Below are 72,089 nucleotides of genomic sequence, written 5' to 3'. Positions count from 1 at the left end.
AACAGGAAATATTACGCATTGGTATCAAAGATTATCAAGAGGGAGGGAACGAAGAGATGTTTGCCCGACCCCCCCTCCTAATACAACCCTAAAATATGATTCCTTGTCCATGATAGGAGAGAGTCACATGTGGCAGAAAGTAAAGGATAATGTGATTAAATGGTTATCAAAAGTACCCCCTGCAATGTCTGATCCCCTGGCTGAGGCAGAGGAAGGTGAAGAAACCGTTCCTCTTTTTCTAGAGCCCGGTGTGCGGGGTAAGAGATCTACTTCAGACTTAGCTCGACTCTTACGTAAAGGTCATAGTGAATATGCAAACTACACAGGATATCAGAATTATATACTTCCCACTAATAGTACATATTTTAACTGGACATTTTTCTGCCTCCATAATGAGGTAGGCCTTCAGCCACAAGGATGGGAACTGCATCCAATAAGACACACTCTTTATACAGAATGGGTTTATGAGGTTCCTAATTTTAAACACCCAAAAGTAGTGCAATGGATGAAAAAGGATCAATCTGATCCCACTAATTTAGATACAGGATTTCATGCATGGAATGAGGAAACTAGACTCTGTTTAACCAGGAAAGCGAATAACAGCGCTGTATGGCAAGGAGGCGAGCCACTTAGAATAAGGATCGCAGGAGCATATTATCAAAAAGGTACAGCTACTCCTGATAGTATAATTGAGGCAGACTCCATCTTCGAAGCAGTAAATGAAATGATTAGACCAACCCATAAGAAAGATTTTTATCACAGTCCCACATGGGCTAGAAATTACACCTTAATGCTTGAAGGATGTCAGGTGGAAGTCTGTAATAATACTAAAGGGTTAACTAGAAGGTTGTGTATTTTTTGGTATTCACAACTATATGGATTAACAGTTGGAGGTCTGCGTCCAGACACATTAGGAGATCGAGAGTTTTTTAAACCTAGGCCTCCTTATCTAAACATAGCTACTTTAGGAACTGGAGAATTATGCTATAAAGTCTTACGTGGTTATATGCAAAGAGATATTCCAGAAGATTATAGATATTATAGAAAAGGAATGTACGAGACATATCCTATGACATACTGGTATGGAGAGGGATATAATAAGCAAAAATATGATTATTACCCCCAGGACACAAGGATTGAAGCAGAAACATTTGAAAGAAAATTAGTGGGAACTAAAACTCTTGTGATGGAACATGGTCAACTTCGAGTTAAAACAAATTGGTTTTCTATTGATAAAACAAATACTTGGGAAGTAAATGATACAAAAACAGGAAATGGTCTTTTAGATCGTATAATGATTGTGAATGATAAAGTTGGAGACTTAGTGCCACCTGGATTTACAGCGCCAGGAACGACGAAATGGGGAGCGTTTAGTCTGGTCAATTTCAATTACCTTAACGGGTTAGGCATAGACCATCATGTGTGTTTTAATGAACCGAGAATAGGGAAAAATCCTCAACCTGAAAGATTCACAATTGACCCTGATGCACCCAAAGAGTTTCCTAATTTCAGAAATTTCCCAAATTGGGATCTGAGAAGTGGTTTTTGCTCACCATTTCGAAGATCGTTAGATCAGCAAAAAGCTGACTGGTTTGATTATTTTGCATATGGCATAAATGGCACATTACGTCATGTGAGTCTGATAGTACGTGGTGTAAATGAAATTATGAGTGACAGTGTAGTGCAGGTTTCTAACAATGTAATTCAAGGAACTTCTGATTCAATGGGCATGTTGGTAAAAGGAGTGAGAGAGCACATCATTAGGCCCGTCTGGGATGCTCTGTTCTGGCCTCTGTGCGCTCTAGGATTGATGTGTGGGGTGATTATTTTAATAATCGGTATGATTTTGGCCTGTAAAAACAGCAAGTGGCGGTTGACAGGAAGAAAGCTGTTAGGAGAAAGGAGAAAGGACCTGGTAGATCCAGATAAGATGGGAAGAGAGGTGTCAAGGTAGAGGGAGCATTAGCCCCCCTTCTTGTTGCTCCTGTTTAAGTGCAGGCCTCTCTGCACCGCGTGTCACTTGCTCCTTAACTGTCAGTCTGTAACTTGAAGTGAACCAATGGCTCATCAAACTCACCCTGAATCTGAGCTGATTGACGCTCTGAATCTGGAGGTATGTCAGGATTTTGTAACTATTTTATCCAGTTTGTCTTTAGGATGTTGTAGACATTTCATAACTGGTGTACACTTGTTGTGAGGATTATTGTTGTAAAACTATGCCTGCAGATAGGAATTGTAGTGTGGTTCTTCCTGCAGTTTCTGCTGATTTATTTTCTCCTATAATTAAGAAGTGTTTATGCAGTAATGCAGTTACTTATTGCTTCATAGAATGAGTTATATATCTCATGTGGAACCAGGGCCGGAGTGGGACACATTTTCAGCCCTGGAGTTTCAGACCCCAGACCGGCCCACTTAACGAATTATTATTAAAATCATGTTAGAACTTTATATGTATAGTCTACAAAAGCACACTACTCGGTAAAGCCTTGTAATTGTAAAGCAAGAAAGAGTTGAAAGAGTTGAGTTGCTTTACAAGAGTTGCTTTACAATGTAGGTTTATTTGAACATCAGTGCACATCTCCAACATTGTTCTTTACAACACATTCTCTAACAATATAACAATCCACCTTCTGTTCAAACAGTTGTTCTGAGATTTTCAAACCTTTAAAATGAAATGACTCAGCACTCCCTTTCACACTTTTTCCAGTTTCCCTAGACTCACCTGCACACAATTAAAATAATCATCTGTAAAGCTTTAGCACATTTGATATGGAAAACACATTTTTGTAACCAATTAAAATATTTTCTATGGCAAAATATGCAGGCTTAGTTAATTTTACTTTCATTCTAATAGCGATCTGTTGTGGGCTTTGTGCATTTACTAATAAAAATACAACAGGTCACTACTATTATTTGGACATTAAAATTATTATAATGAAACTGATGTTTGCTTGTTTGCACATGAGTTGGCTCACCTTCTATCCCAACAGGAGCAATACCCTCACTGCTGGCTCCTGGCTCTTCTTCTGACACTACATTGTGTGAAAATTGTCCCAATTCAGCATTCATTTTCCTTTTTTACACGCTTTCTGATCAATGCTGAATCATCTAGCATTTTAGAACACTTTCATATAGAGCCAGGATAGTTTTCATCATATAAATTTTAATAATATTCAGTTCACTGACTCAATAAGTAATCCTACCTGTACATGTCCGCTCTGGAATTGTGGGTTTCTGCCTGGTGCTTATTAGGCCTACTGGATCTTGTGTTTGACTCTGACAAGACAGTTTGGTGGCATCAGTCACATCATACTGTAAATTATATAACATAACGTTATGTCATGATGCCATATAATTCATTATTGATGCTTAATTAACTTGAATGGTGATTTGCAGCCGGTAAAGTTTAACATCTTGACTTGCCTTACCCGTTTTATCTTCATTTGAAGTTAAAGACCGCGAGCTTGTTTGAGAAAAAAAGGTGCTCATTTTTGCACATTTAGCTGCATCCAGGGCCAGATTAAGACTTCGTTGTACCCTGGGCAACAATATTCAAGGACCCCATCATCACGACCCAAGGATCACCATAATATGGTCACATACAGAATATTTTACTGAAAAATGCAGTAAATATAATGCTTGAATGCCTGATGTCACGTAACCCGCTCAGGGTAACCTTTGACCCACCTTGTGTGGACTGACCAATGAGGAGAGGGTCTTAACTTGAGGCCCTCTCTTCATTGGTCAGTCTGCATGAGACTGACTCTCAACTGACGTTCAGTCATAGACAGCGAAGCGTCTCTGTGCAGCGCAAAAGCCCGGGTGGACAGTTTGTTTAATATAGGGTGATCATATTTCCATTTCCAAACAAGAGGACAGGGGATCTGTGCCTATGTCGTCAAACTATGGCAACGCCACACAAACCACGCTGGGACCCATTTTTTTGTAAGAACTAAATTAATATCAGATTCTGCCAATTAAAGGGCTCTAAAACAATTCATATGTAAATATTTAGCATATGTATTGCAAAATCTCATTTTTCTGCTTTAGTGCTGCAACAAGGTTTTATTAATAATAAATTATTATACCTTTTGTTTTACTACAGCATCGGTAAGCTTCCTGTGCACAGATTATTAAGGATGCTTGTTTCAGCTGTGAGATTAGACGATAGGATCAATGAAAAAATAAGTTGTCACATACTCCATGGAAACTTTCAGAGAATCCACAAATAGTGGCTTTCACATGGTTTTGTTACTTTTTGCAAGTTTAGAAAAGAAGCAGATGAGACAGCATGTCTGATAATTTAGTTTTTCATCTGATAATATTAGAACATGTCAGTAATGTCTGAGGAGCTTTTATAAACACCATATAACTAACACTACTGGAGAGGGTAACAATTACACAGAGGCTTCTGGGGAGCCCAGTTATGGGGGGGGGGGGGGGCATTTTGCCTTGGCCCCCAAAATGTCTTGACACGGCCCTGGGTGTGTGACTGAGTTTTGAAGGTGATCTGAATTGTATCAGATGTGTAAATATGACATGTGTATAACTTATTGTTTTATACAGGTAAAAACGTGTAGTGGAGATAAATCTACCTACATTTTACTTTTCCACACTTAGTTTTGTTTTCTTGTTTTTATTTAACTATTTTCCTGTCCTGTCTGTCTCTCATCTTCCTGCGTCTCCTCTAAACTCTCCAGAAAAAACTGCTGCCTGGATTCTTACTTTTTCACCTCATCAGTTACTTCTGAGCAGATCAAAGGGATCTCCTGACCGCAAAGCGGAGTGCGCCTTTCGATGCGTCAGTGAGGTGAAATCACCGCAGCACAGGCGATGAGCTGCGCAGCAGCAGAGCGCTTCAGGCACAAATAAGACAGAAAATAGAGAATATGTGCGGACATGAACGATCGTGTGCTAATTATAGTTTTTTGGTTGCGCCACTTTGAGAATGGACCGTGCGCTGGAAGCAGCTGCCTGGAGCGCTGCGCAAGAACGCGCTGTGCCGCTCTCTGTGCTCTCTGCTCAGAAGAGTCCATAAATGATGTAATATAGATAGAAAACTTGTTTCCGGCTCCCCTTGATTAAGATATACAGCTCCCCCACAATTCGATCCCTGCTCCTGGATGAAAAGCCGGACATTTTCATCAATACGACCGCGGACCCCCAGTCCGGACGCCCGGACAGAGAGTGAAAAGTGGACATGTCCGGGGAAAACCGGACATACGGTCACCCTAGTTTAATATAATGCGGGAGATTACAGACATGCCTACAGTATTTTGCTCGTGCGCTTGCTGCCCCCTGGGCCAGAGTTCGTGGGCCCTGGTCAATTGCCCAGTTGCCCATATGGTTAATCCGGCCTTGGCTGCATCTGTTTCCAACGCTTTCCTCTTTTTAATTCTTGCCTTTTCCGCGCCACCCTTGCTCTTTCTACTTTCCATCTTTCCGTCAACTGCGTGGTCACGTGGTGCGCACAGGCGCATACGGGGGAAAATAACGAGCTGCAGCCTGCAGGTAGAGCCAGCCAGAGACAGCCGGGAGGAGCGTATGTGATCAGCCCGGCGGCCTCAGTGCCATGACTGAACACCGGCACCAAAAAATAAAAATAAAATGATAAAAAACAAAAACGAGAGCACCGGCCCCATGCGGCCCAAACATCGCGCGGCCCACCGGGAATTCTCCAGACCCTCCCGATTAGCCACTCCGGGCCTGTGTGGAACATATTTTATGTTCCTTCCAGATGGACTCGATTCGGCAGAATATCATAGAGGGATTAATCCCCTCTGCAGGTCCATCAACTGTTTTCTCTCTGAATGGCACATACTATTTGTGCACCGTGAATCGCGGGAGGGATGGATTGCCTCAGACTAAGACGATCGGGCTCCAGTGTGAACATGCTACGATGAATAAACGCTGCGTGTCTTGCAGGTTTATTCAGTACATCCAGACCAAATGGAAAAGGGATTCAAGCGGGAGACTGATCAGGAAGACGACATACTAATGTTGTCCTCCCCGGGAGTAGATGCCCTGCTTGAGCAGGCCCACGACGAGGAGCTGACAACGGCGCCCTCATCTGACGTGGCTGAAGAGGTTGTATCAGTAATGACGGCAGCTTCGACATGCGTCCCGTGTCCTGATGTGATACGTGAAATCCCTATGGTCTGTCTAAGTAGTGAGCCAGCAGGCATTCCTTCCCCTGTCCGAATTGCACCTGGGAGAGAAATGAGATGGAGGATTAAATCCCAGAAGGGGTGTTACTTTGTTTGTCAAGGCAAGATTATAGATTGCTTTCAGTATATGAATATTTTGTCTGTAAAGACTGGATGGTTCGGCCCAGAAGTCTGTGACTCTTTTGGGACCGCACCTTTGTTGGATACGAAAAATCATGTTTTGGTTTTCAGCGCCAGCTTCCCACCTCAAATGATGGGATCGCTTCCACGTGGAGAGGCTCCAGTGATGGATTTATCTTTATTCTTTCTGGGCGAAGATCCCACAGATGGGAGAAAGCAGTTTAAAGGTTATGTAACAACCCGCAAAGGGACCTTGTGCTTACCCGTAGCTGATGATGGCATTATGATGAGAATGAGGGTTGATGTGGAGGCCACAGTTAGGTGTCTGAGTGTTCAGCCGTTCCCGAGTGAGATGGATGCTAGATTTATGAAGGCTTGCATTGCTGCTCTGTCTTTTTATGGTCCTTTGCCTCAGTCCGTCCTCATGGGGGATGTTGCAAGTCCGAGCAGCCGGTCAAGGCTTAGAAACAGTGGTCAGAGACAAGGGTCATACAAGGGTCAAGAGGACAATAGTTCAGGACTTGCTGGTGAGGACAGAACTAGGCAAAGGGTCAAAAGACAGGCTGTCTTCTCTGGATCCACCCATGGACACACCCCTGGGCCCGCCCCTAACTCCACCTCTGGCGGGAAAAGAAGGACTGGCATGGAGTGAGGAAAGTCCAACTGGACCCAGGAGCTCTCAGGAATGCTGAAAGAAGATCTACAATTTGCTACCAACATGAAGATTTATGACCTGTGCTCTCATTCCAGGAGTGCAGCATGTAACTTTTGTGCCCTCATGTGAATACTGCATGTAGTGAAAATGATACCAAATGTCTTATGTAGAGCTAAAAAAGTGTATCTGGTAAATGACCCCTTGACCTAAACTGTCAGGAGAGAATGACTTGTGACTCTTACATTGTTTAGAGCAGTCTCAGAAATGATATAAAAGGACGCAGCTCAGATCGAGCAGGAGTTCGTTCTTGGGGAGATTCTGAGAAGACAGGAGCTAGTGTAAACTAACTCTTATTTAATCATTTTGAACTAATTCCTCCGTGGGGGATAGCAGTTGTTTTTCACTTTACCCATTTTTTGTATTTTGATTTTGTAATAAACCTTTTTTGAAAAAGAAACATAATCCTGATTCTTTCAGGTTTTCTCTAAAGCTTCACGTTTGGGGCCCTGGCCATAATAGCACAGAGGTAAGCATGTCGAAGATCGGTCTCTGAATTATCGGGACTTACTTTACAGTTTGTAATAGAATAATATAAAGAAACCTTAAGATAAGGGAAGTTTTAACTTCCCCCTCCTTGCAAGTAACGAGTTGTCTTAAGGGCGATAAAAGCAGAATATTCGAGGTTATTTTGGCTCTGATTGCAGGTTGAAAAAGTCTCTAATCAGCTGGAAGGTTGGATTAATAAATAAATTGATAAACTTATGGTAGCCTGATCAACTAGCATAAATCATTTTATAGTTACCAACCTCCCACATAAGCTGTTAGAGGCGCAATTAATTCCGGGTAGCCCAAACAATTGCTGAGAGGCTTGGCTTGCCTCCAGACTTCTCTCTAGTATCTTAACCAAAAGGTAACGAGTTTAAAAGAAGTGTAGCACTCTGGGGCTGGCTATTCGTACAAGTCATTTCACCTTTAAAATAAAAGACAAGATTCTAATTAGGTAGTCCAAACCAGGATCTAGTACAATTATACTCGTCGATACACCCCCGAACCCTGATGGATGCACCGTCTCATAAGTTCTAACGGAACTGGGTTTTAAAGGAACCGGTAAATGGGACGGGCACACGACAGTGCGAGCATTCAGCCACCGGAGATCAGTACATAATCTTAAGCTGCCATCTTTTTTCCACACAAGAACCAGGGGAGACGTATATTCACTCACTGACTTCCGGATTATTTCCTGTTCCTCCATCTCTGACAGTACCAGTCGCAGTTTGTGGTAATGGGCTGGCGGCACGCGGCGGTAAGGAAGGCGGAAGGGTTTTTCATCTGTAAGTCTTATGTGGTGGGTAAAATCTTTTGCCTCACCACAGTCCAATGTGTGTTTTGAGAAAATGTCATTATATTTTTCAAGTAGCTCAACTAACTTTCCTTTTCCTTTGCTATCAGTGTGACACAAATCAATGTTGAGGTCGCTGAGACCAACTTGCTGCAACCGCTGTTTGAGATCCTCCGGTCCACAGTTAACATGACTGTCCTCTGTTTCAGCCTTCACTGGGTGGCTGGAACTCTGAAAAACTTCAAAATCCTCTACAGCCAGACAAGGAGCTACATCTGCCAGTTTACTGTTTCTCTTGAGGGTTATCGAGTGGTCGGACAGGTTAGTGATTTTCATGGGAACCCACCTGTCTCCCCAGAGTGGCGTGATTACACGGCCAATCATGATATCACGCGGCATGCATTTTGACGAGGTGGGTTCAACCACTACTGTACTTCCAGGTGACATAGGGACATTTTTGGGGAGCTTACCCCATACAAGATGTTCTTGTCTTGCCAACAGAGTGACCGACTGTTGGAGCTTTACTGTGCCAATCTTTTCTGGGAATTCCTCTCCCCTCCACCTGGATGAGTTGGCCATTAAGTCCAGAAATTCTTCACACTCTGGGAGAACATTACCACTGGAGACAAGACGCCAATAATCAGAAGTTATTTTCAGCTGGTGCATGACAAATCTGATAACATTGGTACCTATGATTAAGTCATCACGTTGGCCTGGCACAACAAGAATGGGGACCATGCAGACTTCTCCATACACTTTCAGCTCAACTTCATACATGCACTTTGGCTTACTGAGTTTTCCACCACAGCCCACAAGGACAATTTCTTGAGTCAAAGGAATAGGATTTAATAAAGCATTATCACTTAACATCCTTAGTTCTGCTTGCTTGCTTAAGGTGCAGGCCATGGAGCCCGAATCTAACATCCCCTTCATGTGAAACTTGTTGTTGATGCTTACAGGGGTGTAGAACAGTTCATCAAAAGGGCCAAGCCTCTGTGTATTCTGCACTATTACCTTTGCATTAACTGGGGCAGCAGTGCAGGCTTTAATGTACTGCTGTTCAATGTCATCTTTGTTGAGGGTTTCACCAAGAGTGCCCACACATCCCCTCCCCAAATGTGGACCACTTAGTTTAAAGGTTGGGGATTTGACGTCTGAGGGCTGATCTGACCCTGACCATGCCGGCGATGGGGACAGTCTCTTTTGATGTGGTTTGGCTCAAAACAAGATAGGCATAGGCGTTTCTGCCTGCAGTGAGCATGGGTAGAATGCTCAAATGACTGACAGACTCTACAGGATCTTTGGTGCGTTTGGCCTTGATGCCATGATTTATCTGTAACCATAGCATTTTGTGAAAGAGCCCGATCAAAGAGACTGATGAGGGTTTTCATGCAGCTCTCATTAGTGTAGTGCTGGCTTGCTGCGCTTACGTCAACCTGTGTAGTAGACTCTCTGGACTGAGAGGTTGGTGAACAACTATCCGGTGTAGGGGTCTGAATGTTGGCTGTTACACGTGTAGGGTTCTTTAACTTGAAGAAATTCTGTTCCTTAGTTTCAATCTGGTATTGATCTATCTGTTCTTGAATATCGCTCACAGTCCACTTATTGGGAGCTTTAAACTTGAAAACTGCTGCGAGCGAGGGATCTGGGCAGTGTTTGACGAACATCATTGTAACTTCTTGACATGGGTTGTCCAAATGTCGTCCCAGTCTTTTTAAACCATCCACTGCTGCATCTACTGCCTTATTAAGCCGAATCCAGTACTCTAAAGGGGTTTCTCCCTTTGTTGGGACTGTACTATAAAAGTCCGCCATGGGCATGCATGAATAACTCCCCCCACCAAAATGTCTGGCGAGGATGTCATAAATCACCTCTGGATTCTCTAGTGGCCTCAGTGAGGGGCTGCTTCTGAGAGTGATTTTTACAATGTCTTTAGCTTTTCCCATTAACTTAGACAGTATCTCGGAATGTTGCTCTGCTATTGGGAGTGGCTCGTTTTTTGAGGCAGGTTTTCATCATCTCTTCCCATTCACCTAGCATGATCTTGTCTGACCCATCCCGCCTGAAGACTGGAGGCTCTTTAACATCTGACTGTAAAACTAACTTGGCTCCGGTTAGGTTGAGGTATGCGGAGTCACTAAGTGAGCGGGCAGCACTGGTCTGAGCTTCTGCACCCATAACACCACTCCCTCTACATTCCTCCTTTAACTGATCCCTTATAGTTTGTCCCACCTGCTGTGCAATGCGTGTTATCAGATCATCTAGAGCTGGGTCATTTGCAGTTGTGGTGTCAGGCAGTGTGTTGCTAGGCTGGGGACTACAAACTGTAAAGTTGGGCATGCGAGTAGAACAGAAAGCTGGAGAACCAGCAACATTTACAAGTCCATTTGGTGTGGCAACAGGCCTACCCCTTCCAAACCCAAAGTTAAAACTGTTAAATGAACCTTCCCCATCCATTTTTTTAAAAAAAAGAAGGGAAATTTTTTTTCTATACACTAGAAGAGAAAGAAAATAGGAATAACACTGGGGATTCTAAATTAACATCATGGGTAAACATTTAACAAAATAATGTTAATAACCTTCTTATGTTTTTTTTTCTTTCTTTTCCTCTGAACCAGTGAAAATAAGAGTTTTACACATTAACTTGTGAGACAAAGCAACCTCTGGCGACCAAGCTGATGTTGATCCACCACACCAGGGACCACGACGACGACGATAGCCTGGAGTGGGTTGGATCCGGGTCACGGCACCACTGTGACCGGCCTGTCTTGACCTTCTGGTCTCACAAAGTAGATTTCTGCGTTGTGTTGAGCGAAGGAATGAGACAGCGACCACCCCTCTTCACCACTGGAGCAAGATTTATTCGATGTCAGCTGTGCAAAATAAAATACCATCAGTACAGCACCTGGACTGGTTATGACACACACCTCTCTCCTCAGGATGGTCTCCCGCCGTCTGATTAATGTAAAGTTTTGCAACAACATTTTACATACAATAAACCCCACGAGAAATAAAAATTCCAAATATCAATCTTATTATATAGTCCAAAAAAGGTCTTCACTAATTTGGCATCACAGTTAAGTTCTAAAACATTTTATAACTCAACAGTGGTGATTTTGCATTTTTCCTTTCATAAGAAACAGTATAAAGAAAATCGAATTAATGACAAACGAGAATGATGAACTCACATACCTGTGCAAAATAAAATAACATCAGTACAGCACCTGGACTGGTTATGACACACACCTCTCTCCTCAGGATGGTCTCCCGCCGTCTGAGGAGAGTACCGGGAAAATCACAGGAAGTGGCCGCAATACCGGAAGTTGCCGAAATGAAGCGTTTTTCAAAATAAAATACAAAAACACATAAAATAAATATCGAGGCAGTTAAACAACTTGATAACATGAACACAATGACTGAGGATGGACTTTTGGTGAATTATAAGTATCAACAGAACACCTCTGTTACACCCGCACCTCATCAGCTCCATTCATTCCACCTGTTCTGTCATCAACCTTATTCACCACACCTGCTCTTCCTGCTATAAAAGATCCATTCAGCTACCCAGTCTTTGCCAGATTCTTGAACGCTCTGCAAGTAAATTCTCCAGCCTGATTACTCACCTTGTCTTCTGATCCCGACTCTGCTCCGTCCCTGACCTCGATTCTTGGATTTACCCTGTTGGCTCCACTGCTGCTCTAATCCTCTGGCTCCAAATCTGCTCCGTCCCGACCTCGAATATTGGATTTACCCTGTCTGCTCCGCCGCTGCTCTGATCCTCTGGCTCTGATCCTCTGGCTCTGGTCCTGCTCCGTCCCCAACTTCGCTTCTTGGATTTCCCCTATGGACTATTCTCTATTTCAGATCTCCTGGTAACGACCTCCTGCCTCCTGACCTAGCATGTGCCTCTCTCCTATTGATAAAACTCGTTAAACTGTCATTCTGTGTTGGGTGTTTTTATGGATCCGCCAGTCAGCTCGTGACAGAATAATCTGGCCACAATGGATCCGAACCCAACATCAGAGTGGTGTATTAGTGTGGAGACGGCTATAAACAAACTGGAGAACTAGACTGAGGAAATGCTAAACTTGCTACTAGGTAACCAACAGAGATCGCAGCCAGCTGCTTCCAGTTTAACTCCAGACTCCGCCATCCTGCCCCGAAGTTCTCCTATTCATGAGCCACGTCTGGTTCCGCCTGAAGTTTTCCAAGGTAAATCGAAAAACTGCCGTGCATTTCTTACACAATGTGAGATTCAGTTTGAGCTACAGCCCTCCTCTTTTCCCACGGAGCGATCTCAAGTGGCATACGTCATTTCCTTGTTATCAGGACAAGCCAGAGTTTGGGGAACTGGAGAATGGGCAAGAAATTCTGGGATCTGTTACAATTACCATGAGTTTGCTCATGAACTTTTGATCCTTTATTACCTGGTCGTGAAGCCACCCGCAAACTCATGACGTTAAAACAGGATAACAGAAGGGTCACGGATTACATCATTGACTTTCATGCTATTTCTGCTACCACTGACTGGAATGAGCCCGCTCTGATGGACATGTTCTATCAAGGTCTTTCTGACAGAATCAAAGACGAGATGGCCACCCGAGAATTTCCCAAGACCTTAGTAGAACTGGAGAACCTAGCTACAAGAATTGACCTTCGACTCATGGAATACAGGAGAGACAGAACAACCCGGAATTTTAATCAGCCTGCATCAACCCCTTACCGTCCTGCTCGACAGTCATCCACAGGTGAATTGTTTAAGATTGGTAGTTTTTCTTCCACTCCCATCAGGACTGAGGAACCCATGCAACTTGGCAGGTTACAATTATCACCAGAAGAGAAAACCAGAAGGAGGAATCTTAATCTGTGTCTGTATTGCAGCAACCCGGGGCACATGGTTCGGAACTGCCCGTTAAAAGGACCGACCCAGTAAATATCCAGAGGCGTCTACTGGGTCACATTAATCCTAAGTCCTCGTCCAGACCTCCAGTAACTGCCATTTTTTCCCACGCAAACCAGGAGACTAAGCTCCCAGTATTTATTGACTCTGGCGCAGACACAGAGTTTATGGACTACAACACAGCCAAGACTCTGGGACTGGAGCTTCAACCCGTGTCAGGGACTCAGGAGATTCTGGCTATCAATGGCCACACTATGTATCGTGCCACCCAGGAGATGGAGCCATTAAACATGAGGATTGAAGGTAACCACACAGAGACTTTAAAATTTCTGGTTATTAAATCTCCAAGCATTCCCATCATTCTGGGCAACACCTGGTTACAAAAACACAACCCACAAATTGACTGGTGCAAAGGAAAGGTTCTTCAATGGTAGGCTCACTGTCATCATAACTGTTTAAACTATGCTTCTCCTCCTACTCAATCTGTTCAGGATCCCCAAGAAATCTACCCTGACCTTTCCAAAGTACCCAAAACCTACCATGATCTGAAGGAGGTTTTCAGTAAACATCGTGCCACCTCTCTTCCACCTCACCGCCCATATGACTGTGCCATTGACCTATTACCTGGCACTTTTCCTCCAAGGGGCCATTTGTTTTCCCTCTCCATTCCCGAACAAACTGCCATGACCAAATACATTAAGGAATCGCTACAGGCAGGACAATCGGACCATTCTCCTCCCCAGCCGGTGCTGGGCTTTTCTTTGTGGAAAAGAAAGATGGATCCCTTAGGCCATGTATCGACTATCGAGCCCTGAATGGCATCATCATAAAAAATTGCTATCCCTTACCACTCATAAACACCACTTTTGACTCTCTTCATGGAGCCCGAATATTTACAAAACTGGATCTACGCAACGCATACCACTTGGTTCTCGTACGTGAAGGAGATGAATGGAAGACTGCTTTTAACACCCCCACAGGACATTATGAGTATTTCGTCATGCCATTTGGACTAACTAATGCACCTGCTGTTTTTCAGGCCCTCATCAATGATGTTCTTAGAGACATGGTGGGCAGTTGTGTGTTCGTCTATCTCGATGACGTTTTGGTATTTTCTCCTGATCCAGAGACCCACCAGAAACACTTACATGGCGTACTCCTCCTGATAGGTAATTTTAGATTTATCCCATATTACCTTAAAGGACGACACACACAGAGAGAGAGATTATTTGTAATGTCCATGAATCGTCATGCGAGAGCTGGGCGGAAACCCATCCATGGAGCTAACCAGCCCCCCTGTGTTCCTGGGGAAAGCCTTCAGCTCACCAGCTCTGCATGCCCGCATTCTCCACCAAAATGTTAGGTAATTACATGTGGGGTAATATTTAGTCTCCATAACCCTGGAAACTGAAATAAACACTCTCGACAACATGGAAGACATTTTACCCTGAGTCCCCAAAATCAAGGAGAGTTAACGCAGGGAAAAACCTCCTCCGAGGCTTTTCCCCCGTCACTCCCATGTCTCCTCAGTTTCCCAGGGGCTTTATTCAGCAAAGGATGGGGGAGAAGGCGGGGCCTTCTCAGGTTACAGAGGTACAGTTTTCAGTTGGAAACCCACAATCAACATCCTTGCTCAACCTTTCATGAACAGCCACAGTTGGCAAACACAGAGATTCATGAAGTGTTAACACAAAATGGGCATCTTTTAGGCTTCAAAAAGGTACAATTATAAAAATACCCAACACCTCCGCCTCCTCCAGAATAACCAGAATAAGCTGAAAAATGTGAATTCCATTGTTCCACTGTCTCTTTCCTGGGTTTCACTATCTCTCCCAATCAGATTGCCATGGATCCTGCCAAAACTTCTGCCGTTGTCAACTGGCCCGTTCCCACAACCCGTAAACAGCTCCAACAGTTCCTAGTGTGACAGTGTGAGCATCCTGTCACAGTGTCCCAATTGATCATGCGCCCTGGCTACTTGGCCAAGGGGATGTCCCTTTGGCTGACTGGTTAGAGCGTATGACTCTCACCCGGGAGTCTGGGGATCGAATCCCGCCCGGGCCCTCGTTTCTCCACCTTGCCACATTTGGCGTTGTCGGCAGGATCCATGTAGTACTGTCAAGTAGGTCCATGGATGTGAAGTTTGTGGCACCCTGCGCGGGAGCACGAGGACGTGCTTGTGGAAAGAGGGGGGAAGATGTGACAGTGTGAGCGTCCTGTCACAGTGTCCCGATTGATCATGCACCCTGGCTACTTGACCAAGGGGATGTCCCTTTGGCTGACTGGTTAGAGCGTATGACTCTCACCCGGGAGTCTGGGGATCAAATCCCGCCCTGGCCCTCGTTTCTCCACCTTGCCACACTAGGATTCGCCAACTTCTATCGGAGATTCATAAAGGGATACAGTAAGATCACTACACATGCCCTCACTTCCAGCAAGGTCAGTTTTCAATGGAATAAGTCAGCCCAAGACTCATTCCAAAAACTCAAAGACATGTTTACGTCCGCACCGGTCCTGCATTTACCCGATACCACAAGGCAGTTTATTGTTTAAGTTGATGCTTCTGCCTTTGGAGTTGGGGCCATCCTCAGTCAGAGATCCAAGGACGATAAGGCACATCCATGTGCATTTTTCTCCAAGATTCTTTCATCCACAGAGCGCAATTATGATGTCAGAGACCAGGAGCTTTTGCCCATCAAACTTGCACTGGAAGAATGGCGGCATTGGCTGGAGGGGCCTGTTACACCATTCATTGTGTGGATTGATCATAAGAGCTTGGAATACATAAAAACAGTAAAAAGACAACTCTCGACAAGCCAGGTGGGCCATATTTTTTAGTCGATTCAACTTCACTCTGTCTTATCGCCCAGGAGAGAACACAAAACCCGATGCCCTGTGCAGATCTATGAAACCCACAATAACAGACCAGGACCACAATTCCGACTCTCTGATCCTCCCACAAAGAGTTTTGCTTGGAGCATCCAGACTGGAGCTGGAGAATCATCTCCGACAGGCCCACCAGCAATATCCTGTGCCTTCCCAGTGTCCTCCTGATCGCCTGTTTGTTCCTGATGCCCTCCGTTCCCAGGTACTCACCTTCTGCCACAGTTCCCGTCTCTATTGCCATCCAGGCATCTCCAAAACACTGGCCCTCGTACGCAGTCATTTCTGGTGGTCTACCCTGTCAAGAGATGTTAAAGAGTTTGTTTCAGCCTGTCCTACCTGTGCCAAAGCCAAGACCTCTCGCCGACCCACGGCTGGATTATTATGGCCGTTTCCTATTCCCCGCCGTCCCTGGTCTCACATCGGCATGGATTTCATCACGGGTCTTCCCCCTTCTGATGGTTTTAAGGTAATTCTCACCATTGTGGACCTATTCTCGAAAATGTCTCATCAGGTTCCTCTTAGGAAACTCCCCTCTGCTAAGGATATGGCTGACATCGTGGCGAGAGAGGTGTTACACCTTCATGGATTGCCCCTGGACATCGTCTCTGATCGTGGCCCTTAGTTCATCTCTGGCTTTTGCAAGGAGTTCTGTGCTCGTTTGGGCATTTGAGTGAGTCTCTCATCCGGTTTTCACCCCCAGACTGATGGCCAATCGGAGAGGATTAACCAGGAGGTGGAGACCAGGCTCCGTACACTCTGTGAAGACGATGCAACTTTCTGGTCCCGTAACCTGCCTTGGGTGGAGCATGCCCTCAACTCCCTTCTGTCAAGTTCCACAGGTGTGTCCCCATTCTATGCCGTCTATGGTTTTCAACCTCCCGTGTTCTCCCTGCAGGACCATGTGTCCAGGGTTCCATCGGGCATGGAGGATAGCCCGCAGGAACCTCGTCCGCTCCTCTGCAATCTACTCCCGCTCGGCCAACCGTCGTCGCATACCTGCTCCTACCTACAGTCTTGGGCAAAGAGTCTGGTTGTCCACTAAGGATGTTCCCCTCAGGGTGGATTGCCGCAAGCTGGCTCCTCGATTCATTGGACTCTTCCCTGTGTCTAAGGTCATCAATCCTGCAGCAATCTGCCTCTGTCTCCCCAGGCCGCTTCGCATCCATCCCACCTTCCACGTCTCCAGGATCAAGCCTGTCGTCTCCTCTGCACTTGTGCCCGCCTCCGGGCCCCCTCCGCCCACCCGGCTGGTGGGGCGTGGGCCAGTTTGGGATGTCAGGCGGCTCCTACCGTCCAGGCGCTGGGGTCGGGGACTTCAGTACCTGGTGGATTGGGAGGGGTTTGGCCCTGAGGTGCATTCCTTGGTTCCCGCCAGGGACATCCTCTATGGGTCCCTCATCCGCGACTTCCACTGGACCCATCCTGGTGGTCCTTGGGGGTGGGGGGTGGGGGGGGGGGGTGTACAGTCATGATCCTGTTCCTGCCGAAGACCTGTTGCCACAGCAACCACGGCCCGCACCTCATCAGCTCCATTCATTCCACCTGTTCTGTCATCAACCTTATTCACCACACCTGCTCTTCCTGCTATAAAAGATCCATTCAGCTACCCAGTCATTGCCAGATTATTGAACGCTCTGCAAGTAAATTCTCCAGCCTGATTACTCACATTGTCTTCTGATCCCGACTCTGCTCCGTCCCCGACCTCAATTCTTGGATTTACCCTGTTGGCTCCGCTGCTGCTCTGATCCTGGCACCTGGCGGTAAGGCATTTCCTGTTTCCTGTTTTCAGTGTTGCACTCCGTGTAGCTGTTTGGTGTTTGGGGCTCGCTAAAGCTGATTTAATTTCTCTGTACTTGGATATCTCTGAGTTATTGTAGCACAAAAGCACGCTAAAACACACATTTTCTGTTGTTCCACCTAGCTTTTAGGGAACCATTTGAGTTTGCACGCAGTTTATTTGGTACTGAACAGTTTGCTCGTCCAGTTAGCTTAGCCTCAGCACGGCTATGGCTACTTCTGTCTCTGCTTCTCCGTCTCCTATCTCTTGCTCTCTGTGTCAGATGTTTAGTTACTCCTCTGCCTCCTTTAGTGATAATGGTACGTGTAATAAATGTAGCATTTTTGTAGCTTTGGAGGCGAGGGTGTCGGAATTGGAGTCCCGGCTCCGCGCTGTTGAAAAACCTGTAAACAGCCGTAGTTACTTAGCTAGCGCGGGGCTAACTAGCTCAGAACAACCACGTAGCGACCCTCCAGTGGAACCCGAGCAGCCGGGACCTCAGGCCGGCTGGGTGACGGTACGCAGGAAGCATAGAACCCAGCCCATGGGCCACCACCAACCTGTCCACGTTTCTAATAGATTTTCCCCGCTCAGTGACGCACCCACTGATAAGCCGACTCTGATCATTGGCAGCTCCATAGTCAGAAACGTGGCATTAGAGTCTCCAGCAACCATAGTTAAATGTTTACCTGGGGCCAGAGCGGGCGACATTAAATCTTATCTGAAACTGCTGGCTAAGGATAAGCGTAAATACAGTAAGATTGTTATTCACGCTGGCGGTAACGACACCCGGTTACGCCAATCGGAGGTCACTAAAATTAATGTTGCTTCGGTGTGTAAGTTTGCCAAAACAATGTTGGACTCCGTAATTTTCTCTGGCCCCCTGCCTAATAGGACCAGTGACGACATGTTTAGCCGCATGCTGTCCTTCAACCGCTGGTTGTCTAGGTGGTGTCCTGAAAACAACGTGGGCTACATTGATAATTGGAAAACTTTTTGGGGAAAACCTGGTCTGATCAGAATCAGAATCAGAATCAGAAGAATTTTATTGCCAGCGCTCTTTTCAGAGCGTAGGAACTTGACTCCACAGTACAACCTGACCAAGGTTACACACACACACACACGTATAGACAAGACAGATACAGGCAGACCATGGGAGCAGCCATAACGGCGCTCCTTTGTAGATGAGTAAGGGAATACATGAGGGAAGTTCAGGGAGGGAGAAAAAAGGCATTAACAGGGTTACACCAGCAGGGTGTAGCACTCCAATGCAAAAAAAAAAAAACACCCGACATGTAAGCAACAAACGTCACAGTTCACAACATGAGACCCGGTAGGTAGGGGGGTGGGGCTGGGATCCTGGTTTCATCAGCGGGGGCGGCCTGTGTGGCGCTCAACCGCTGGCTCCGCAGGTGGGAGGGAGGTCAGGGGAAGCACAGAGAGCAGTGAGTCCTTCAGCTTCATGACCTCGGTAGAGAGCACATTCTGAAGGCGGGGGGGTGGGTGGATAGAGATTCACAGCATTTGTCTGCATTCCTTCCAGCGTGGGGGTTTTGCATGCAACTCCAAGGCTGCTTATGGCGTCAGATTCGATAACAGAACTTTGTTTTGGGTCAGACAGAGATAATTTTTCCTCTCTGCCTTAAGTCTGTATTGATCATTCAAGTCCTCCAGTGAAGCCAATTCAGTGATTAAACATCTCCACACCGTCCGGTGACCCTTTCCGAGATGTTATCAATCCTGCGCACTAACACCGGTAACGCAGCCAAGACATTGTCCAGCTTGCGATTCACCTCGAGCAACGTCCCAGTCTGTGAGGTATCCACCCGGACGGTGCAGTCCATGGATGCGGGTCACCCTCCAATCGCTCCCGTCATCCCAATTTTACGGAAAGCCAGATATCCTCCCACTCCAATCAGAAGAAATCCAACGATCATCAGGCCAAATATCCACATATCTTCGACGTCCTCAATGGACAGCTGAGAGAGACAGATGACATTCCACTTTTTCCAGGAATCGAACATGTATCCCGCTGCATGTGTCCCCTGAGGACAAGCGTGAGCCCCCTCCTCCATCCTCATTGTAGAAAAAATCTTATCAATCGCGTTGAATGACCAATTAATTAAGTCCATATTGAAAAATAAAAAGGTGATTGCAGAGGAAATGCAGAGAAGCGCTCTGTAGGCAGACGGGACAAAAAGAGCCTTGGGAAAACACAGATAAGGGAGGAAAAGGCAGAAGCGTCTGCTCCCTGTGAGCGCCAGAGAAGACAATACACGGAGAGACGGCATCCATCCCTCTTTGGATGGTGCAGCTCTTCTTTCTAGGAATATGGCCAGTTTTATTAGTCCTCCATGACAACCCAGGGTCCAGACCAGGAAGCAGAGTCATAGTTTAACCCACCCCTCTGCAGCTTCTGTACTGTTACCCACCCACTACCCCATAGAGACAGTGTCCTGCCCACGGCCAAAACCACACAGATTAAATATCAGGCTTAAGAAAGCAAATCATGGAAATCTCATAAATATTAGAACAAATTCAACTGAGCAGAAAACTAGAAAAATTAAATGTGGGTTGTTGAACATTAGATCCATTTTTTCTAAGACTTTGTTAGTTAATGAGTTGATTTGTGATAATCAGATCTCTTTGCTCTCTCTCACAGAATCCTGGCTGCAGCAAGAGGACTATGTTAGCTTAAACGAGTCGACTCCTTCAAATTATTTAAATCATCATATTGCTCGAAGTACAGGGCGAGGAGGAGGAGTGGCAACCATTTTTCATTCGGACTTATTAATCAGTCCCTTACAGATTAATAGTTACAGTTCGTTTGAACATCTTATTCTTAGTTTTCCTAATCCAGATAGCAAAACTGTAAAACCACTCTTGTTTGTAGTTTTATATCGTCCACCAGGCCCTTACTCTGAGTTTTTGGATCAGATCTCTGATTTTTTATCTGATTTGGTGCTAAATACTGATAAGGTCATTGTAGTGGGGGATTTCAACATTCATGTGGACATCGAAAATGATTGCCTCAATGTAGCCTTTAGTAATATCTTAGACTCAATTGGTTTTACTCAAAGAATACATAGCTCCACCCACTCCTGCCATCATACATTGGACCTTGTTCTGACTTATGGCATTGAGTGTGAGGAACTAACAATCTTTCCACATAATCCAGTCCTCTCGGACCACTTTCTGATAACCTTTGAGTTTTTTATAACTGAGTTCTCGAGACATGAAAGTAAATTTCATTATAGTCGGTCTCTATCTGACAACGCAGTTGCGTCTTTTAAATCAACTGTTCCATCCTTACTGTCCTCAGCATCTCAGAGGCATGTAGCAGAGGGCAATATTTTCAGTTCTAGCCTCTCACAAATTGATGCCTTAGTTCATCATGTGAATTCCTCTTTACGTGTGGCATTAGATGATGTTGCCCCTTTAAAAAAGAAGGTAATTAGGGACAGGAAGTTGGCTCCCTGGTTTAACTCTCATCTACGAGCCTTAAAACAAAACTCTAGGAAATTGGAGAGAACATGGCGCTCTACGCACCATGAGGAGGCCTACCTGTCCTGGAAAAATAGTCTTGTGCTTTATAAAAATAAGCTTCAACAAACTAGAACTGCTTATTTCTCAGCATTAATTGAGGAGAATAAGCATAATCCTAAATTTCTTTTCAGTACAGTTGCTAAACTTACACAGAATCATAGCTCTGAGCCATCTATTCCCTTAGCCCTCAGCAGCAATGACTTCATGGGATTTTTTACAAGTAAAATTAATTCTATTAGAAACAAAATCTTTAGCATCCTCCCTAATGCGATTTCTTCTTCCTCAGTAAGTGAGGCAGCTTCAGAGGTGACTGTAGAACCTCATCTGTGCTTGAACCGTTTTGATCCAGTTGAGCTTTCAGAGCTATCAAAAATATTAGCTTTATCTAAACCTTCAACTTGCATTTTGGATCCAATCCCAACCAAATTATTTAAAGATGCATTTCCTTTGGTTACTGCCCCCATTCTAGATATAATCAATCTATCCTTAGTAAATGGGTATGTACCACAAGATTTTAAGGTGGCTGTAATCAAACCTTCACTTAAGAAGCCTTCTCTGGATCCAGATGACCCAATGAATTATAGACCAATATCTAACCTTCCATTTTTATCCAAAGTCCTGGAGAAAATAGTGGCCATCCAAGTATGTGAGCATTTAAACACTAATGCTCTGTTTGAGGAATTTCAGTCTGGTTTTAGAGTGTCACAGCACTGAAACTGCATTAGTGAGAGTTACAAATGATATTCTCATGGCCTCAGATAAGAATCTTGTGTCTGTTCTAGTCTTGTTAGGTCTCAGTGCTGCCTTTGACACAGTTGATCACAATGTTCTTTTAGGAAGACTTGAACATGTTGTAGGGATCAAAGGAACAGTGTTAGGCTGGTTTAAATCCTACTTGTCTGACAGATTTAATTTTGTAAATGTACATGACAAATCTTCTTCATACTCCAGGGTTACTTGCGGAGTACCACAGGGTTCAGTGCTTGGACCAATTCTTTTTACTATATATATGCTCCCAATTGGTAAAATCATTAGACAGCATGGGATAAACTTCCACTGTTATGCTGACGATACTCAGTTATATCTATCCATTAACCCTGATGAACCTAATCGGTTGGGTAGATTACAGGCTTGTCTTGAGGACATAAAAAATTGGATGATTCTTAACTTCTTGCTTTTAAATCAAGACAAGACGGAAGTTCTCATCTTTGGACCAGAAATCCAGAAAAGGAAATTGCTTAGCCAATCGCCTGACCTTAATGGCATTACATTAATCTCCGAGAACAAAGCAAGGAACCTTGGTGTTATCTTTGACCAGGACATGTCATTCAAATCCCAGGTTTCACAAGTTTGTCGGATTTCCTTTTTCCACCTTCGGAATATTGCTAAGATTAGAAGCATACTTTCCAGGAGTTATGCTGAAAAACTAGTTCATGCATTTATTACATCAAGACTGGATTACTGTAATTCATTACTCTCAGGAAGTCCACAGAATGTAGTTAAAAGTCTTCAGCTTGTCCAAAATGCTGCAGCTAGAGTTCTGATGAGAATTAAAAAGAGAGATCATATCTCTCCTGTCTTAGCTTCCCTACATTGGCTACCTGTTAAATTCAGAATAGATTTTAAGATCCTTCTTCTCACATATAAAGCTCTTAATAATCAAGGTCCATCATACATCAGTAATCTGATTGTTCCATATGTTCCTAACCGAGCACTTCGCTCTCAGACTGCAGGTCTACTGGTGGTTCCAAGAATATCTAAACTTAGGATGGGAGGCAGATCTTTTAGTTATCAGGCTCCTCTCCTGTGAAACCAGCTCCCAGCTTTAGTCCGTGAGGCAGACACTTTGTCTACTTTTAAGAATAGGCTTAAAACATTTTTATTTGATAGGGCCTATAATTAAAATCTGATGTTAGCCTAAATCTGGACAAGTGGGGGATTACAGGGAGGTGGAGTGTACAGTCGGTAAAGACGGCTCTCCCTTGCCCTGCCTCCAACATGCCTACATCTAAATAGGATAGATTATCCAGAGTTAACTCTGTAGTTATGCTGCTATAGGCTTAGACTGCTGGAGGACACACTGACCACTTTTCACACTCTACTGCTTTATTCTACAGTCTTCTCTTTAACTGTACTATTTTGTGCAATTTCAGCTGTTAACTTTATTTTCTCTGTAAGTGTTTTTCTCCCCAAAAGAAGCTACAATGACGTTCTGCTGAGCTGTAGTGGCCTCATGGAGGGGGCCATCGACTAGCACACTGCTGCTAACCACTAATACATTCTCTCTCTCCTGATAATAACTTTTTGTTTTCATTGACTTTTGATGTGCTAATACTAGTTTATCCGTTTAATTATAGATCCACTAGGATAAATACAATAAAGTTTATCTTTCACCAAATACAATATTTACTAAGACATCACAATATAACTATTGACACATTACTTGTCTGTGTGTGTGTGTGTGTGTGTGTGTGTGTGTGTGTGTGTGTGTGTGTGTGTGTGTGTGTGTGTGTGTGTGTGTGTGTGTGTGTGTGTGTGTCTTTGTCTGCCTGCTCTGTCTTCTCGATCCCCAGTGAGTCGTGGAGGATGGCTGCTTATACTGAGCCAGGATTGTCTGGAGGTTTCTTCCTGTTAAAAGGGAGTTTTCCTCTCCACTGTCGCTGCATGCTTGCTGTTGAGGGTATGCCCTCATGAGGAAATTACTATGCAGTGATTTTCTCCGAAAAGACTGTGCTTAAATTGCTCTGAAAAAGCAGATAATAACATCAGCACCAGAGACACTTCATTTCCCATGATGCTTTGCATAGGGAAGCAAGGTGATGACGTCACCACAACAACCAGCTCAAAAACTATAAGTTTCAGCGAAAAACGAAACTTAACTGTTCTTATGCCCAGTTCACTGGCTGTAAAGGACGCTCATTGCTGCTGCTCTGATCAACGTGAGCCAGCGGGAGGCTGGCTGCTGGAGCAGATCGAACACAGAACCGCTGAACAGCAACTCCCTAAGCTGCTGCCACCAAACCTCACAGAGACGCACGCTGTAAGTTACAAACTCAGCACAACAAAAAGAAACTTTGCTCTCTTCCAGCCCAGTGGGAGAAACAACGGAGAAGCGTAAATCACATCTGACCAGGGAACACAAAGGGACGCCTTGTTTTGCCCCGGAACAGCTGTTATCTCCTGAAAGTTTTTATTTCATTTAAACTTTTACCTTTTCTCGTCTCTTCTAGACCAAGATAAGCAGTCGACCGCGTGACTTGCTTCAAATTATCAGACGGTTTTTCTCTTCTTCCGTATCAAAATCCGCTCACAGGGTTATTTGGTAGAGAGTAAACTGTTTATTTGTCATCGTTAATATCTTTTGTCGGTCAGCTCTGGCCAGGCTGGTCGACTTCTCTTTTAGAATAAATAATTTACGAGTGACCTTTGTTGTTTTGTCAACTTTTGAAGTGTTACAGTTAAGTTTTACTGTGATTTTTAAGCCACTAAATGCAAGCTAATTCCCTTTTGTCTGCATCTGAGAGAGGAAAGTCAGCTTACAGCTCACACAACTCCAAGGACACACACTCCCCACACACCTGCTCTAAAACAAAGCATTCATTGATCTCACACACACACACACACACACACACACACACACACACACACACACACACACACACACACACACACACACACTCATGCGTGTTTCTAGTGTTTGTGGGACATCATACACACACACACATCTTCAATTATAAAAAATTGTTTTGCATTATTAATCTCCTTGTTTAATTAAATGTTATAAAATTCAGATTTGTCTCCAATAGATTTCTTGTGTCGATTCAAAGTCTCTGCTCCTGACGGATTCCACCCTTTTGATAGACTGATAAGAGTTTTGGATTCAATTTTTCCCCGGTAAAAGGGGATGGTGCCCCGGGATACCTAAAGAGTATCTTAATTCATTAATACATCTGTAAATATTCCCAATATTTACAGAATTTATTGAAGAATCCAAAAGTAATTAATTAATTACTAATTACTCGCTCCTAATTACCCCAACATTGCTTAGTATGAGGATTGCTGTATAGTCACTGACACTAGTCAGTGACTTGATGCAATTTGCTGGGTTCCTTATATAGGAAACATTATTTCTGATTGGCTTAATGAACTGTGAATTGGAATGTTTATTATGTGAAGTGCCTTGAGACGACTCTTGTCGTGATTTGGCGCTATATAAATAAACTTGAATTGAATTGAATTGAATCCTCTGGCTCCGACTCTGCTCCGTCCCCGACCTCGATTCTTGGATTTACCCTGTTGGCTCCGCTGCTGCTCTGATCCTCTGGCTCCGACTCTACTCCGTCCCTGACCTCGATTATTGGATTTACCCTACGGATTATTCTCTATTTCAGATCTCCTGGTAATGACCTCCTGACCTAGTCTTTGCCTCTCTCCTATTAATAACACTTGTTAAACTGTCATTCTGTGTTGGGTGTTTTTACAGATCTGCCAGTCAGCTCGTGACAGAATGATGTGTTTGATCATAAAGTACATTTAAATGCCATAGGGTTGCAGACAGGAATTCCCGTAGAATTTCAAGCAAGAGATGACGTAATAGTAAATTCTTCCTTGGATAACAATAAATAAGAATGTGAAATGGATCAACTATGTTTATTTTAATCAGCAAAGAATCTTAAATTACACAGTAAATAACCTCGGCCTCCTTGGCGAACAGCTTCATGCCACAGTCACAATGACTTTGCAGCACGACCAGGCTTTGGACTGGTTGTTGGCCGAAGGGGGTGGGCTCTGTAAGTTTCTAAACTGAAATGGGCAAGAATGTTGCACTTGCATTCCAAGTAATACGGCTCCTGATAGTGCATTTACTGAAGGTATGAGGAAGTTGAAAGATTTAAAGATAGAGCTGAAGGAGAATGCAGGCAGGGAAAGCTGGTCCTTAGACCTCTTAGCCCTCAAATTGGGTCAGTGGGGAGCTATTTTTGTAAAGGCAGGTATTAGTGCAATAGTAGTACTAATTCTGATTTCTCTATTGGCATGTTGCATCCTACCTGTTGTAAGGAGACTGTGGGAGCGAACTCTGGCTGCCCAAATGAACCTTGCTGCTTTGTCTCAATACGTGCAAATGGAAATGGCTGCATTGGACTCGGCACGATTCCCAATGAGTCTGGAGAACGGGACAGCTGATGGGACGGCTGAGGAGTAATCTTTGCGTCTCGTAAGGAATGTTGTTGATGTTGTTACATGTACTCGACTAAGGAATTGGCCTCAAAGTCCTCTTCCAGCGACAAGACCCCAGCAGCAGTCATCAATAAAACTGAACTTGATTCTTGTGTTTTTCTTCACTCCATCTTTTCAGCTCTGCAACTGGGACTCTGACTCCATTCTCTATTTTGGTTTAGAAGTTGTGTTATTACATCAAGTATATTCATCACACTCGCTGTTATGTTTTCTATAGGTTTAGCCACATTCACATCACTTAGTCGTTTAGTCGTATCCACGTCAATCATTCATTTCATATAATTTTGCATTTTTTAACTGCATATTCACATACAGTTACTGGTTGAAATGTTGCTAAGAGTAATCATACTCGATTATACTCATGATTTTTATTCTCTGTTGAAAGGGTTAATCAGTTAATTTTCTCTTATGTGTGTTCTTTTGTTGATTCAATGTTGCCTAATGTCTGCCATATACTTAGGCTAGACTTGTATGCTCACTCTGTGCTTTATGTGATCGTCCTGTTTGGGCCAGGAGGTCAAGAAGGAATTTTTCCTGTTAAGAGCAGCGGACAGGTTTTTGCCTTCTTACAGTGAATGCGTACATTTTCATGTATTGATGAGTTGGTTAAAGACGTCACATTCCAAGCTGTGTCTTACAGCTAATACTTACTTCATGTCTATGTACTCATCAAGTGTTGACCTGCAGTTGCTTAGTAATTACATGTATACCTATATGTTTTAGTTAAAGGTTGCATTGTGTTTGTCATTTAGTCGTTTAACATTCATTTAATGGTTTATGTTAACATTCATTTAGTATTATATGTTATTTAGCCAGTTTGTTTTTGGGGGTGGTCACCCCCATGGGGGGGGGGGGGGGGGGGGGATTGTAGGAGCCAAGAGCTGTGTCTGTGTACGTGATGTTTAGTATCCTGTTTTTCAGTCCAGTTTGCATAATTTCCAGTAAGACTAACATTTATTTGAATGTTATTGGAAGTCAGAGCGCCAGGTGGTTCCTGCCTTGTTGCATGGGAAAGACTCCCCAAACAGTTTCCAAGTCATGTGTATGTGAGACCCATTTCCTAAGCTATGCAGGAGTGACATCAGGAAAAAGTATAACTGGGGTCGCATTTTCGGTGTAAGGAGGCTTTTTCTGAGATCCAGCCGGAGGCCTGTTGCGTTCTGGCTGAATGCTGTCCCAAGTTACTGGTGATGTATTGCTGAACTGTGCAAATAAAAAGCCCCACGCTGTAAGAACAAAGTTGTCTCATTCTCTTGTGTTTTGATAAGGAAAAGAACCACAAAGGGCTTCTCAGGAATGTGGAAATCCCCGAGCCGCTGGGCGAAAGACCACGGTGTCCACCATAATAAGATAAACAAAGGCAGACATTGTCACGGGTTGCCTCCACCTTCTGGTGGATTGTGTTCAGTTTTTGTGTTGCAGGTGGGCGCAGTAGACTGCACAGCTGTCTGGAGTTTTGCTAATTGAGGTGCAGAGGATTTAAGGAGCGGTGTGACTCAACTCCAGCGCCGGTTGATACTCTCACTTGGGTAGTGTTGTAGCCAAAAAGGTCAAGAGGTCATCTACAACATATATTGAGTTGAATTATGAGTCCTTAGGTTAAAAGCTTGCTGAGAAAGCTGTGTTCTGTGTATGTGAGGTTTAACATGTCCAGCTTGTGTAAACCAGCTCCAGTGGACCTTGAGCCCTCGGATCATGTCGGGATAACAGGGCTGGTCGACCTCTGGGCTGGAGGGTGCGTCGAACATTTGGAAGTGTAAATATCACCCCATCCTCTCTCCACATTTGTCAAGGGACTGTGGCAGTAGCCCAGGGACTAAAAGCATAAATTTAGGACTCCACATGTGGTCGAGGTCTTTTGGTCTTTTGTAGTTGGCTGTCCTGAGATGTGAGATGAATGAATAAAGAGACCCGCGCTGCCTGACTGAGCTGCCCGTCTCTGACTGCTTCTTTAAGAATAACAGAGAAACCCCACATATTGGCACCACAGATGGGTGAACAGAGGGGAGTTCCAACAGCGGCCCTTGACTCCTGCCCAGTAGATGAGGTCCGAAGGGCCCAGGTGAGCATGTTTTTGTTCATTTTTGTGGCCTCTGTCACTGGGCAGGGGTCGGGCGGGGCTGTCCTCCTGTTCTGATAATACTATAAATATCAGTTGGAGAGGGGATTCATGTCTGGCAGTGGTGAAAAATATTCACACTTGTGAAGTCAGCTGTGTCATTTTGATGACGGACAAATTTTAAGTGTCAAATTAAAAGGTGGGACAGCAAATTGAAATACAATTTTAACAGCTGATGGTTCTGAGAGGTCGACACTCTTTAATCCAGTCTGCTGACTCGGTTTGAGCAGAGATGGGGATCTTGAAGAAAAAGCGCTGAAGTTGTGAGAGATAAGCTTTGCTGTAGTTCGGCTATCCCCGGGGATTGGTAAATTTAAATAAGAGTTTTTTGGTAAAGCATGTAAAAAAACAGGGTCCGTGAGCTCGGGACGGCCTGTACGTTGTAGTTTGCAGCAAAATTGCTGTAGAAACAGTTTCCGGGAGCTCGGGATTCTGTAGTTCTGTAGTTCTGTAGTTGACGTGTGAGTGTGAAGGCCTGATGCGGTACCAGAAAAATAAATAAATAAGATAAATAAGAGGTTTAAAAGTTGCAACTCAGATATGTAAACTTCACTGCAGTGCTAAATTTTAATGTTTGAAGTTATGCAAAATTCAAACTCTGCAATCCTGTTCTGATCAGTCTGAACAGAATACCAAAAGTTAATAAATAAAAGGTTTTTAAAGTAATATATATATATATATATTTATATACAAGCGTAAGAATCATTTGTGTGCAGGGCAGCATGTGAGTGACCCAGATTTGGGGGGTGAAGTAGTCTGGAGATTAAAAGGAAAAAAAAAACCAAGAAATACAAGGAAAGTTGTAAATGACAGCTTTATTTTAGAAATAAATAGAAATATATAGATATACATTTATTGAAAGTCGGACAGCTGCTAAACAGTAAAGTCGAAACAGTCTGTAGAAAATAAATATATAAACTGTTTCTGAGCGCTCTCAAAAAAAAAATGCAATTTGGCTTGCTGTAGTGGTTGCATAGGACCTGCTTAAAAGCATAGTGAGCATTAAATTCTGAAAATTACCAGTGCAGTCTTATACAAATTCTGTGGTTAAAAACAACAAATACACGAATAAAAGCTGTTAATGGAGCTCCTTCCGATTTGGTGTAAAGTAGGAAAAGTAAGTGCCAATTTGGGTCAGTTAAATTTAAATTAGGAGAAAACATAATGATAATAGTCCAGCTGGAAATAAGATACTAAGAAAAAATAAGGTAAACAGACGTTTATATATATATATAAAGAGAATATATAAGTGACGGACTGACTTACTTTTGTTTGAAGGACTGTGACAAACAGAAAAAATGTTGTTTGTGCCGTTGTGAATGTGAGTGTTTTTTTGCATGTGAAGTGAATGCTGCTGTGGCTGGATATTCTGTTGAATGACGCAGTGTTTAATAGAGACAGCTGATGGGAAAAAACATGGTGTGGCCCAGGCTTTCCCCGACTGAAAAACAATAGAAAAAGAATTTATAGTTAGCGTGATGACAAGAAAATCGTTTAAAATATAAAAGTTGCATGGTTGTGGTCATACAAAGGAGGTATTTTATCTGCTTTTGAGCCGTGAGGGCTGAAACTGGACTTTGGACTCTCTATCATTTACCTATGTTTGCTTTTCTGTAAATGGAGTCTGTCACTCTCTCTTTTCTCCTGCCTGCATACACACACACACATGGTGAGACCAAGGCTGGCTTGCTTTTCTGTGAAGTGTAACATGCCGTTTTAAGCAATTTGTGACTTTAGAAAAGATAACTTCTGGTGTTTTGGGCATACCTTCTTAGTCCATGGATGGCCTCCGTGTGAGGGTCTTTTCTCCTGGACGGTCGAGAGCGGAATGAGGCTGAAGGTTCAACCTGAGGGCCTGACTCCGCCCACTTTTACACACAAGAATCCTGTAGTCTAAAAATAGCACAGGGTGCTGCAGAACAGCATTTCTGAAGTTCTCAGGATCGTCTTTATGAAAATCATAAAATTAACAAATAATCAGTCAGGAAAATAAAATATTTGTGCCAGATTGTTTAGTTACACCCACTTATAATTATTTTGCATAGGTGTTGTAAAACTATTCCTGTAAATCTTGCTATAGAAATAAAATCCAATAATTGTCTTGCTTGAACTTTAAGAATCATTAACATTAGTGGCTGGATTTTGAGACGCTGAATAATGAGAAAGAGATAAACTATTATTTCCTGTAACCTGGCTAGAACTTGTACCATGCTGTTTTGAATTAAAAACTGGTAGTTATTTCCCAAAATAAGATAGATAAATAAAAAATGAAAGGAGGGATCTTGCATTTTGAGTTAGACTGTGCCTAATGATTAAAACCTGTTTGGAACAGATTTTAAGGACAATTGTGTATAGAAAGTAGTCTAGATTTACCTTTGAGTCAGTAAAGTCGACTAATTTTTAATTCAATTCAATTCAAGTTTGTTTATATAGTGCCAAATTACGACAAGAGTCGTCTCAAGGCACTTCACATAATAAACATTCCAATTCACAGTTCATTAAGCCAATCAGAAATAATGTTTCCTATATAAGGAACCCAGCAAATTGCATCAAGTCACTGACTAGTGTCAGTGACTATACAGCAATCCTCATACTAAGCAAGCATGCAGCGACAGTGGAGAGGAAAACTCCCTTTTAACAGGAAGAAACCTCCAGAGAATCCTGGCTCAGTATAAGCAGCCATCATCCACGACTCACTGGGGATCGAGAAGACAGAGCAGACACACACACACACACACACACACACACACACACACACACACACACACACAGACAGACAAGTAATGTGTCTATAGTTATATTGTGATGTCTTAGTAAATATTGTATTTGGTGAAAGATAAACTTTATTGTATTTATTCTAGTGGATCTATAATTAAACGGGTAAACTAGTAGTAGCACATCCAACGTCAAGGAAAGCAAAAAGTTATAATCAGGAGAGGGAGAATGTTTAAGTGGTTAGCAGCAGTGTGCTAGACGATGGCCCCCTCCATGAGGCCACCACAGCTCAGCAGAAGTCATTGTAGCTTCTTCTGGGGAGAAAAACACTTACAGAGAAAATAAAGTTAACAGCTGAAATTGGACAAAATAGTACAGTTAAAGAGCAGACTGTAGAAGAAAGCAGCAGAGTGTGAAAAGTGGTCAGTGTGTCCTCCAGCAGTCTAAGCCTATAGCAGCATAACTTCAGAGATAACTCTGGATAATTAGAAGCCATCGTTGATTTGTACAAGAGAAAGTTCTGTCATTTCAACCCAATCAACATATTTAAGGAAGACGTTTGCTGTGCACTGTAGCGGCAGGAATTTTACTGGGTTGGCCCGTCACAGACGGAAACCAGCTGCAAATGAAAGTCTCCTGGATCTGGCTCTACACAAACGGAGCAGAAAGTCCCCACCACAAGCTGAATTATAACACCGAAATGACGCAGCACTACGAGATGAACACTGTGGGACAGGCGCTTGTTTGCCCGGCTGCAAGATGAGACGGAGACAAAGGGGAGGAGCACGTGTGCCAACATGTGAACTTTAATCAATGACTGGGGTCATACTGAACTTACAAACAGATGCTCAAAGAGACTGTTTCCCCATAGGGTCCACCCAGTGGAAGTGTGTTTGCTGCAGTTAGGTAATGGAAAGGCTTTTTGGCAACATTCAGTTGATTTGGTGAAATGTCAGAATTGTGAAAAATTTACTAAACTACTGCAGAACATAGTTAACTGAGAAAGTTAGCCTAAAAAAAAATAGGATTAGTAACCTGGTCCAACTCACCATTGGATTCAATATAATCTTTATTGTAAGTATGATTTAAGATTTGGAAAACCGCAAGTGTCAAGTTGCTCTATAGCCTATCCTAGCTTTTATCATAGCTTATATGATTAACAAAATTTAAATGAAATTGGGGTAAAGTAAATAACTCAGTGCACAACAATTTCTCGGTATTCATCAGGTTTCTTAGTTGACTGAATGACTTTTCTTATTTCTACAGGTCTTAGGGTACTCAGCTGCAGCGGACAGGAGAACAACAGTGTTGTTTCAGCTCCTTTGAGTTTCCCAACAGATCTAGCCAAACCTGATCCTATATTTTTCTATGAGCTGTAAGTTCTAATGTAGAAAATAATGTTACAAAATATTGAATAATTGTACCTCTCATTCGATAAAAATTATGTTCACATTTTTCATCTTGTGAAATCTTCAACATAACATTTTTAATTGGCCTTTTGCGGGAGTGACGTTGCGAGAACATTTGGATTAGGCTACAGCCGAAATTGGCCAAAACTGAAATTTTGGTTTGACTTAAATTAGATGTCACTGAAGGTAAACAAAGCTATATTTGTGCTGCATGGGAATTGGAGGAAAATAGATGTGGATGTGTCGGCGAGAAGAAAGCAAAAATAAAAAATAAATATCAAACAATATCACAGTAAAAAGAGTGTAGGGAAAATTATTAAAAGAAATTAAACTGGGAGAAATAATCCTTTTTTTTAGGGATTAATGCATGGCCATGAGCTCTGCTGGAAACACCCATAAAATCGGAAACACCCATAAAATCGCTTTACATTCATCAGGTACATTACAAAAGAGCCTCAACAATGGTTAGTCATGCTGGATAATGAGAACATAACAATAATCTGTCTCCCTAGTTTGGTTGGGTAAAAGGGAAAAAGGTGTTTAGATGTCTGATGTTTTATAGGAACCAGAGTATCACAAGAGGTAGGACGACAATTGGCTAAAGGGAAAAAGTCTTTAAGTTTATCATCACAGGTTGGCACGGTAAATAAATGAATAAATAAATAAACAAATAATAAATAAATGAATAAATAAATAATAAATAAATAAATAAAAATAAGAGAGAAAAAGGAAAATTAATTAAAGGAAACGTAATAGTAATAAAACGTTAAATTGTTCTGAATCTGTCATGGAATCAGTGCCACTGGAAAGAGGAAAAGAGGATAGGGGAGTATCTCTTAGCACAAATCACGTTATTGATTTAGCAATGCAGCTTAATTTCAGATGCTTTAAGGATGATGCTAATTTGTGTTATAGATGGAGAAGTAGAACAGAAACACACATCTAAACGAATAGATAAGGGAAATTACTGACAATACTAGGGTTTTAGGATGTATGGCTTTAAGTAATTTGTGGTTTGACCAGCAAATATATACAAACAAACCTGTAACTGCAGTTTCGTTATTTATGAATTAACCTTAAGTAGTGAATTAATTCTTAGGATTTCTTGTGCTAGTGAGGTTCTTAAAGGAAAAAGGAAAGAAAATAAGAAAGAAGGTTCATAATTGGGGTGAATAGTAAGGGACATTGGAAAACCTGAAACTATTTTGTTGAATTGATAGTAAAGTGGTTGTCCTAATTTTTAGTTGGAGAGATCACATCGCAACATGAGTTAAGAACAGTAATTATGGGAAGTTTTGTTGGATTAATTTGATCACACGCTTTAGGTCTTATTTTTTCTTTCCACTGGTTTAGTGTTCGGTTCATTTAAACCAAGCGGAGACACAGACTTGAGAGAATAAGTAGTTTAGTTGTGCGTGTCCCGCTCTTGCAGTTTTGAGCATTTTCCAGAAATAATCTAGATGTTTAAGAAGTGGAAGGAAGCTCTCGATGTAATTACTAACATGCATGAGGAAAAATATAAAAGTTGCACTTAAATGAGGAATTTCACACTTTCGCTTCAGTCTGACATTTGCTTGGTGTGTGAGGGCATAGAGACGTGTATGGACCGTGTGTTTGACTGTGTTTGTTTTGTTTGTTTGTTCTTTTATTTATATGGGCGCGGCCGAGCCTTGAGAAACATCAACAAAGCCATTGGACTATTCTGAGTAAATTAACCAATTCAAATTCAAATTCAGGATCCTGAAACAATTCGGTTATAATCTCTAATTGGTGAAGACCATCTTAAGAATTCATTATACAAGGCATCATCTCCAGTGTTACTGGAACTGTTTTAAAACCCATGCATGGTTGTATATTTTAGTTAAATCATTTATACTCATTGAATTATTGTTTTTTGCTTTATGTTTTAATCTCTTTGCAATTTTTCTCTGTGACACAGGTGAAGATGCTGGTGGCGAAGTGGATCCCACTTATTTCTTCCTCCCACACACATTCTTACTCTCTCTCTCTCTCTCTCTCTCTCTCTGTGTATGTGCATGTATATGTGTTTGTGTGTCCATGTGTGTCCGTGTCGTGATGTCACTGTACCTTTAATTGCGCTTGCTGTTTGTAACTGTATGTGTCTGATGTTGAAGGTATCAGAGGCTAGGGTCAGTGAGAGTTAGGACACTTTTGTGCATAACCTTTAAGCCCTAGGCGATCGGTTCGGGAGACGTCTGGTCCGTACGGAGTGCAAGGCTTCCTGGTGTTGCACGGTGACCAAGGGAGAGGATGGAAAAAGATGAAGATTGGACTTTCATGAACTCACGTCGATACCTGAGGCGAAGACTAACGGATAGTGTTGCTTCTCACCTTACTGGGACTAGATTAACTAACATAAGAAGAAGTTTGCTGAGTTTTATGACGGTTCTTGTCTTGAATGCTGCAAGGAACCATCCCTGATAAATTACAATGGGGTTTCTGCTGGAGGAGGTGAAGAGGATAACCAATGGACGAGCATAACAAGAGGAAAAGATATCACCACAATGTATCATCGTTTTATAGGCCATCTGACGACCGCGACACCAATAGAGGAATTGTTCACGATGGAAGATGAGTAAAATGCAACTACTCTACACCCTAGACTGGTTTCCATACCACTATTACAGTCACACCTGCAGATGACAGGACTTTACTAGCATAATAACCATACGATGACTGTGTCACTTAGCTGATGTTTGCTTACTTTTGTTCCAGTTTTACGACTTTGAATTAGTTCCTGAGTAGTACTGGTATTTTTTTAATGGTCCGAGGGGAGGTTACTGCGAAAGGGGTCATAGTTGTAAGGTGTACATAAAGCTTTTGCGTGGGCCAGAAGGGCCAGGTAGATCTGAGATTATAAAGAGATAAATCCTAACAAAATATAGCATGTGTGTGTTCCAGGTAAACTACCAATAATGAACCCAGAACTGACATGTTTCTGGTTAGTGATAACGTAACCATGACTGTTACTACTCCGTTTCAGGTGCAACAGATCTTCTGGTGGGTGCTGGATGTCATGTTTTGACTAGTGTTTTCTTATTGTGATGGATTAGCATGTGTTCATTTTTGAGGGTGTGTGGATGTTGCATGAAGGATTTTGAATGTGGTTTCGAAGGTTGAGGAACAGAATAGGTGATTCTGGTTGAGTTCAGATCGGATTTGCTGAATGATTTTTAATTTGGTTTTAAGGACTTATTTCTGGTCGTTTTACCGAGCGGCCATTACATTACTCCTTGTTATCAAGACAATCATGTGAGTTTTGCTTTTACCGTTAACCCATAAATGCTTGAGTAAATCATTGCATGCCTTACTACAGAATTAGCTCTTTAATTTAGGATAAGTGGGTAGGTTAGAAAGGGGGTGTGAATGTGGGGATGGATGCTTTGTCTATGGGTCTAAAAATTTAGGAAGTTTTTGTGGTAATAGGTTTATAGGCAATTGGCGTGCTAATTCAAGTTTTTCTTGTTGACATGTTGCGTTCTGCTCGCCGTGGGGAGGATGGAGTCGGCACCACCACGCTGCACGCAGATGGACAAAGGGAGGACTGAGCCAAGGACTTATGCCTTTGCTTTGCTGACAAATAAAGGACACTTGTCCACATAAAGCCCTCCTCAAGCAGAAGACCTCCAACGACGACATGGATGCTGAACTTGTATTTACCGTTCTATTCTTTTGAATGAAATCTTCAACCGGATTTATTACTGTTTCATTATGTCTTCGCTAAAGCTAATTGTTCATTATTCATCATATTTGTCACCAGTTTCTTTTCATGTGCCTTTGTTGTTTTGTGTGTTCTTTCTTTTGACCACTGATGAGGATATTTGTCACCTGATGTCCTCAAGCTAGTCCTCGCATGCCCGCTCTGTGCCGTGGCGTTCGTCCCCTTTTGGGTCGGGGAGGACATGGAGGAATTTTCCCTGTTAAAGTACAGCGGACAGGTTTTTGCCTCCATACAGGGTGCGCATGCAATACATTCGTGAAGTAATGAGTTCAGTTAATGCTAAAATCATGTTTCATGTATTGTTTCACAGTTTTTCATTGTCTCAGCTGTAAACTCATCGGTTGTTTTTCAGTTACTTAATCATTGTTCATTGCATATACAATACAAGTTGAAGTTGCTGTGTTATTCTGGAACATCGTCTCGTGTTTTGGTATGGGTACTTTATGCATTTTTGATTCAAGGTCATATGTTATACCTTTTTGTTTCCATTTTTTGTCATTTTGTTATATTATTTTTATTTGCTGCTCATTTCTTCTGTTACTTAGTTAAGCATTCATTTATTGATATACCCTACATTGCTGATTCGTTTACGATGGTAATGTGTGGCGCACAAGTCCGCCAAAGGGAGGACTGTTGTAGCCAAAAAGGTCAAGAGGTCATCTACAACATATATTGAGTTGAATTATGAGTCCTTAGGTTAAAAGCTTGCTGAGAAAGCTGTGTTCTGTGTACGTGAGGTTTAACATGTCCAGCTTGTGTAAACCAGCTCCAGTGGACCTTGAGCCCTCGGATCATGTCGGGATAACAGGGCTGGTCGACCTCTGGGCTGGAGGGTGCGTCGAACATTTGGAAGTGTAAATATCACCCCATCCTCTCTCCACATTTGTCAAGGGACTGTGGCAGTAGCCCAGGGACTAAAAGCATAAATTTAGGACTCCACATGTGGTCGAGGTCTTTTGGTCTTTTGTAGTTGGCTGTCCTGAGATGTGAGATGAATGAATAGAGACCCGCGCTGCCTGACTGAGCTGCCCGTCTCTGACTGCTTCTTTAAGAATAACAGAGAAACCCCACAGTAGCATCTAGCCTCTGAATCTGCCTGTTCTCTTGTGATCCCGAATTAATGACCTTGCATTCCGTTCTAGTATCCTGTTCCCGCACCACCTACCTTGCCTGGAGTTGTTCCCACATCTCGCCGCTCAAAGATCCTCTGGACTCCTCTCTCCACGTCTGCCCACTTGCCTCACGCTCTGAACCTCTCACCCGGTCCAACTTCTCCCAGTTCGCCTCCGCTCTAGTCCTGGCTCCTGACCGTAAGAACTCTCTCAGTTACAGACTCTCATATCCTGGTTCTCTGGTTCTGGCCTCGCTCACTTTCTGTTTATATCTTCGTAGATTCCGGTACCCTCCTGTTCCTGATCATTGAAGCAGCGCCTTTAGTTCTAGTTTTTGTCTCTTTTGTTTCCACTGTAAATAAATCACTTTACATTTTTACTCACCGATTCCTCATGTCCTGGGTGAAATTCCTTGCCCACAACATGACAGACGTGTGGCTTTTGGAGACTCTGAACCACATTATTTTATTAAATTGATGTGTGTGTCCGGACTGTAGGAACCTTTTGTAGTTCCTAGGAACTTTCCAGCCCCCTTTTGTGTGCGTTCAACAGATAGGAACTAGGAACCTTTTATCGTAGTTCCTAGAACCATTTTAGCTCCTACTCTGAGGCGGGGACTTTCTGTGGTTCCTACGGAACTAGTGTGACGTCGGTGCTTGGTGAGCTACACCCCTTGCTTTATTTCCGCATCTTTTCTGTTCCGAATCATGTTTGTTTATTTAGAAACAGACGGGACTACATCCCGGATACTCCTGCTGCCACTAGCACACCTCGCCAAAACTGAACAGGTAAATAAAACAGCTAAGTGGCCTAGTAGTAGAGTGTCCGCCCTGAGACTGGGAGATCAGGGTTTGATTCCTGGTCGGGTCATACCAAAGACTTTGAAAAAAAAGGGACCCAATGCCTCCCTGCTAGGCACTCAGCATTTAGGGGTTGGATTGGGGGGTTAAACCACCAAATAGTTCCCGAGTGTGGCTGTGTCTGCAGCTCATCGCTCCCCCAGGGGATGGGTCAAATACGGAGAACAAATTTTGCACACACATCAGTGTGTGTGACAACTGATGGGATTTTAACTTTAACTTTAGAAAGTGTTTTGGTTCTTCTCTTGATATGATGGAAGGAAATTGTCCATTTTGGGATTAAATCACAGAGCGAGTATGCTTGTACCAAATTAATATGTAGTCAATTAGCTTTCTTTTTGGTGAATTTCTACTTTGTTCTTGATGGTCGCACGTGTGAATCATGTGCACGAACACATTCAATGCAAACACACACACGCAAACATGCAGTTAAATGTCTTAAATTTAATTTTGTGCATTAATCTTATAGTACAAGCAGTTGAGTTGTTATCATCTGTAATATGTTTTAATGGTGGGCTGGTTTAATGTGTGATGGCTGGGCGATCAACTGGTTGAGACGCCAACCAGTCCTGCTACATCTACATACAAACAGTGCAAAGAACTGGGTGTGAGCGTAGCCTCTGTGTGGCCCTCCACATACGGCTCCTTGAACACCCAGATGGTCTGTACACATAAGTTTCTGGTTCTGATCAAGCGACCAAGCAGTCAACAATATTTACATACAAACAGTCCCAAGTCAATATATATGTCTGTGGTCCCAAGAACTGGGTTTGAGTGTAGCCTCTTTGTGGTTCCACACAACATGATGAACACGGGCTTTAAAAACTCTGGACATCTCCTGTGATTTAGATTCATCATACATTTCCCCCAATTCCAGCTGAGTGTCTCATTTAGTAACAAAACATGATTGTGAACTCTCTCTAAAGTCAAGTTAATTATATATCCCATTTCATACACAAAACTGTAGCCCAATGTGCTTCACATAGTTAAGAATCACAAGTGAAATTAAATACTTAAAATGTCACATCATGTTGTGTAAAATAAAATGAAAGAATATTAACACAGAACATTGCACACAAAAATAAAAGCATATAAAGTACAATTATTTACTTTAAAATATAAAATAAAGATAAAACAGCACAGAATAGGTATACATATAAAATACATGTAGAATAAATTTAACACAGTACAGATTAAAGACCTAGTAGAGCACAAATGCAAGGATAGGTTAATGGAAGGCATCATGAAAAAGTTTAGGTTTTAATTAGTTTTAAGACCTGTGGAGAAAAAAACCCTACAAGAAGCAGAAAAAAGGATAAACCTCCAACCTTCATATTGTCAGCAATAAACGCAGCAAAAGTTAACTTTCATGACCAAAAAAAAAAAAAAAAAAAAAAAAAAAACCTGTATAAATTATTCAGTGAATCAGGAGAGCAGGAAAAAAAATCTTATTTCTGATTTTACATTTTTTATTTCAATTCAAACTATTTAGACTTTTGCGTTTTTATCACATTTAGCTTGTATTTTATTTAAAATAGCATCAGCTTTACAGGTTAGCTGTTCCTTTGTGCTCAAAAACTTATGTTAACAACCTCTAAAAAAATTACCAAATCATTCACATGAAGTAGATTTGTTATTCACTATCTGGAAGTATTTGATTAGTTAAAAAAACTAAACATGTTTTGTTTAATTTGGTTTTCAGAATTTAACTAGTTTACTTAAACAAAAAAAATACTGCTGTACTGAAATACAGAGAAATCAACTTTTGAATACAGTACATGTTAATTTGGTAAGTATAGCATGTTTAACATAAGCACATTCACACATGGAATGTATCAATGTAAATAAATCAAATGACAGTAACTCTGCTGTACTTTCATTGTGTAAAAGTAGCTCACGGGCCAAAAAAGGTTGGAGACCCCTGCAATAGACCATTCAGCCCTGTTGCTTAGATGATTGTTTAAAGTTTTCTATCGGCTAAATCTTCGTCCACAGAGCTCACACGCAAAAGGCTTCTGTCATTTGTGGACTCCCATTTGTCTGTTTAAATTTGTCTTTTCGCTAAATCTTTTTCCACAGAGATCACAAGCAAAAGGCTTCTATCCTGTGTGGACACTCATGTGTCTGTTTAAATGTCCCTTTTCATTAAATCTATTCCCACAGAGCTCACAAGCAAAAGGCTTCTCTCCTGTATGGACTCTCATGTGTGTGTTTAAATTTGACTTTTGGCTAAATCTTTTGCTACAGAACTCACAGGCGAAAGGCTTCTGTCCTGTGTGGACTCTCATGTGTCTGTTTAAATGTGATTTTATGCTAAATGTTTTTCCACATAGATCACAAACAAAGGGCTTCTCTCCTGTGTGGACTCTCATGTGTGTGTTTAAACTTCCCTTTATGCTAAATCTTTGTCCACATAGATCACAAGCAAAGGGCTTCTCTCCTGTGTGGACTCTCATGTGTGAGTTTAAATTTCCCTTTAGGCTAAATCTTTGTCCACAGAGCTCACAGGCAAAGGGCTTCCCTCCTGTGTGGACTATCATGTGTGTGTTTAAATGTCCCTTTTCACTAAATCTATTCCCACAGAGCTCACAAGCAAAGGGCTTCTGTCCTGTGTGTACTCTCATATGTCTGTTTAAAGTTGACTTTAAGCTAAATTTCTTTTCACAGATGTCACAAGAAAAGGGCTTCTCTCCTGTGTGGACTCTCATGTGTGTGTTTAAAGTTGACTTTAAGCTAAATTTCTTTCCACAGAGCTCACAAGCAAAAGCGTTCTGTCCTGTGTGGACTCTCATGTGACTGTTTAAAAGTGTCCTATGACTAAGGGATTTGTTGACAGTCCTAAAATCTGACTCAGAACACCTGTTCTCATTCCAGTCATTGTCTCGGTCTCCAGTTTCAGACCCAGAGTCTGACAGCTCAGAGTCTAGAGTTGCATCATCATCATCATCATCATCTCCAACGTCAGTCTCTGAAGAATCAGGAGTCAGTTCATGAGGGTTCAGATCTGGGTTCCGGCTAGTTTGTACACAGGTTTCTGCTGTCGTCTGGTCAGCTGAGCCGCTGGTTGAAACATCTCTGTCTTCTATTTGCTTCTGATGAAGCTGTGAGAACAGAGGCTTCTCTTCATCATCCTCACTCTTTATAGAAGCAACAGTGACTGGAAACCTGGCAGCATCAGTCTCCTCCTTCATATGGAGATGTGCCCCTTCCATACTGGGCCACAGTTTCTCCTGTTCCTCCTTTATGTGGAGAAAATCTAAGTCCTGCTGGTTGACACCAGTGCTATGTTCTTCTAGGGCTTCTTCTTTAACCAGCACCACCTGTTGAAAAGCTGTAGGAAACACAGAAACGTATGATGTTAATTACCGACAGCTGTAACTGTGTTTTCAAACATATAACAGGAGCCCTGACAAACGGCCAAGTAAAAGACGCATAATAACACCTATTATAAAAAGAGCTTTTTTCTCTGCACACTGGACCAGGACATGAAAATTCAATGAGCTGCATACTGACTAGAAAGTTTGCCCTTATAGCCTGATTATATTGTGTGTGTGTGTGTGTGTGTGTGTGTGTGTGCGCGCGTGCGTCTTACATCCGCTGTGAGGACACATTTTTCACCTCTAACATGGGAACATATTAAAATTGTGAGGACATTTGCTAGGTTATCACAGTGAATAAAAACCTAATTTGGTTTTAGAGGTATGGTATGAATTAACTTTTAGTTGAGGTTAGAGTTGGGAATACAGCAACAGTAGTTACTTAACCAAAATGGTAATCGAGAGAACTGGGAAATGGCCTTCCATTACCCTGGCCCACTCAGTGATTGCCATCAGTCATGACATGCTTCATGTCTAAATGAACAATCCGTCATGTGACAAATCGGGCCTGTATTGGAGCTTTCACATCTGGGCAAGCACGGATCGGACTGTGTGGCATTTGTCCGGGTCCTGCACCAGTAGGTTTTGTTCACACACATTTCTCATGAACGGGGAAATCTCCTAGCTAGTGGGCTGGGCCAAATAAAGCACAGAGAAAGTCAGCGGAGACTTCCTTAAACAATGGATGTGCAGCTTAAATCTGTTTGTGTGTTTCTCTCAGGGTATATACAGCAATCCTTAAGTAAAATTTACTATTTTTAATACTTTTTTGTACTACCTTCAGAATTTTTTTAAAACCATCACAACACTAAATTGCAAGTGTTAATCAGCGACCTATTTACACATATTTTAACATATATAACATACAAAAAGCATTGACTTAGAGACTCACTGATGTTGACAACGTATTGCGCATATTTATTTTACTTAGAAAATAAGCCAGGCACTTCTTTTCAGCGGTTCAGACAGTTGACCACGGGGCCTGAAATGATGCAGAACGACCACTGAATATGACGTCATCATAATGTGACCGGATATGCTAAATTAGGGCTGCTCAATTATGGCAAAAACAATAATCACGATTATTGTGAATGAAATTGAGATCTCGATTATTTAAGACGATTTTTCAATTTATGTAGATTTTTTAAATTTATTTTTATTCAGTCATAAAACTGCTCAGGGCACAATCAGGGCAAAAATAAACAAGAAACAAGATGATCACTAAAAGAACTCCTGACTCCCAGTATAAAAAGACCAATATACTTATAGCTCATAGTCTATGACCCAAGGGCTGTAGACCTTGGTTTAACTCATGTAAGTCTAACCAGTACAGACCCAAATACCAATATCTTGCAAATACTGACAGCAAGAATTATACAGTGGCATTTATAACAAATAAATGCAAATAAATTGATGTTCACAAAATGTTGCATAACATTTATTGAGTCGTGTCAAGGTGCTGTAGGAGAGTGCACTAGCACCGTGTCCTCAGAGAGATTAGTTATTAGTTATCAGCGTGAGGAACTTATTTCTACCTTATTTATAAACAATTCATTTACAAGTCCATCAGTTAATGTAATAATTGTCCCGACCACAGCTGCAGCCCCCACCCCCCAACCCAGTCTCACAGCAATCGGGGCAAGCTGCATGTGTGTTTAGCGCGCCGCACGTGCACATTTAGCGGCTCAGAAGCTTGCAGGTGCGGTGTGTGTGTCACTCACTCTGGTTACTCCAACAGGGAGCCGACTCTGAGAGCCGTTTCTTTAGCGACCGACACATCACTACATCATTCCCTTTCCTGATGTCCTGAAGAACGGTCCGGAGCGCAGGCGGAGTATTTAGCTAACCTGCAGGAAATGTCGACGACAGTTATCCAGAAAGTAGCTAAGGGTTACCAGAGATGTTTCTGAGGTGTTCGCTAGGTACTTTTAAGATTTAAAAAGTCAAGAAGGGGGTCTGAGAACCTGCTAGAAATAGCATCAAAGTCACTAAGTTGGCAACGGAGCGCTTCATTTGTAACTCAGGGCAGCTCAAGTGGGAGGAGCAAATAATCGGCTTGTTTTATTTTTATAATCGTTCAAAACATTTCATTCGGAATATATTTCTATGTCGATGTTCAGAATACGACACCTGATAGTCTGAAAAAAATAATACCTAACTTGGAAAAAATAATACCTCTGAGACCAAATTTAACACTTTTAATGGCCTTAAATTTGACTATTTTTATTTATCACTTTTTAATACTTTTTAAAACCCCGCGGACACCCTGTTCTCTGTATGTGTGCTCCTCACAGCAGTGATGAGCGACGCCACTTCAGTCAGAGGCGACATTGACTAAACAGTATCCATGATAATGAATTATGCATGCAAGAAGGTCCCGCTGCTTGATTCAATCTGCTAATCGAAGGCTCCCACTAAAGGTAGACGTGTTTTTGAACCGGCCAATCAGCTGGTAATGGGTGTGTCGGACCTGTTCAGCCCAAACAGACCTCCTTGGTATGTGGGCCGAAAAACCGACTGGTTTAGTGCAGAAAATTACAAGACTACCCAGATATGGACACTTTAAAAGCTACCCAGTCTGGTCCATGCTGGCCCAGATGAGAAAGCACCATAAGTAATCATTTTGGAAGAACCAGTTTAAGCTGGTGTTTTAGGGCCAATTGAGTTAACTCGAAGTGCACATTGCGCAATGATGAGTATGCAGGGTGGGTTTGAGTGAGTAAGAAGAAACAATGGCTGCCAGGATTTGATAATCTGATCATCATCATCTGACACCAATTCTAATTTTAACCTTTCATCATACTGGGACTTTTTCTCTAGGGTACAATACGTACCTATAAAATTTCCTGGTATTTATTAGTCCAAATCTCTGAGATTTCTGAAAAACATCTGTGTTCAGAAAATAACCAAATAATGGAATTGGATAACAAACATAGATATTATTTAACAAAGATGTTCAAAGCCTTTTCTCCACCCGCAGCACAGTCAGAGCTGCTTGAATAGAATAGAATAGACTATTATTCCCACAGTGGGGAAAATCACTCCTTACAACAGAACATACACTTAGAGAAAAAGATGCAGAAAAATAAGCTATTATTGTTACCTTCAACCACTAAAATCAACAAATAAAATAAAAACTTGGGTTTCCAGAAATATGCATCATAAAGGACACTGACATAATAATGTACATCAGTGCACAAGTATTGAATGCATTCTGAATATTGCGTTGATGTCATTGTGTAACAGAGCCATTATACACGTTTACTGCAGAGGGGATGAACGACCTATGGTAGCGTTCTGTTTTACATCTTGGATGTCTCAGTCTGCCACTGAAGGAGCTGTCCAAGGCCTCCACAGTGGAATGCAGTGGGTGAGAGGTTTTTTAAAGATGGAGGTCATCTTCACCATCATCCTCCTTTCATACAGCTGGGAATTAACTTTGAAGAACCTCCGCCTCCTCAGGATGTGGAGGCGGCTTTGGCCCTTCCTTTACAGAGCATCTGTGTTGTTGGACCAGTTTAGTTTACTGCTCAGGTGAACACCCCAGTACTTAAAGGTATTCACCACCTAAATGTCTGCATCCTGGATGTTTACTGGTGACTGAGGAGTAGTGTTTCTCTGGATGTCAACCACTATCTCCTTTGTCTTACTGATGTTCAAGCAAACACCAATCAATAAAGTCTACGATGACTGACCTGTACTTCAGGTCATTCCCCACCAACACACAGCTAAGTCATCTGAGAACTTGTGGATGTGACAGTGCTGCTGGTGCTGTAGGTGAAATCCGAGGTGTAGATGGTGAATAGCAAACCTTTCTTTTCACTGCAAGTCAACGCGTTAGGAAACGGCCACGAAACATCCAAAATTTTCTCTCTCTGAGCCTCAGAACCTGCGTTATGTGCCGTGCCCCTTTTCGGCTACAAGATGGCCTCAGTGCCTTCTGCCTCGCCCGTCTCCTAGTGCTCAGCTGGATCAAATCATGGCTGATCACTTACCAGCTGTTAAAAAGCTGCTTTCAGCCATCAGTTCTTTGAGAAGGTCCAAGGGTAGAGTAGACTGGCAACAGTTTATTCTGCTCTCTTCTCCTTGGTTGCTTCCTTTGATGAAATTCGGTTTGCTCGCTAGTTGATAACTCGTTTTGAAATTGGGATTTAGGATTAAGACGATTTGGTATTTTGACTTTGGGCCGGCTATTTGACCTGGATTTAGGATCTCCCCTTTTGTATTTAGATATCAACATTAATATTATCGGTTGTTTATCCCCATCCCCTTCTGGGTTGGCGCTTTTCGTTTCTCCTCTTGAATATCTGCGTTTTGTATATAGTATTGCTTTTTAGAGTCTTGTAAATATTCCATTTTTGTAATAAAGGTCTTGGTTTTAAGTGACACTGCACTTTATTATTATTTAATCCACACACCACTTTTATTACTCCCCTCCTCATCTCTCCTAGAGAGCCGGGGACGTAACAATTTGGGGGCTCGTCCGGGATTTTTTATTATTCACCATCTTTCCCGACTTATTAATTGTGTGTAAAAATATTAACATTGTGTTTGTGTCCCTTAGAGGCGGAGCATGGCAACCTTTGACCTGCATGCGTTTGTGGTGGCTCCTTTGCGCCGGCTTCTGGAGAGTTGCCGCAAAACCGACCTGCAGCAGATTGCCGCCCACTTCAGTCTCCCTCTGCTGAAACAACTGACTAAAGACGCTCTGCGTAAACTGGTGGTGGACTATTTTGAAACCCTGGGAATTCTCCCTTCGCAGTCCACTCCTGGTGTGTCTCCGCCGCCCTCGGATAAGGAAAAGTGCCGGCTCGATTCGAAGAGGGAGACCCTCGCTTCAGCTCCGCCTTCCTCAGATGAAGATTCGCCTCCAGCTTCCGTCTCGTCCGGAGCTAGTCCTCCCAGCTCACCGCTAACCAGAGCTCGATTGAAACTGCGCCCGGCTCGCTTAAAGATGGAAGTGGAGGAAAGGACTCTCGAAAGGACCCTCCGTCATGAAATGGAGCTAAAAAGACTAGATACTGAGGTTCGTCGTCGGGAAATCGCACTACAGATGAGGACGCTGGAGGCTGCCGCTGCTTCGAACTAGACGGCTGCCGACCGTTAAATGGTAAATGGTAAATGGCCTGTATTTGATATAGCGCCTTTTAGAGTCCTAGAACCCCCCAAGGCGCTTTACAACACTATCAGTCATTCACCCATTCACACACACATTCACACACTGGTGGGGATGAGCTACAATGTAGCCACAGCTGCCCTGGGGCTCACTGACAGAGGCGAGGCTGCCGAGCACTGGCGCCACCGGTCCCTCCGACCACCACCAGCAGGCAACGTGGGTTAAGTGTCTTGCCCAAGGACACAACGACAGCGACAGACTGAGCGGGACTCGAACCAGCAACCTTCCGATTACGGGGCGAGCACTTAACTCCTGTGCCACCGTCGCTGTTGTCTCAAGTCGCCGCATGAACTGTCCCGAGACGCTATGTCTCCTCCGGCTACCGCATCGTTGCTGCCCGCCTTCGACGTCTAAAAGTGTGTTGCCCTGCTTCCGCCCTTCCAGGACACTGAAGCGGATGGGTATTTTCCTGTTTTCGAGCGGATTGCGGTGACCCTCCAGTGGCCTCATGAGGTGTGGACGTTACTTTTGCAGTGTAGGCTCACCGGTAAGGCCCTTCAGGTTATTTTGGCTCTGTCTCTAACGGACAGTTCAAATTATGAGTGTGTAAAAGCCGCTGTGTTAAATGCTTATGAGCTTGTTCCTGAGGCGTATTGTCAGTGCTTTCGTTTTGAAAAACCTCGGCCTAATCAGACATATATTGAATATGCTCACGAGAAATCTGTCCTCTTTGAAAGATGGTGCTCTGCTTCAGGGGTAGACTCCTTAGCTAACCTCAAAGAGCTGATTATGGTGGAGGAGTTTAAAAGATACGTGCCTGAGAAGCTTGTTTTGTATTTGAACGAACAGAAGGTCTCACCTCTTTCGTCTGCGGCCCAGTTAGCTGATGAGTTTAAGCTAACGCATCGATCTTGGGGGCCAAGAGCTGACCTCGGTCGACGTAGGAGATCCCCTGGCTCCTCCTCTGACCCTAGCGACCTTCCTGAGTGTTTATATTGCCACGAAAAAAGGTCATTTCATTAGGGATTGTTTTCGTCTCCAGCGGAAAAACCGGAAGAGCGTAAACCCCCCGTCACCAAAGCCCGTGGCTGCTTGTGCTGTTGTCTCGGACGGGTTGGATAACTGTGAAACCCCTCACTCGAGTTTTAAGCCATTTTTGTCTGCTGGAGTGGTGTCTCTGTTGGGAGGCCATGTTGGCCGGGAGGTAGTGATTTTAAGAGATAACAGAGCTGATCAAACTATGATAAAACGGAATGTGTTGCCGTTTTCTGTAACCAGCCAGGCTGGTTCTTCTGTGTTGTTGCGGGGTATTGACATGGACTCTGTTCCAGCGGAGGTTCATCATATTAACCTCTCCTGCCCTTTGATTGCTGGTGACCTAAAGGTAGCCATTTTAGAAAAGTTACCGATCCAGGGAGTAGACATGATTTTGGGAAACGACGCTGCTGGTGGATTAGTTTTGCCTCCTCCTGAGCTCATCTCTCCTTCAGAAACCCGTGTTAACTCAGATTTACTGCCTGCCTGTGTCTTGACCCGTGCTCAGCGTAAGAAAGACTCAAAGATCTCACATGGTGGTTCAGTGTCCCAGCTGCTGACTGATGATGTCTCCCGACCAGATCCGGCTGTAAAAATGCCTGATCTGGCCTCTAGAGGTCGTCGAGTGGTTTTGCCTGTTTCTCGTGGGTCGTTGGCTGATGTTCAGAGAACAGATCTGTTTATTGATTGTTTATTATTTAATCTACACACTAATTTTATTACTCCCCTCCTCATCTCTCCTAGAGAGCCGGGGACGTAACAACCTGGTTGAGCTGGAGAAAGTTTTCTGCCATCCAGCATTTGATGTCTAAATTGCAGTTAAAAAGTGCATCCATTGGCCGTGTGTCATCAGGAGACACGGAGAGGCACAACCGCATATCATTAGCATAACTGAGAAAGTTGACTCCATGTCTCCTGATGACACCACCAAGAGGGAGCATATTAAGGTTAAAAAGCACTGGGCCTAAAACTGAACCCTGAGGCACACCACATAATCCAATGAACCCTAGAGGAACAGGTATCTAAACTTACCATAAAAGATCTGTCTGTGAGATAAGATGAGAACCATCTGTGAACAGTACCAGAGTGGCCAATTTCTTTTAGACATGTTAAAAGAATAGTGTGGTCTACAGTATCAAAAGCACCACTAAGATCCAGTAGAACCAGCACTGTCGCGCTCTGTTCATCATACCCCGGTAATTTTATTTAAAATCTTCAGAAGAGCCATCTCCATGCTGTGGTTCACCCTAAAACAAGCTTTTCTAAAAATTTGCTTAAAAAGAGTAAGTTAGATACCGGTCAAAAACTGTTAAAATCATTTAAATCTTAATTGCTTTCTTCAACAGGGGCCTCACCACTGCCCCTTTAAAGGCAAAATGAAAGACTCCCGTCTAAACTGAGCAATTCAATTCAATTCAATTCAATTCAATTAAAAATACTTTATTAATCCCAGAGGGAAATTGATTGCTGAAGTAGCTCAGAATAATAATAATAATCAAGTCATCAAAGAGTTATTGTATATTACAATGGCTGTTGGCAGGAAGGATCTCCAGTAGCGGTCAGTGTTGCAGGGAAACTGAAGAAGCCTCTGACTGAAGACACTCTTCTGTTGTCAGACAGTCTTGTGAAGAGAATGCTCAGGGTTGTCCATAATTTTCTTGATTCTCTGGAGAATCCTTCTTTGCATTATCTCCTCCAGTGGTTCCACAGTCGTCCCCAGATCAGAACCAGCCTTTTTTATTAGGCTGTTGAGCCTTTTCAGGTCCCTGCTTCTGATGCTACTACCCCAACAGACGATGGCTGAAGAGATTACACTCTCAACAACAGACTTGTAGAAGATCTACAGCATCTTGCTACAGACATTGAAGGACATTAAGCATCCTCAAGAAGTGCAGTCTGCTGTGTCCCTTCTTGTAAACAGCTTGGCTGCTCTTTCTCCAGTTCAGTCTGTTGTCCAGGTGAACTCCAAGGTATTTGTATTCCTCAACCACCTCCACTTTCTCCCATGATGGAAACAGTGTTTGACTCCACCCTGTTTCTTCTGAAGTCTAAAATCATCTCCTTTGTTTTGCTCACATTCAAGGTCAGATGATTGTTTCCACACCATGTCACAAAGCGCTCCACCAGCTCTCTGTACTCAGCTTCCTGTCCATCTCTGATACACCCGACGACTGCAGAGTCATCTGAAAATTTCTGTTGATGACAGGTCTCTGGTTTGTACTGGAAGTCTGAGGTGTAGAGGGTGAAAAGAAATGGTGAGAGTACAGTCCCCTGTGGTGCTCCAATGTTACTGATCGCCTGGTTTGATGTGCAGTTCTTCAGCCTCATAAACTGTGGTCTGTTTGTCAGGTAGTCTTTAATCCGGGCGATAGTTGAGGCCCCCCACCTGTGTCTTCTGGAGTTTCTGGCAAAGTACATCAGGCTGGATTGTGTTAAATGCACTGGAGAACTCAAAGAACATGACCCTGACAGTGCTGCCTGCTTAGTCCAGATGACATTGGACTGGTTGAAGCAGCTGGATGATGGCATCTTCAACTCCAACTCCATGGCGATAAGCAAACTGCAGCGGGTCCTGATATGTTCTAGTTTGCTTATTCGGGTGGACAAACAGGAGTCTCTCCATGACCTTCATGATGTGGGATGTCAGGGCAACCGGTCTGTAGTCGTCATTGACTGATGGGTGAGTTTTCTTTGGAACTGGAACAAGGCAGGATGTCTTCCACAGGACTGGAACCTTCTCCTGGGCCAGGCTGAGGTTGAAGAGGTGCTGCAGAATCCCACAGAGCTGCTCTGCACAGGCCTTCAGTACCTGGGGCTGACACCATCTGGACCTGCAGCCTTATTCTTGTTCAGTCTCTCCAGCTGCCTCTTCATCTGACTTCTAGAGACAGATAGGTGGGAGGGGGAGGTAAATGGGGCAGCAGCATCTCCTGACTTGGTTGAAGACAGATTTATAGAACCAGAAGAGTCCATGACTGCATTAGAGGACAAAAGATCTGGTGTGTGACAGGAAAATGTTGGATCAGAGGAGGATGGGATGTCTGATTGGCTGGGGACAGGCGAGGAGGATGCTGGGTTTTTTCCTGAACTGAACCTATTGAAGAACTTGTTCAGTTCATTGGCTGTGTCCAGGCTGCCATCTGTGCAATCCTACCTCTGCTTGAAGCCTGTGATCTTCTTCATCCCTGACCAGACATCTCTGATATTGTTGCTCTGTAGTTTGTTCTTCCTGTATGCCTCCTTGCAGTCTCTGATCTTGATATTCAGTTGCTTCTGTATACTCCTCAATAATCCCCTTTCTCCCTCCTTGAAGGCTCTTTTTTCTCATTTAGCAGATTCTTCAGTTCCCTGGTGATCCAGGGTTTGTTATTAGCAAAGCATTTCACTGTTCTGGTGGGTATGATGTTGTCCACACAGAAGTTTATATAGTCAGTGACACATCCAGTCATGGCATTGATGTCCTCTTCATATCCTTGGCAGAGAGTCATCCAATCTGTGGTCTCAAAACAACTCTGCCGGGCTTCTTCAGCATCCTGTGACCATTTTCTCACAGTTCTTCTTGTCACAGGTTGCCTCTGAACAAGTGGTTTGTATTGTGAGCAGAGAAAAACAAGATTGTGATCTGATTGTCCCAGAGGAGGTCTTGTTTTGGACATGTATGCATTCTTTACATTTGCATAACACAAATCCAATGTCTTGTCTTCTCTAGTGGAGCAGCTGACAAACTGTTGAAATGTTGGGAGTGTAGCAGAGAGCGAGGCATGATTAAAATCACCAGATATAGCCACAAATGCACTGGGGTGCTGGGTTTGTAGCTTAGCGACAACTGAACTGATGGCATCACATGCATTTTCAGCAATGGCTGAAGGTGGAATATAACCGGTTGCCAAGACAACACTGGTGAACTCTCTTGGCAAATAATATGGACGACAACTTACTGCCAAGAGTTCAACATCTGGGCTGCTGAGACGATATTTCACTGAAACATGACATGGATGGCACCATCTGTTGTTGACAAGCACTGTCACTCCACCTCCTTTTCTTTTCCCGCACCTCTTCAGATCTCTGTCTGCTCGTACAGTCAGGAATCCTGGCAAAGAGACGCTGGAATCTGGGATATGGTCCTGCAGCTAAGTCTCAGTGAAACACATAACACTACACTGCCGATACTCTGGCTGAGTCCTTGAAAGGGCTTGGAGTTCATCCATCTTGTGGGCCAGTGATCTCGCATTGCCCATTATGATCGATGGAAGAGATGGTTTGAATTTCCTCTTTCTCTCTCTCCGTTTTGCTCCCGCTCTGCACCCACACTTCTTGCATTTTAGATCGTTTGGGATTTGTGGCTTCAGTTGAGGTATTATTTCAGCCTTCCGAATGTAAATCAGCTGCTCCCGATTGTAAACCAGCTTGTTACCATGGTTATGCATCATAACAAATATTCAAAAGTGATTAAAATAGCAGTAAAAATCCTCCAAGCTTCACAGCACCAGAAACAGAAAAGTAAAATGTCCAAAAAAATACCGTTTTTCTTGAGAAACTAGAAGAAAAAATGTCCAAGAAAAGGCAAAACTTACATATAGTCATAAAGATTCAAATTTTATCTCCAAAAGATCCATAAATTGTTTTAAAAACTTTGTGGGAATTGGGTCCAGAGCACATGTGGTGGGCCTCACCAAGGAGAAAACTTTACAAAGAGTCTCACCAGGACAAAACTGTCCAGCGTTTCCTCTCACAAAGGGCTGCAAAGACCCCCTCCCCAGAGCGCACTACCACACCACTGAACCTTTAGCCCCTGAAGCAAAATGGATTGAGATGGGCCAGGAAAAGTGGAGCAGAAAAAAAGAAATTGAAATAAATAAATAAACAAACAAACAAACAAACAAACAAACAAACAAATAAATAAAAAGCTCTGGCAACAGATGCATGTTCAGTCTGGTTTAAGGTGGAGTTTTTGGGTCTGTTGAATTATCGTGCAGCGGCTGGGTGCGTGGGGAGGGTTGGGAAGAGCGAAACGGTGGCTTTCAGGAATTGATCATGATGATGCGGTGCTGATGATCTGAATATCAGACTCATATCCTTTGGGGATAGAGAGCAGTGCTTTGGGCCGGTACCAGTACCACTGCCATTACTAATTTTGACCTTTCAGCATACCCGCACTTTGGTCTAGGGCAGGGATACCCAAAGTGTGGTGCGCGCACCCCCGGGGGTGCGCGAGGTGAAAAGTGTAATGGCTGCGGAGCTCAGAGAAGTCTGTCATATGTCACCATTAGCGTAGCCAGAAACTCATTTGTGGGTGGGCCTAAGAAAAAGTAAGTTGCCACAATAAATGTAATTGAAAACAAGTATATTTTAGCACGTGTGTCCTCCGCATGTGCCCATGCTTCATAATAACAATGCGCCGAGCTTCAGCACTCTGGCCTGCGCACGCCGATATGTTCCATATTTGATCATTTTTAACGGTGTTGGAGGAATCTGAAGGTGGCGAGTCATTCTGGCAGATTGTAATTAACATCCTGTCTCATGCAGGTGTTCTGACATTGTAAACCTCACACACAGAACATTGTGGATGTAACTAAATAAATCAAGAAATTATTCCCATTCAGGCTATTAGCGCGCTGAAGATCTGAAGTTCAGAGTGCGTCTGTCAGAGGTCAGATGCATTCCAGCGGAACCACGGCTCACGGGTGCACAAGTGAGCACATCTGGGTTGGGCAGAAGTTATTTTACAATGTTGGTTTAAATAGCGCCAAAAACGAGATGCGGTGACTTGAGCGGCTCATGGCGCGCGCACACACACACACACACACACACACACACACACACAGATTCAATAAGCGCGCACGCTGCGCAAACTCTGGCGCGCCGTCAGACTGAAGACAGAAATGAGCGCTGCCTCCTCTGTGATAAAAACTTTTAAGAGGTTTTATAACAACATTTTTCATTCAAGGTCAAATTAAGATATTAGCTTCTATTTTGGAATGACGTATTAAAGTCGGGTCCGCTCCAGCCAGTGACTCCGAACCGGACCACAACTCCTGTTACTGCAGCATTTGTTATTCCAGTCCACGTGGCAAGGAATCGCAGATTCAGCCACTCCATAAAACAGCAATAAGTCGGTCTGAGGCAAAAGTGAACCTCATGGCTATATCTTTTCCCTTTTCCCCCATAGACATTTGATTACGCACAAGTAGGTGATCAGCTCAGGTTTATGCAGAGCAAAAGGAAGGAGAGCGCTCTGGCCGCACAGGTTAAACGTTCCTACTTTAAGAAAACCGTTAAATTGCATTGTTTATGTGCTACCTGGGCACTCTAAATATTTATTTAAAATTAAATCTAAGGAAATTGTAATGGTATCGAATGTTTTTTAATTACTATTTAAAAAATGAAAGTGATGGGGAAAACGCCGATCATATTTTTTTAACCCTCTGTTTAGCTTGACGTCTGATATATATATATATATATATATATATATATAGATATATATATATATATATATATATAGCCATGCCCTGATGTGTGGGCTGGGGGGTGCGTCGACATTGTCGGGACATAGATGGGGGTGCGCGGCTAAATAAGTTTGGGAACCACTGGTCTAGGGCACAGTACATACCGATAAAATTTTCAAGGTATTCATTAGTCAGAATCTCAGAAATTTCAAAAAAAATTATCTGTTTGTCCTCAAACACCAGTCATCAACAGTCTGGCACGTGCTCCATGAAGGACCGCATTGCGCTAAAGGTGCAGCACTGCCATGAGGTGCACCATCAGCATCAGCTCAGGCAGAGGAGACGATAGAGAAAAAGGACAAGTTACCTGACACCGTGCACATTTCTGCAATGAATGACAGCAGCAGCCAGGGGATAAATGCTCTGACAGACAGGTAGACGGAGGTGGAGAGATGGCATTCAAACAGAATATAGATCGTGAGCAAACACAAAGAAATATCATAAGAGGAGTGTGCTTCATTTGAAAGTGGGCGTGATGTTGCAAACAACTTTGTAGTAATAAACATCCAACTGCTGCTAGTCATGAGACAGAAGAGGAGAATTATAAGTGGAATGGAAAATTTATTTTACAACAGCCTGATGATCATTTATGAAATCTCTTAATTAACGACGTTAATTCGGTTTTGGTCGTTAATTACGTCAGTTTTTTAACGCTTCGACACATGCGCAGTGTGACGAATCATTTGTTAGGAAAGTGTTTGGGGAGTTAAGGCGAGATGGAGCAAGGTGGGCCTATGGCTGGATACAGATATAAAAAGAATAATGATGGTACAGTTAACAAGTGCAAGGTTTTGTAATAAGGAGTTTCAATTTCACCGGAGCTGTTCAAGCTTGAGGTACCAAGTCAACGCCAAACATGCGTTTGCTGGTGGACCGTCAGGTGCTGCAAATGGTTCGCGCCAGACTACGCTGGATTTTCCCAGGCCATTAACAAAATCAACCTCAGATAAGTTGACCAACACAATAGCAAAATGGATCACAAAGGATTGTAGACCCATTAGCATTGTGGAAGACCCGGGCTTTGTGGACATTTTGCAAGTCGCGTCTCAAGACTCATCCTATAAGCCACCGTCAAGAGCCAGTTATGACGAATATCCACAAGCTCTATGAAAACGAAAAAGAAAAAAGGAAAGAGGTCTTGGCTCAAGTAAATCATGTCACCCTGACAGGAGACCTTTGGACATCCGTGAGTAACAACAATTACCTCGGAGTAATGGCACATTACATCAGTGACGCATGGGAACTGAAGTCGTTTGCGCTGACTATAATAAAAACCGAGGAGCATCATTTTGTGGATGCTTGTAAAGAACAGTTCCTGTCTGTGGCACGTAAGTGGGACATAGACGGGAAAACGACAACTATTGGAACTGACAGTGCATGCAACATGGTTGCCGCAATTCAACTTACACCATATGAACACATGAACTGTGTTGCTCACATGGTGCAGAGAAGTGTCACAGTGAGTTTTGCTGACAGCGGCTTTGTGAATACTTTGGTCAAGGCTTGCAAAGTTGTCGGTCATTTTAAGCACAGGCCAGCTAATTCTGCGGAGCTTCAAGTACAACAAGCCAGCCTTGGAAAGAAGCAAGAGCCATTGATACAGGATGTTCCAACACGTTGGATCAGGAGCACAAACTCGTTTTGCCGACCGCAGCAGAGTGGGTTAAACTGCAGAGGCTGGAGACACTTCTAGAGCCATGCAGGTAAATCAGTCTGTAGCCCATCAAATAATATTGCCTTGATTAGTTTCTGGAATAAATAGGGTTGTAACAAGATCTCGTACAACGAGATCTCGTGATATTACAAATCCTCGATATTTCTCGTTGAGGCAAATTATATCTCGCGAGCGCTAGTCAGTTGCGGTTAGCATGGCTTCGGCAGGCGAAGTTAGTATTGAAGATGCTCCGAGTACTTTTAAATCATTTGTTTGGCAGCATTTTGGATTTCCAAGGACTACCGACGGAGTGACTGACAAGACACGAACAATATGTAAGCACTGCAAGAACACATTACCTTACATCGCAGCTAACACTAGCACTATGCACCGACACCTTCAGAACCATCACAGCGCATATTGGAGCAGGCGGAGGGAGACAAGGGGTCTTAGCACACCTCTGTTGTCGCTTGGTTTCCTGGGGCTGGAGGCTAGGAGGGAGATCCGGCCGTCCGGTTGGGGTCTGGGGTGGTGAGTTGCTGTGCTCAGCGTTGGGCGGGGGAGCCTGCTCATCAGCACCCCAGCAGAAAGGGTCAAACTCTGGTAACCAGTGATGGTTGTACCCAATGTGCAGCAGTACCGGGACCAGAGTGAATAGGGTGTGTATGGGGAGCATGAGTGGGTGTCCGGCATGCATTTTTGTAAGTCTTTGGTTGTATGTGTATGTGTGAGCATGAGGGAGGGAGTGTGTGACTGTGTTTTATGTTTTATGTTTATGTGCTTAGCAGACGCTTTTACCCAAAGCGACTTACAATTTTTTTTTTACCTATAGGGCATGTTGTGATCTGTGGGGGAAACCGGAGTACCCGGAGAAAACCCATGCATGCATGGGGAGAACACGCAACTCCACGCAGAAAGGCCGCAGTCGAGTTTCGAACCTGCGACCTTCGTGTTGCGAGGCAACAGTGCTAACCACTGCGCCACCATGCAGACTGTATATGTCAGGTGGGGCCTTTGACTCCTCTCTTCTCCTGGGACTTCTTTTTATGATATAGATCTTCGTCTCCCCTCCCCTTGCCACACCTGGTGTGGGGTGTGGTGCCTTGGTCTGCCTGAGTGTTCGTGGCTCCCGGGTCAGGGGATTTAAGATCTTTGGTGCCTGCCTGGTCAATCCCGGTGGCTGCCTGGTGGGGTCTGGGTCCCTGGGCTCTGCTGGGTCCCCGGCGGGGGGTGGTCGCCCCTGGGTCCCGGGCTCGGCCGGCTAGGGGGTGGGAGGCTGCGGGCGGGCCTTTGGGCTTGCCACTGAGATCTCCAGGGGCTCTGCCGGCTGCTGGTTGTGGCCCCCCGGGGCGACCCTCTGTGCCTCTCGAGGGGGGCGGGGGCCTTTCTGGTTGCAGTCTCCTTGGGGTTCCAGTGTTCTGGGGCAGCGCCTGGATCTCTGGGACTTGGAGCTCCCCCCATCTCCTACGCATCTTTGGGGGGCAGATCTGTGGTCACTCACTCTCTATTGGATGCTCCTATAGATAAACCTTACATAAACCAGCGCATGTACACACACAGGTGCTCACATGCCGCTCTCAAAAGTATGGGCTTGGGCACGTTCAACACATGTCTTAAGGCTGTCGTTGCCACAACATGCACTATGATTTATTAGGGATGTAAGAAAATATCACGATGGCAATATATCGTGATATTTTTCCCAGCAATATTATATCGATATTCAAAAGCCGTGTATCGGAAATATCGATATGGCAATATATCGTGATATTTCTTCCTGAGATTATTACATCGATATTGTATGTGCTGTGTATCTAATTCCTGAAAGAATTTACATGCAAACATTTGTGTATTTTCTTTTCGTTTTGCGCAATTCAGTCGCCACCTGCTAGTTGGCAGCAGTGTGCAGCGGGTTTTGTTTCCACCACTGAACAGTGTTGGGAACGTTACTTTAAAAAAGTAATTAGTTATAGTTACTGATTACTTTGTCAAAAAAGTAACTCAGTTACTAACTGAGTTACAAGATCATCAAAGTAACTAATTACCAACAAAAGTAACTACTTAGTTACTTTTTTATTAAAGAATGCAAGAATTACTACAATAGTAAAATATAAATGACTAATGACTGAACATAATAAAATGTATGTCCAAATGTTTTATATAAACCTGAATAATTTAAACAAATACGCACTTAACAGGAGGAACTACTAATAGGAACACTACACTAATCTAGACTATTAAAAGGGCACTGTGTGACATTTAACAAAAACCCAATCAGCTAAAATTTAAAATTGCAAATAGAAACACCTGTAAAGGTTCCCGAGCCTTTAAATCTCAGTCTAGTTAAATTACAGAAATAAATGTAATTTTGCACAGTATTCTAATTTTTCCAGCTTCACATAATTGTGTGTTTTTACTAGCATTTCTGTTGCTGGTAATCTAGTAACGGTTAAATAAATAAATATCCTTTAAAATGACACTAGAAGAGGCACAAGCCTGATGGAGGACTTACATTTACTAACTTGGGTCGGACCCAACCACAGAAGAGCCGAAGCTGGGTGGTAAACACACACAGGTAGTTCTAATAACACCTGAGCTCTGTCACGTTTGAGACAGATGCATCAGTGTTACAGCGGGACTAAAGACATGATCAGGAACGGGTTACACCTGGATGATCTAGGAAGGCAGAAGATCAGGACGTCTGAGCGGTGAACAGGTGAGCGGACCTTCGGGACGTCCCGCTGTCACGCTAAGGGCACGGCTGCAGAAACGCAGATTCGCTGCTGCAGCAACAAGTCTGCGGGGGGTCTGCAGCCGTAGATATTCATCACGTCTTCCTCGTTCTTCACGGGCCGTGACGCACTTGGATGAAAACATCTACCTCTTTAGCTCCTGATCAGCTGATGATGACAGCTTCAACACACCGCGCTGCTTAACGCACGTATTTTCTTATCAGTAACAGAAACGACGTTTTGATAAAAGAAGACGTAATTAATTAGTTTGCTTGTTACAGAAAGAAATATTTTTTATTAACGCGGTTATTTTAAACTGAGTTATTCCCGTTGTGTCTACAGAATGCAGCGACTGAGACGGTGAGGGTCTCCGCCCACCCGGCCAATCATCATCGTGTTTGTAAGTGTGTTACCGACACCTCTCTCTCCCAGGCTGCAGCTGAAGTGTGGCGGTCAGAAAGCCTCACGCTGCTGCTCAACGTTCGACAAGCACATAGTAACGCACAACCTTCCGTCCCCAGTAACGGTAACGGCGTTGCAACGGCGGGAAAAGCAATTAATTAGATTATTCCGTTACCTATAAAAGAACGCAGTTAGAAACGCTGTTATACTTAAACGGCGTTACTCCCAACACTGCCACTGAAATGTAAATCCCTCCATCATGGTTCAGATACCTCATGTTAAACATGTTACGTATCAGTTTGGACTGTTTATTGAACATTCTTACAATAAATTCAGTAAAAAAATTGCTTGTAACGTCTGACTGAATGTATCGCAATGTATCGTGATATATCGTATCATCTCCCCTGTATCGTGATATGTATCGTATCGCCAGAATTTCAAAAACACACATCCCTATGATTTATTATCGTGTGATTGTTCAGTTAAACAATGTTGATTTTATATTTCACCATCAGGTTGATGCGGTGATAGCTTGCTCCTGATGTATTGTTGTGTGTCCCATTTTTTTTCTTCTATTCTTTCTCTTTCTGCAGGTCTAGAAGCAGACTCTTGTTAATTATTGTTTATTTTTGTGGACACCCCCCCCCCCCCCCCCCTTTGTCTTTTCCTTTCTCTTTCACCTCTGACTCAGTGTCTGGTCGGAATTACAAAGCATTCAAAAACAACAACAATAAAGTTTTAAGTATCAGGCGTGACATTAAAAGCAGACGCTTTGATGCTCCACCTGAGAGTAAATCTGTAAGGCTTGTTACCAGCATTCAGACATCAATTCTGTTTGCTTCACAGCCAGACAGGACACGGTAAAAAAAAAAAAAAAAAAAAAAAAAAAAAAAGAACCAACACAGCGCAGCAGCTGCACCCGTGAAGGCATTACCGAAGGGACAGACAACACTAAAAAATGCTTTTGCTCCTCATCTACCACCTTCATGTGCTAGAGCTGCAGCAATAACAACAGACATTGGCATTTTTATTGGAACTGATATGAGGCCATTTTCTGTCATGGAAAGTCTGGGATTTAAGAAACTTGTTAACACATTGGAACCAAAGTACAACATTCCATCACGTGTGCATTTTTCACGCACAGTAATTCCTAATGTCTACGAGGAGTGCAAGTCCAAAGTAGTTCAGATCCTGAAGGAGGTAAAGAGTGTTACTATAGCGACTGATGGCTGGACATCCAGGGGTACGTTAAGCTACATCACAGTCATAGCGCACACCATCGACAGCAGCTGGGAAATGATATATGATATTGATATATATGATATATGGAAGGGACAAATACTATTAGTAAAATGAATGAAGTAGTAGATGGATTTAATGATTTTTTTGTACATATAGGGCCAAAACTAGCCGTGGAAATAAAGGTTGATATGATAGAAAGGGAGACTGGAGGAAACATTGAAAGGAATGCAAGTTCAATGTTTTTAAGAGCAGTGGAAGAGAAGGAGATATATGATATTGTCAGTGGACTTAAGAACAAAACAAGTACTGACTTCCATGATATTGCTATGTTAACAGTAAAGAGAGTAATTGATGGTATTGTAAAACCGCTACAATATATTTTTAATTTGTCTTTCCAGGAAGGGGTTTTTCCACAAAAAATGAAAGTAGCAAAAATGATTCCCATTTATAAATCAGGTGAAAAGCATTGTTTTACAAATTATAGACCAGTGTCAGTACTCTGCCAGTTTTCTTAGATACTGGAAAAAACTATTTCTAAAAAGACTTGATAACTTTGTGGAAAAACATGATCTGTTGGCAAATTGCCAGTATGGGTTTAGAAATAACAGATCAACAGTTTTGGCATTGATGGATTTAATGGAAGAAATAACTGAATGTATGGATAACAAGAAGTATGCACTTGGAGTTTTTCTAGATCTAAAAAAAGCATTTGATACTGTTGACCACAACATTTTAATAATCAAACTGGAGAAATATGGGTTTAGGGGTGTGGTATTGGATTGGATAAAAAGCTATGTGATGAATCGACAGCAATATGTACAAATAAATGAGTTTAAATCTAACTTGATGGATACTGAATGTGGAGTACCTCAAGGATCAGTATTGGGACCAAAATTGTTTATAATGTATATAAATGATATTTGTAAAGTATCGAAAATCCTAAAGTTTGTAATTTTTGCAGATGATACCAATATACTTTGTTCAAGTGGGGAGTTTCAACAGGTTGTGGAGGTGATCACACAGGAGTTAAAGATATTAAAGACGTGGTTTGATAGAAACAAATTGTCCTTAAATTTAAATAAAACAAAATTTATGTTATTCGGAAACCATAAGAAAAATATTAACATTGAAAATTGTGTTGATAATGTATATCTAGAAAGGGTTAATACCATAATATTTCTTGGGGTGATCATTGATCATAAGGCCTGTTGGAAATCACACATCACTTATGTGAGGGGAAAGTTAGCACGGGGCATTGCTGTCTTGGGGAAAGTAAGACATTTTCTGGATAGGAAAACATTATATATGTTATATTGTGCTTTCATATTACCATACATGAGTTATTGTGTAGAAGTTTGGGGAAACACATATAAAAGTAATATTCAGACTATAATCATAATGCAGAAAAGGGCTATTAGACTAATAAATCAGGAGGGGTATAGAGCTCACACAAACGCACTCTTTATTAAGACGCAAGCTTTAAAATTCCAGGACCTGGTCAAGTTTAAAACAGTGCAAATAATATATAAGGTAAGGAAAGGGATGCTCCCAATTGAAATAAGTAAATGGTTCTTAGAAAGAGAAGGGAGGTATAATTTTAGAGGGAAGTGGAATTTAAAAGTACAAAGAGTACGAACAACATTGAAAAGGATGTCTATTTCAATAGCGGGCATTAAATTCTGGAATAAGTTAACAGAAGAAATAAAGGACAGTAGTAATGTAAACCAGTTTAAAATAAAACTCAAAAAAGAAATGTTAAATAAGTATAAGAATGAAGAAAATGCAATTAACCCAGGACGGCATGCAAACTGATGTTTAATCTCTTCTACAGATTAGAAAATCTAAATATAGTTCTAGTTGCACATGAGAATTTTATTTATTTATTATTATTGTTATTTTTTTGGTGTTTTTTTTAAGGCATTGTAACTGTTTTGTTGTTTAAATTTTGATGATGAGGATGTAAACCTGAGGGGGTAGGGCTAAATAAGTATACACTTCTCCCTACTCCTTTTCAAACAATTGCGTGGAATAATTTTATGAAATGTTGGTGAATGTATATGTTTGAAATAAAGTGAACTGAACTGAACTGAGAAGGCAGTGGAGGTGATATGGAAGTAGCTGCACGTGAAGCAGGATTGGTGCTGCATATAAAGTGTTTTGCTAACACTATAAACTTAGCTACTCAAGCTCGCCTCGGAGTAACTCGTGTCTCACGGTTACTCGGGCGAATGAGACGTGTGACTGCTTTTTTCCAGGTTGTTGCGTCTGTCTTTCTTTCTTATCCTCCCTCCCTCCCTCGCTAAAGGAATCACTTAAAACATGTGGCTATCCTAATTGGGCGTTTATAAAGTCAGCAAAGATGCACAGAAAAGAAGACCAGACACCAGCGAGGGAGGATAAGAAAGATAGATGAAACAACCTGGTCATCCCCTATGTAGCCAGTGTATCAGAGAAACTCAGGAGGGTTTTCTCCAAACACAACATACCAGTGTACTTCAGGCCCAGCAACACACTCAGACAGAAACTGGTTCACCCGAAAGACAAAACTCCTAAACACAAACTGAACAATGTGGTGTATGCTGTACAGTGCAGCGAAGAATGCCCAGACCTCTACATCAGAGAAACCAAACAGCCACTTCACAAGCACATGGCAAAACATGGAAGAGCCACCTCCACGGGACAGGACTCAGAAGTTCATTTGCATCTAAAGGACAAAGGTCACTCTTTCGAGGATGCCAACGTTCACATTTTGGACAGAGAGGACAGATGGTTTGAATGAGGAGTAAAGGAAGCCATTAATGTCCAATGTGAGCAACCATCTTTGAACAGAGGCGGTGGTTTACGACACCAACTGTCTGCCATCTATAATCTAGTTTTGAGATCCCTTCCCAGATGCCTCAACGCCCACGCATATCCTGGACCATCTGACCTCAGGAATTCACATGATAGGGTGGGGCCAGGCTTCACAATGAGCTCACCCGAAACTCTGGCTGAATAGGACCCACACCCACCCTCACACCTAGGCTCATGTATTTATGTAGAAGATCATCAGGGGGTCTTTTGTTCCCTCTTCGGGGGGAAACTCCCACTGGGTTTAAATCTGGGACTCTTCACCATTTGACCTTAGAACTGAAGAAGCCTCTCGGATGAGAGGTGAAACATCTTCAAGCAACTCAAAGAAGTCCAGATGCTTTTCTTTCAAAGCTCATTAGACTACAACGACCTGGATGACTGAGAACCTTCACAGACTTGTATCATGATAAGTTACACCTCCCAGACCAGAGATAGGTCCAATATAAGATAGAATATTACCATAAACACTGCAGAGACGTCATTATTTATGAAATATAAGTCATTTTCCTGAGCCAGGTCTGTGAGAGCCAGAGATTTTCCTTGTTTGAAGTGACCAAATACTTATTTTCCACCCTGATTTACAAATAAATTCTTTAAAAATCCTGCCATGTGAATTCATGGATTTATTTTCACATTCTGTCTCTCACAGTTGAAGTGTACCTATGATGTAAATTGCTGACCTCAGTCATCATTTTAAGTGGGAGAACTTGCACAATCTGTGGCTGACTAAATACTTTTTTGCCCCACTATGTAACTGAGCTACTGGGTGGAGAGACCTATGTCTCCTGTTCTGTGGTACTACCTTCTCTCGGTCACTTGCGTCTCAAGATGGAAGCCTGTGATGAGGACCCTGGATATGTGGTGCGATTCAAGACCAAGTTCAAGGAGGAGCTAGCATCCCGTCAAGAACAGCTCAACAATTCATGGCTCCAGATTGCTACAGTATTGGATCCTCATTTCAAAGACTTAAAATGCCTGGCCAAGACAGACAGGGAAGAGGTGTGGACCACACTTGAACGAATGCTGCAACAAGAATCGCCCAGAAAGTCTTCACAGACACATGATGATGGGCCACCTGGTAAGAAAATCTGCCTTCTGCGAATGAGCTCGGATACAGAATCAGAAGATGAAGAGGTCCAACCTGCCATACACAGGTACAGAGCAGAGCCCACCGTTAAATTGGAGGACTGCCCCTTGAGGCTGAAGTGTAAACTCCCCTCAGAAGAAATGTGGAATGCTGCTGTCACCATGGAAACTCTTTCTCCCTATCCCAGCCTGGGCAGGACTGTGACCGGTGAAGGCCGTGGAACCGTATCTAGGGTCAATGTGCTCTCTAACCCAATAATCTACCTCCCCTGTTCAAACGGAGGTGGTGAGTTCTGCTGCCCCTTGGGGATGCTTGCGGCTGCGCACTCTGAAGTGAGGAGTGTCCCAGAACCCTTCCTCCCCACCTAGTGGAGACTTATGTTATGTATCATCTGAAGTCTGTGTGTATATCTGTTTGAGGTGTTTTTTTGCATAGCAAAGCTATCCTCTCTGTCGGGGGTAACTCTGAAGTGCTTTTTTTCCCCTACCCCTGACTCTATCCTCATATAAACCCTCTCGATCTATAACGGTAGCGCGACTCGTGTTGCGAATGACCACAGTCACCAATTCTTGTCATGCGTCTATGTATGTATGTATGTCTGATCTTGGAATTTTCTGTACTGAAACAATTGCCCTGCGGACAGTCAATTTCCCTCTGGGATTAATAAAGTATTATTAAATTGAATTGAGGTGGTGGGCATCTCATTCAGGAGCCTATGAAAAGCTGGCCTCACTGGCTCAGAAATATCTAGCCACTCCTGCAACCACTGTTCCCTGTGAACGACTTTTCTCAATTGCAGGTCACATTTTGAACAAGATAAAGTCAGCTTTACTTTCGGATAACGTGAACAAGTTAGTTTCCCTCAGCAACTGGCTGAAAGATGAAAAAGCTCAGTAGATTTGAAAGGTGATGTGGAAACAAAAAGACCAGTTTCAGTGCAACATGCTATAGTTTTTAGGCTTGCTTGAGCAACTGGATTAGTGAATATAGGAAAAGGTAAAATATTGTTCTTTTAATGAAAATATTTTTTCAACACTAAAACGCAATGGATGACTCAAATTGTGTATGATAAAGATGTGGTGGGCCACAGTTATGCTTTGACTACATTTATTGCTTTCAGTTCTATTGAATACTGTATTGTACATCCTGGTTAATAGGAATACCAAAATGGAAGCGGTGGGACATTGCAAAGACAAATATTATGGTGTGTAGTATGTTTCAGCTTGATTTAAACCATCATTATTTGGCTGTGTTAATAAACAGACATAATATGAAAATTGTGTATCTGTATCCTGTTATTTATCTTTTGGTATGCATTTCAGAAAAAAACTGGTTAGGATTCAGGTGTGGTTTCAAATAGTGATTAATCCACTGAAAATTCTGATTAATCTGATTAAAATTTGTAATCATTTGACAGCCCTTATATATATATATATATATATATATATATATATATATATATATATATATATATATAATGTCAGTTGTTGTAGTCGTATTTCCAATAATTTCATTTAGACCAAAATAATCTGCTTGTATGATGGATTTCTGGTCTGGGTCAATGCTTTAGAAGTTAGAAGTTAACCCATCAACTAGGGCTGGGCGATATGGCCTAAAGTCAATATCACGATATATTGAGGATCTCACCTCGATAACGATAAATGGACGATAACCACAGTTATGAGCATAAAACAAAAGTTGTCCACTAGATGGGGCTGTCACGTGTATCACGTTGAGTCACATTTCTATGTGACTCAAGGTGGTACAGCTTCTTAAAGGTAACGTTACCAACCTACACACATCTTTTCATTTTTTTATTATCAAATTTATTGACGGGAAAAATGATTTCGATACAAGTCAGAAATTTCGATAACGATAATTTTTCGGTTCATTTCCCAGCCCTACCATCAACATATAAAAAAATGGACATTACCCCATTGCTCATTGCTCTCCCTGTTAGTTGCTGCTGCTGCTGACTGACTGAGGCACCGCAAAACCGAGGCTCATCTATGGCCACTGGGCTGGCATACCTGCTGAACACCTAAGGTATGCTAGCAGTAGTTAGCACCACTCCTTGCTATCTGCATTTCATTATTTCTTGCTCATGGATGTTTGCCTGATTCAGTGCTAGCTGTTCTGTTGGTCCCAGAGATGAAAGACAAGGGTGGGAGAGGTGGTAGCATGGATACCTATAGGCCCATTGCTCTGGCTAGCACTCTCTCAAAAGTCTTGGAAAGAATTCTGCAAGACAGAATTAATGACGCCTTAAAAATCACAGCCAATCAGTTTGGCTTTAAGTCTGAGTGTGGTACAAACATGTGTATAAATGCCCTAAACAAGATCGTGACCAAATACAGAAACCAGAACTCCTCAGTCTCTATGTGCTTCATTCCAGCATTTCATTCATTGTGTCAGTTATCTTGTTTCAACCATCATTCATCAAAATTTTTTCATTATTGTTCCTAACCCTCAGTTCACATCTGCCTGCTGCCCGTCCGGCCTGCGCTCCCACCGCTCACCTTTCCTGAAGTCCTGGACAATAACCCGTTCGACTCTTCAAGCCACCACCTTGCCTACAAGCTCACCATCTCCTCAGATCTGACTCCTTCCCTCCCCTCGAGCCCTCAGCTACCAACAATACAGTATAGGTCACCACTCTCCGTTCACATGCGCTACCAGTCTGCAGCCAGTTAATTAACTCATTTCCAGAATCTCTTGAGCCCGGGACCATCGCCACATGTTGTTTTCTCCCTCAGTTTTCTTTAAATAAACCCTGTTTGCTTTGATTTCCTGTGTCCGAGACTGATTCTCCGTGTCCTGTTACAAAAAACTCAACCCCAGCATGTCAACTATTCATAAAGCTGCTGCAAAGAGGTGTTACAAGATACATTGAACACATCCTGGTTTATTGGTATGGTAAGCAAATGTTACACATAAAATGGGGTAACAGTATCTCTGAGCCATTTAAGGTCAGTAATGGAGTCAGACATGGATGTGTTCTAGCCCCTCTTCTTTTTAACCTGTACATGGATGATTTATCAGTGAGGTTAAAGGTCAGCAGGACTGGTTGTGCAGCGGGTGGTGTCATAAATCATATGATGTATGCAGATGATTTAGTGGTTCTAAGTCAGAGCACCGCTGGTCTACAGCAGCTACTAGATATCTGCTCTGACTACAAGTAGAACACAACATTGTGTATAATGCAGCTAAAAGTGTGGTTATGATTCGCCGGGCCGAGGAGGACGAGCAAATGAAGTTTCCAGAGTTTTATCTGCCAGACTCTGTTATTAGTGTCACCAAGAATGTTAAACATGTTGGTCATATCATCACTGAGGACATGAGAGATGATGTCATGTACAGGCACTGCTGTATGTTATACGCTCAGAGAAATACACTCGCTCCTAAGTTTGGGTCTTGCTCTGATAAAGTAAAGATAACCTTGTTTAAGGCTTATTTACATATCTGAAAGGTGGCAGCCCTACCTGTGTCCATGCTGTCCAGGTCCAGGTGGTGAAGAACACACGATGAAGCAGTCCCAGCTGATGGATGATCCTGAAGTGGTAGCAGGTTTTCTTTAGCCGTGTTTAGCTAACAGCTGCAATAGAAACAAAGCAGGAGAGCTGATTAAGATGCTGCTTCAGAACAACGCAGGAGATTAAAGATACAACGCTTTGGTTCTGATCAGCTGAGGACAGATCCAGTCTGGAAAAGAGGACCTTTGGTCACCAGAGTTCACGGAGTAGAGCTAACCGCTTTTTCCTCCAGAGTCACATTCAGATTCGGGGCTTTTCCGTCGGAGAGTGTGAGCAGGATGGATCAGAGAGCGAGCAGCGATCCTGCATCATGACCAACTCAGATGAGCGAGTCTGATAGAGGGAACCTCTTCAATCTGATGAAAGCAGCAAAACGAGCGCGGCAATGCTATTGTCTCTAATTTCCCTCTGGGATGAATAAAGTATCTTTGAATTGAATTTGATTGAATTTCTCAGAGAGGCCAAAGGAACAGCAGCAGATCCAGAGGGCAGGAAGTCTAGAGAAAAGCTTTTCTCACCTACAACCTGATTCTGGAGCTCCGATTGTCACGAAGACCGCAGAATATCTTCTCTGGTTCTGGAGAGAAATCCACGAAGTTGTTGAGGAGAAGAAGAAAGTTCCACAGCCTGGTGAGAAGACTTCTGCAGCAGCGGCAGTTAGTTGCTTTAACTGATCAACTCTCCCAGAGACTGAAGTGAAGACATTTTTACTGCAGAGACTCAAATTTTCTCCTCACACACCCGAACAACAACAAGTTAGCTCCGCGAGCAGCTTCCGGTTTCTGCTTCTTCTGGTGGTCGGTGACGAGCGTAAAGGTGCACTAACGCCACCTGCTGGAGCAAAATAAAACACACCTTTGTGATCAGAATGGATCACAAAGCACATAACATATGTTAAATTTTTATTATTGTTGGTGGTCTCTTCAAAAGCCACGAAAAACAAGTAAAATGCTTTTTTCTTTATGACGTTTTTTAATCTAAATCTGACCAGTTTTAGTCTTTATGAACTTCAAACAAACTAAAAAATGTTACTTTTTATAAAGAATGTGATAGAAACTTTTGATGTTGTTGCTTTTATTTTTAGCAGCTCTGAGAAGCAAATAGTGTTGGGAAGGTGCTGATTTAGTTATTATAGCTTCATGTAATGCTTGAAGAGGCCACCAGAGGGTGACACTCTTGTTTTGCCCACTCACTGAGCTCTGATGGGCAAAAGTAAAAAAAAAAAAAGTTACTATTTAGAATAAATATTCCTCATATGTAATATAATATAATAAATACTCAGTATAAAGATATAATACATGTGTAACTGTTGTGTTTTTCCACTCAAGTCCAGAATCATGTCTTCAGTTTCTGAGGTGTATATGGACAGGTTGTCTCCAGAGCACCATGGGTTAGTGGTAGGACAATGGAGACAGGCTTCATAACTGGACACAAAGACAGAGACTACCATCAGCCAGGAGCGTGTTGTGTTCATCATTTAGAGCAGAGCACTCTGTGCATCACCCACTTACAAAATGGTGCTGCAGCTGATGGACACTGAGAATCAAAAACAGGAAGGCTGGAACGCAGGTGAGCGAAGGTTTATTACAACAAAATAGAACAGATTAACAGACCATTTTCTATAAAAGCTTCCAGTGTGAAAGAGAGAGCAAGGCAGAAATACAACAAGTTATTATGCTCTTAAATAGATAAGATTCGTTCAGATCCTAAATAAAATAAAGAACTATAAAAAGCAGGAGAGACTGTTCTCAAAGCCAGCCTGAACAGGTGAGTCTTCAGCTGCTTCTTAAAGGAGACCACTGAGTCCACTGATCTCAGGCTCATTGGGAGAGAGGTCCAGAGTCTGGAGGCCACAGCAGCAGATGATCTGTCACCTTTGGTCTTTAGCCTGGTGCTGCACAACCAGTAGGCTTTGGTCACTGGACCTCAGGAACCTACTGGGGGTGTAGGGACTGAGAAGATCACCAATGTATGATTTTGCTTGTCCTTGTAAGGCCCTAAAGACCAGAACCAGGATCTTTAAATGAACCCTGAAGTTGATTGGCAGCCAGTGAAGCTGGAGGAGAAGCGGAGTGTAAGTGCTTTACACTGATGCCACCAATCCCTCTGACCACCACCAGCAGGCTAGGCGGATTAAGCGTTAAATGGTATTCTATACTTTTCAGCAACACTCCAAAAGTGAAACCTTAGGTCAGCAGCTCATCATTGTGGAAAAATACTGAGCCACCTCTTGATGCAAACATTTACAGCTACATTTACGGCCACAATATGGAGCTTGCAGGACAGGGAGAGGTGGATCATGGTCTGGAAGAGACCCTGATAGGGTACAGGACAACAATCAGGGTTGCAATACTATCTAGGATCTAGATACTACAATGATAATTTTGGTAGTTGTGTAGTTAAATAGTTCATTGAGCCCTGTGTGGACACTCATGTGTCTGTTTAAAGTTGTCTTTTGGCAAAATCTTTGTCCACAGAGTTTACAGGCAAAATGCTTCTGAACTGTGTGGACTCTCATGTGATTGTTTATTGATGCATTATGGATAAATGTTTGTCCACTTTGAAACTACATGTGAACGCTACCATGTTCGTATGAGACCGAACTGACACCATCGCCTCTCAACTGTACTGACCTAATGTGTAAGCGCCATTAGTGACGGAAGACCATAGCCATTAAGGGCTGTTCAAATGTTTTGAAAAGAAAAACAAAACAAAAAGTGGACAAAAAGCAACAAGGGAGTGTGCAGCTCCATCAGCTCAAAAATTGGAATTGTCTCCCAAAACCCCTTTCCTATTACCATCGCTGTAACACCTTAAAAACCAGGGAAAAACCTGGATGTCTACAGTAGTTCATAGATCCTGTGTCAGTAAGTTGCACTACAAAAAAAATGTAGTTTTCTAAATTCAAGATTGCTTTATTGTCATTGCACAGGTGTTCAACAAAACTGACTTTGTGCTTACTAAAAACAGCTCGTGTAAGGAGGTAGAAAACTTGTGACCATGTTGTTTGAAATCACAGTTTCAATCAGAAAATAAAACTTCATTCAGTTCTGGTGGATGCTCGGTGATTGTTTAAAGTTTTTCTTTGGCTAAATCTTTATCCAGAGTTCACAAGCAAAAGGCTTCTGTCCTGTGTGGACTCTCATGTGTCTGTTTAAACTTGATTTTACACTAAACTTTTTTCCACAGTCGTCACAACTTATTGATTTTAGTTCTTCCTGGACTTTCCTACATGAGTCTACATCTTTCTTAACTCTGGCACACTTCTTATTAACCAGAAATTCTGAGGACCTTATTGCCGAATGACTTGTCACTCTCACGTGTTTCTGGAGAGACCACTTGTGGACAAACTGTTTACCACCCTAATGGCAGCTAAAAGATTTGTTGACAGTCTTGACATCTGACTCGGAAGACCTGTTCTCAATCCAGTCATTGTCTCTATTTCCAGTTTCAGGCCTAGAGTCTGACAGCTCAGAGTCTAGAGTCACATCACCATCCTCCACACCATCATCACTAACTTCAGTCTCTGAAGAATCAGATGTCTGTTCATGAGGGTTCCTGCTAGTTTCTGCTCCTCCACCAGTTTCTGCTGTCATCTGGTCAGCTGAGCTGCTGGTTGGAACACCTCTGTCTTCTATTTGCTCCTGATGAAGCTGTGAGACCAGATGTTTCTGTTCACCATCCTCATTTTTAATAAACAACAGTGAATGGAATACTGGCAGCATCAGGCTCCTCTTTCAAATGGAGATGCTCTCCTTCCTGTCTGGTCCAGATTTGCTCCTGTTCCTCCTTTATGTGGAGGTGTTCTGGGTCCTGCTGGTCCACACCAGCACTCTGTTCTTCAGGAGCTTCTTCTTTAACCAGTACCAGCTGTTGAACATCTGTAGGAAACACATTATGTGAATTACCAACTGATGTGTCTTTTGGCACTTACACATTAGCGTCGGCACAGTCGGCGTTTGGTCGAACT

The 72,089-nt window shown here is 42.8% G+C and overlaps 1 protein-coding gene and 1 long non-coding RNA gene across 7 annotated transcripts; both read right to left on the bottom strand.

Annotated features, from left to right (window-relative positions):
• Positions 1–29,586: 29,586 nt before the first annotated feature.
• LOC129161906 (uncharacterized) lies at positions 29,587–31,159 on the bottom strand. Of its 2 annotated transcripts, none has more exons than XR_008561981.2 (3): positions 30,515–31,159; positions 30,345–30,441; positions 29,587–30,188 (listed from the first exon to the last, which is right to left on the bottom strand). It is a non-coding gene; the product is annotated as an uncharacterized lncRNA (long non-coding RNA). The 2 variants fall into 2 exon arrangements; XR_011517358.1 differs by having other exon boundaries at positions 30,345–30,395; positions 30,515–31,151.
• Positions 31,160–34,578: 3,419 nt separating this feature from the next.
• On the bottom strand, positions 34,579–69,255 carry LOC129157543 (zinc finger protein OZF-like). 5 transcript variants are annotated; one of them, XM_070547530.1, is made up of 4 exons: positions 68,638–69,255; positions 68,313–68,475; positions 68,069–68,181; positions 34,579–41,916 (listed from the first exon to the last, which is right to left on the bottom strand). In XM_070547530.1, exons 3-4 carry the CDS (start codon positions 68,076–68,078, stop codon positions 40,685–40,687), a joined length of 1,242 nt encoding a protein of 413 aa, XP_070403631.1. In that variant the 5' UTR covers positions 68,079–68,181; positions 68,313–68,475; positions 68,638–69,255; the 3' UTR covers positions 34,579–40,684. The 5 variants fall into 5 exon arrangements, with proteins under 5 accessions (XP_070403631.1, XP_070403629.1, XP_070403634.1 ...); XM_070547528.1 differs by lacking the exon at positions 68,313–68,475; XM_070547533.1 differs by lacking the exon at positions 68,313–68,475 and having other exon boundaries at positions 68,642–69,255.
• Between the last annotated feature and the right edge of the window lie 2,834 nt (positions 69,256–72,089).

This window comes from Nothobranchius furzeri, chromosome 2 (genome assembly GCF_043380555.1).
Source record: "Nothobranchius furzeri strain GRZ-AD chromosome 2, NfurGRZ-RIMD1, whole genome shotgun sequence".
NCBI classification, from domain to species: Eukaryota; Metazoa; Chordata; class Actinopteri; order Cyprinodontiformes; family Nothobranchiidae; genus Nothobranchius; species Nothobranchius furzeri.
The sequence above is the reverse complement of the archived record's forward strand: the minus strand, read 5'-3'. Positions and strand labels throughout refer to the sequence as shown.

What these genes read in the sequence shown, in the direction of transcription:
- LOC129157543 (XM_054736783.2), bottom strand. Translation starts at nt 43,741, where the DNA reads ATGTGTCGGTCGCTAAAGAAACGGCTCTCAGAGTCGGCTCCCTGTTGG. An exon ending in TCCCTGTTGGAGTAACCAGA is followed by an intron (nt 41,917 to 43,683) that starts GTGAGTGACACA and finishes TGTTTCCTACAG; the next exon opens with CTTTTCAACAGGTGGTGCTG.